The 61,660-nt window shown below is 38.6% G+C and overlaps 1 protein-coding gene and 1 long non-coding RNA gene across 2 annotated transcripts; one reads left to right on the top strand and one right to left on the bottom strand.

The window, feature by feature from the left end:
• Nucleotides 1-8,725: 8,725 nt before the first annotated feature.
• LOC124271997 (interferon-induced GTP-binding protein Mx-like) lies at nucleotides 8,726-53,358 on the bottom strand. Its single transcript, XM_046707169.1, has 15 exons — nucleotides 53,243-53,358; nucleotides 39,641-39,728; nucleotides 31,216-31,434; nucleotides 20,693-20,845; nucleotides 20,248-20,402; nucleotides 19,678-19,816; nucleotides 19,164-19,362; nucleotides 18,817-18,892; nucleotides 18,394-18,516; nucleotides 18,004-18,154; nucleotides 16,940-17,184; nucleotides 15,223-15,341; nucleotides 12,916-13,003; nucleotides 12,575-12,642; nucleotides 8,726-8,832 (listed from the first exon to the last, which is right to left on the bottom strand). The coding sequence occupies exons 2-13, from the start codon at nucleotides 39,702-39,704 to the stop codon at nucleotides 12,916-12,918; spliced, it is 1,731 nt and encodes a 576-aa protein (XP_046563125.1). The 5' UTR covers nucleotides 39,705-39,728; nucleotides 53,243-53,358; the 3' UTR covers nucleotides 8,726-8,832; nucleotides 12,575-12,642.
• LOC124271999 lies at nucleotides 21,375-23,818 on the top strand. The gene is made up of 3 exons (XR_006897197.1): nucleotides 21,375-21,896; nucleotides 22,233-22,236; nucleotides 22,718-23,818. It is a non-coding gene; the product is annotated as an uncharacterized LOC124271999 (long non-coding RNA).
• Nucleotides 53,359-61,660: the final 8,302 nt, after the last annotated feature.

Raw genomic sequence — 61,660 nt, 5'->3', positions numbered from 1 at the left:
ATGACAGACCGGGACGATCTACTACGGGCACGGAAAATACTACGAGAACAGACCGAACGGTACAGCATCCAGACAGACCTACCCCCAATGTTAAAGAAGCGACGCGCTATCCTGAGCAGACAGGCGACCGAAATACGCGAGAAACAGAACGTGTGGACAAGGGTGAGAGTCGTGGTGGCGGAGGTCGTACTGGAGACGAAGGAGCCGCACACTCAATCTTCTCAATGGAAAAGATATGAATGACACTTTACAACAGACACTGAGTCTGACTGAACATTGTTTTGTTCGCTATGAGTGTCTGTTAATACCACCATTTCTGTTTTTTTCACACTTGAAATGCATAATAACAAATATTGTCTTTTAGTTTCTACAAATCTTGCACTTCTAGAACATATATATGGTCTTGGTCCTTATATTGTAAAGTTCATTTAGAAATCCCGTTGGTGGAAAGGACACAAGTAGTGCTCATACCACTAGGATAACAGTGAACACGAAAATCACGTGCAGTCGTAACACGTGGCCGTATCTCGAACAGTACGCAATACAAGTTGTATTATAATTTGTGTTCTTTCTCTGGATTATTTTGTGATCTGTACTACGTGGATTTTCACTTGGACTACTTGGACTATACTCAGTGAGTATGCTTAGGAATTGCTACTTTTGAAATACTACCGTTCTATTTCGAATAGAAACAACATGTAGAGCACTCGTCTGTCTGGAAAAATGTGAAAATAACGAAACACCCATGCATATGCGTTTTTCTTATACTTTTGATATGTTGTAACTTGAACAGTACGCAATGCAACCGTTTTATTATGATTGGTGTTTTTCTACCGAACTATTTTGGGTTCCTCCCGTTCCCCCATCCCAAATATTATTTATAAATATACTAAAATTATTAACAAAACTTAACACAACAATTACTAGAGAACTCACAACATGACTAAAAGTCCAAAATTTAAGTTAGGGTTAGGTTTAGGGTTAGGTTTAGGGTTGGGGGAACGGAAGAAACTCTTTCCCTATTTTGTCATCCGTGCTGTGTGGATTTTCTCTTCAAACACTTGGACCCCACTCAATGAGTGTGTTTTGGAATTGTTATAATTTTATACAACAGGTACAGCACTCATCTATGTACGAAATTATGTGAATATAACGAAACACCCATATGTGTTTTGCTTAAAACTTTTGACATGTCGTAACTTCAACAGTACGCAATGCAAGCGTTGTACTACGACTGGTGTTCTTTCGCGGGTTACTCTATGCGATCTGTGCCAGATAGATTTTCACTTTGAACTCTGTTCAGGAACAGAGTATGGTTTGGTTTGGTTTGGTTTAGTTGTCATTTTGAGTAATACCACCGTTTTATTTCAAATATCATGGCACTGTGTTGAATTCTCCATCATAAGGGATAAATATTTTAATGTTAAAACTGTTAAGGATCTTTTTAGTACTGTTCATGTTCATTTAATTCTTGCTTTTTTAAAAGAAATTGATTTAATTAATGAATTTTGATAAATATGTTCTGTACATATCTGTATTTTAATTATTGGTCGATTTGATTAGTAACTTAGATTGTTAGTGGCTGTACCCTCAAAGGGGGTTGAAGTATTGTAAAATTATTGTCCTCCTGAGTGGGTACGTAAGTCCCAAAACATTTCAAGTACATTTAAGTATACCAGGTGTTTTAATCGTAGTATTTTTGTCATTTTAATGTATGGCTAATTATCGGTATAAACGCCAATGGCTGAAGGGATGGTGTAAATCCAGCTAGGGTCCATGCAGGTAGCAAAGGTAATGTAAGTCCCCATGGGCCTTAGTATGGTGATCTACCTTCAGTTGTTGGCGATCTATAGCCCATTTCTACATTGTATTGTCTTCTTTAATTGTTTTAGATTTGATTGCTAGTTTTAAATTCGAATCTGTGATAATCTAGTTATTTTACTGTTCTTCGTTGACAGGTTTTTATAGTTAACCATTGCTTACTATACATAAACTTAATTGTTCTCGTCACGATACGGCTGAAATATTGCCGATGTGACGTTAAATATTAACTCACTCACTCACTCAAATATCATGGCACTCATCCATGTCTGATAATGTGAATATAACGAAACACCCATATGTGTGTTTCTTTAAAAACTTTTGATATATCGCAATTTGAACAAGTACACAATGCAAGCGTTTTATTACGATTGGCGTTCTTTCGCGGTTTACTTTATGAGATCTGTGCCAGATAGATTTTCACCTTGAAGTCTGTTCAGCGAGAATGCTTTGGTTTGGTTATTATTTTGAGGAATACTACCGTAACCGTTCTATTTCGAATAGACACATGTAGCGCAATAGTGTGAAGATAACGAAAACACCTATATTTGTTTTGTTTTGTTTGTTTCTCTTTACTTTTGAGTGAATGAGTGAGTTAATATTTAACGTCACATCGGAAATATTTCAGCCATATCGTGACGATTTTACTTTTGATATGTAATAACTCGAACAATACGCAATGCAAGCGTTGTACTATGATTGATGTTTTTTCTGTGGACTATTTTGTGATCTGTGCTGTATGGATTTTCATTTCAAACACTTGGACTCTGCTTAGTGAGTGTCTTTTGAAATTACTATAATTTTGAGGAATACTACTGTTGTATATTGAATAGATACCGCATGTACAGCACTCATCTATGTCTGAAATAATGTGGACATAACGAAACACCCATATGTGTTTTTCTCAATTTATTTTGACATGTAGTAACTTGAACAGAACGCAATGCAAGCGTTGTATTACGATTGGTGTTCTTCCGCGGGTTACTTTATGCGATCTGTGCCAGATAGATTTTCACTTTGAAGTCTGTTCAGGAACAGAGTATGTTTTGGTTTGGTTATTATTTTGAGGAATATTACGGTAAACCGTTCTATACAGAATAATTGTTTTTTAACTTTTGATGTGTGAACTCAATTCAACAGAATATGGTTCCTTTTTTTAAAATTAATTTTGTTTCTTACCATTTTTGCAATAATAGCAGGAATATTGTCTTTCCATTTAAACTTGAATGATCCTGTGGGAGGGTAAATGTCCCCCATTTCTTCTTGGAACAATGACGGAGGTCGGTGTGTCCTTTTTTCATTTCTTTATATCTATGTTGTTAAATGATATATGTTCACTTTCATTTCTCAAAGATGTTTCTATGACACACCAAAATTTGGACAGCTATTGGCATGCTATGCTATTTTGATCAGATTTAGGTTACTGACCACTCAACATTTAATGACTCGATATGGCACATAAACTTGACATCATCTCTGCAAATGGCCAAGGCTTGAAAAGACAGTGATAGTGGCAGCTTTATGATACTTAAAATAAAAACAGAAAAAGAGATATTAAGCATTACAAATGTTTATGGTCCAATTGTAGATACGCCCAACTTTTATCAGGAAATTAAACATAAAATACTAGGTCTAGAAACTAAAACTAACTAATTTATATGGGGTGACTTTAATCTAGTCCAAGATCAATCAAAAGATGATTTCAATTATTTACATATAAATAATCCCAATTCAAAAGAAGCTGTACTTGATATGATGGATGAACTTAACCTTTATGATCCCTGGCGGGAATTAAACTTAGATGTAAACAGATATACTTGGAGAAAACCCAAACTCTTGAAACAAGCACGTTTAGATTTCTTTCTCGTTGGTAGAAATATGGAAAAATCTATCATTAGCTCTAAAATAGAACATAGTTACAGATCAGATCACTCAGTAATATCGTTACATATTGAATTTACATCTCTTGGTGAAGGAAAGGGTTTTTGGAAATTTAAGAACAGTTTGTTACATCATCCCGAATATGTGCGAGAAATCCAAGGTAATATTAACGAGACTGTAGATCAATATCACACTTGAGACGAAGATGGAGATAAAGTACTAAAGTTAAATGAACAATTGTTTTTCGAAGTACTCATGTGCAATATTCGAGGCCACACAATAAAATATTCATCCCAGAAAGAGAAAGAAAGACCAAAATTAGAAGAAGAATACAATGAAACACTTGAAAGTCTTGAAGTAAAATTAGACAGTACTGACATTGAACAGACTAAGTCAAAATTGATACAAGAAATTAACATAATAAAAGATCAACAACTTGAATTAAATAAATACAAAACAGTAGGGATTATATTGAGATCAAAAGCAAAATGGTATGAAAAAGGAGAAAAACCAACAAAATTCTTCAAATCTCTGGCAAAACAGAATTTCTTTAACAAAGCAATAACTAAGCTAGAAACTGATGACGGACAAATAAGCGAAACAAAGGATATTATCAACCATGCAAAGACATATTTTGAAACTTTATATACCAGTAAACACGTCAAAGATGTCGATCTAGGATTCTTATTCAAAGATAGTGAAATACCTAGATTATCTGACAACGACGCCCATTCTCTTGAAGGCGAAATACAATACGATGAAGCGCTTTCAGCATTGAAAAATATGAAAAATGAAAAATGCCCTGGTCCATCAGGTTTTACAGCTGAATTCTATCAACTATTTTGGAAAGACATCAATAAATACCTAATCAATTCATTAAATGAAGCATATAGGAAGGGTGAGCTATCTATAAGTCAAAAACAAGGGCTCATAACATGTATCCCCAAGAGAGATAAATCTAAGGAATATCTGAAGATAGACCCATTTCACTATTAAACATATCATATAAAGTAGCCTCAGCCGTGATATCAGCACGTATTAAAATTATACTTCCTAATATAGTAAGTGAAGACCAAAAGGGATTTATGAAAGGCAGATACATTGGAGAATGTACAAGACTGGTTAATGACATGATGGATTACACAGAATATACGAATAAACCAGGACTTTTGATACTTATAGACTTCGAAAAAGCATTCGATTCGGTGGAATGGTCTTTTATCGAGAAATGTCTTGACTTCTTTTATTTCGGACCATCTATCAAAATTTGGCTAAAAACATTCTACAATAGCATAAACTCTAGTGTTCTTGTAAACGGGTTTCCATCAGAATTCTTTCAAATTACACGGGGTTGTAGACAAGGTTATCCCCTCTCGCCGTATATATTCCTCATAGTAGCAGAAATCCTGGCCCCCATGTTACGACAAAACAAAACGATAAAAGGAATAATGATGATTGATTTAGAATACCTACTAACTCAATTTGCCGATGATACAACTATAATTTTAGACGGGTCTGAGCGCTCTTTTAGGGAAACATTACAAGTACTTGAAACATATACGCATCCTTCTCTGGACTTAAAATAAATGTTAACAAAACTAAAGTTATTTGGATAGGTTCGAAACAATATTCAAGTTTGCAATACTGCAGAGAATACAACCTTGACTGGACTCAAAAGCCATTTGTACTCTTAGGCATTCTATTTCAACATAATAAAGCAGAAATGGTGGAAAAGAATTATAAAGATAAAATAAAAACAATTGACAAAGTAATGAAAATGTGGACTCTGAGAGACCTTACACCTTTAGGAAGAATAACTATTCTAAAGAGCTTGATTTTACCGACACTTAATCATCTTTTCACCTCGCTAGCAAACCCTAAATTAGAAACGATAGTGAACCTTCAAAAGAAATGTTTCTCCTTTATTTGGAAAGGTAAACCTAATAGAGTGAGTGAGTGAGTTAATATTTATCGTCACATCGGCAATATTTCAGCTATATCGTGACAAGAACATTTTATAATTATATTAAAGATAAACAAAGTTAGAAATTAAAAAACCTGTTGACGAAGAACAGTAAAACTACTAGTGTATCACAGATATCCATTTAAAACTAGCAATTAAATCTAAAATATTGGAACTAGAAATGACAATACAATATTAAAACAGGCTGTAGATTGATAACGACTGAAGGTAGATCACCATACTAGGGACCATGGGGACTTACGGTACATCTGCTTCCTGCATGGACCCTAGCTGGATTTACACCATCCCTTCAGCCGTCAGCAAGTTTAGACAATTTAGCCATAAGTTAAACCTGGTAGAATAAAACGATGTCTGATAACAAAAACATACCAAGAAGGTGGTCTAAAAGCACCAGCTATACTTGAAACAATTAAGTCCCAGAAAATATCATGGATCAGAAGATTATTCGTACATGATTTATTATATGAATGCAAACATGTCAAAAAGCTGTGGCAAGATCTACTAGAATGGATTGAAAATGAAACAGACACCATTTGAAATTAAACGCAGAAACCATTATTCTCGGATTCAAAGAGAGAAGAAATGATGTACTGAATTTTATTTTCATATTAACTAAAGAGTACATATATTCTAGAAAGTTAGCAAACATTGTACCTTCGCTCGCTAGTCTGAAACCAAAATTGAATTACAATTACCACTTACACAAATTTAATACATACTCTCACTGCCAATACGACAGTTTTGTTACATTTTGGTCGTCTTGCCACAATCTATTTACATAGATAATGACTTTGTAATTTGACACCTATATAAAGCAACCAAAATGCTGAAATGTTAAATGTGCATGATATGCTGTACCCAGATCAAAAAGAAATAAAGTGATAAAAAAAAATATACGTCGCGTCAACCATAACGTCTGATGGTGGACATACACACAAAACACATTTCATTATATTTTAGTGCCCACGTCATAAATCGGACTTCAACTTATGAAACACGTTTAGGTGCTATTAATCATTGGCAGCTTCAATGTTCAGGATTATATATACAGCTTGGTATAGATTTCCTGTGATAATGATACTTGTGTTTCCTTATTCGTTTATGTTGTAGTCATTTGGTTTCTGGTTTTCTTTCTCATAACCTTTGTTCAGCAGCAGAATGATACAAACATAAAATTCTATCTTTCATTTTATTTTTAGTTAAAAACGGGTTTGTGGGATTCAAAGATAGAGACAGCACTGAAGCTCATCTATTTAAGAGGGTAAACATACACGCCAAGGCGCAGCTGCAACATGAACTGCAACTGCATAAATAAGACGGCAGTCTGTGAATAACCAGGATCAACCATGCCATCGTGTCTGACCACATGATCTGGTTAGTCGCCTCTTACCACAGACACAATTGGAACAAGCATGCAATGTCGGTTAGATTGGAAATCGGAGTTAAAACTCCTGTACAAACTGTCAACAATTTGTGGAAACAAGTATGTGGAATCTCATGCATCAATGATCGATTATTATTACTTATATCACTTAGATTTCATTAAGGTGAATTGAAATTTCTCTATTTTTCACTTGTCATTTTAGTGATTTCGTATTTACACGAGATACAAAGTTCTTGGACTTCCCTGAAATGCCGTTGCTATATATAATGTATTTAGCCATTAAAGTACTGTATTTTCTCATTTATCTCTACAATTTATGCAGTTGATATGTGCAAGTGTGAAATATCTGTTAAACTAAGTTTGGCCTAACTACAGTCTCAGTGGTAGTGAGATAGGAAATGTAGAAAAAGGACTTTACTGAGGAGGGATTAGTGCAGTTTTCGAAGTCCAAAACGATTTATTTGGAACAGACCATGGCTTTATGCAAATTAGCGTGCGACGATATTGTATTACAAAGGACACTTTTTAAATGCCCAATTTGAAATTAGCCGTAGCTTCATTATAAAAGATGGCTTGCGTAAAAAAAAATAACTTTCATGCTGAAACTGTTAAGGATGTAGCTACAATGCAGTCGCACTGTCACTATAAAAAGAAACAGATAGGGTTCGTCTTAAAAGCCAAAACCTGGACGGGTGTCGCAGACTATCGTTGGGGTTGGGCTGGGGGATAGAGATATCAGCTAAGATAAGATAATCCTTTAGGGCAATTATACTGGGGAAGTACACGGCATGTCATAACAATTTACAAATAATATCCAGTCCTGTCGATCTTCGCGATCGGGTGGTCATGCCACCTATATATTTTGAGACATTTAATACGATGCGTTTCTATGGTTATCAGGTATCATACTCTTTTACACATCTACAAATAAACTTTATGATAGAAAGACACGTAAGATGTTAATCAATAGATGAGGCATAGTCAACACACATGAAAAAGCACAAAATATCTTTGAGATGACCCCTTTTTGCCTGTAGGCAGCACATGCATTTCATGCCAGGTGAGTCGACGGTCCGTCGTCATACCTGGCTGAGCGACCTAATTGCCATCTATAGTCTGATCTATTGTTTTCAGCAGCTATTCGTATTTTTTCTAAGTTTTGCCCGATTTAACGAGTAAACATGCTTTTCTGGATATCCTATTACGCATCCCACTGAATGCCAAGTTAGGCCGAAGTTGGTTATTTCGACATATGCTATTTGCAGTTGTGTAAATTTTAGGGATACAGAGTAACAGCCTAAAAACAGGGTTTTTTTCTATTTCCGACAGTACTTTAGTAACTCGTCATGAACATCGCTACTTCGGATATGACAAGGAAAGAAGTGGACAATACATCACCTAGAACAACTTTAAAGCGTCAAATAGAAAAAAACAACCAAACAATATGTCATTGTTTCTTTACATAAAGAAATCTCAAATGGACTTTCAAGACAAAATATCTGACAGAAACATGAAAGTGAAAGGACTGACATTGATAAACGCTAGATTTTTCAAGCTCTTCTTCCGCCAGAAGCAGTCTCTCGAGACGAGACTTGCATTCTCTCCTCACATAAGCCATGTCTGCATCTTCCTGGATGTGCACCATGGTTCTTTCGTCCGAAGCAATGTCCATGAGCAGGATCCGCATCTCCTCCACTTGTTCCCGGAACACGTGCAGCTGTATGACCATGGGGATGACGTCGCAGAGACGCCGTGCAGCAATCTTAAAGAAATGCACTTATAAGGACTGGTTTGCTGAAAACAACATTCTCTCTCCTTATTACATGAACTACACTCTTCTAAAAAGAAACGGACAGGCGTTTTCAGCAGTCCATTTCGATATATTTTGACAGCAATCGTCGTTAAGACCATTCCTATGTTTGGATCCCGTTAATCATGTCGTGGTTGTTGGGTATTGTGCGCAAACGCATCCCAAATTGTTTTTGTAAACATTTGTCATAAAAAATGGAAACGATACATGAAAAGTGCATGCAAAAAACATTTTCTACGTAATGCACGTGTTGGAAACATGAGGAGAGACTGCGACTATAAAAGGCCAAACCAAATTTCATTACAAAATTTACGGCGTAAACGAAGATAAAACAAGTGTTTGCCACTGATGTGGCAATGTCCCCCGCCGCTAAAGAATGGAATATCTATATTTACTACTTTTTATTTTTGGGTCACATACAAGATGCCTGAAATGACTGGTGTCTGCATAATCACCCAATGTAGGCTGTCAACATACTTGAAAACATTGGGTGCAATGTTTTATGAGATATCGCCTTTAAAAAGCGGTCAAAGTATCGTGGTGACCTTGAAGATAAGGTCAAGGTCACCCAAATAAACTGGTGTCTGTGTAATACCCCAATGTAAACTGTCACCAAATTTGATGACATTGGGTACAACAGTCCATGAGATATCGCGTTAACAAGAGTTGAAAGTGTGAAAAGTGTCGTGGTGACCTCGAAAATAAGGTCAAGGTCACCCAAAGTCAACTGGTGTCTGCGTAATCCCCCAATGTAGGCTGTCACCAAATTTGAAGACATTGGGTACAACAGTCGATGAGATGCCGTGTTAAGAAGAGTTTATAAAGTGTTGTGTCGTGGTGACCTTGAAAATAAGGTCAAGGTCACCTAAATACAGTGGTGTCTGCGTAATCCCCCAATGTAGGCTGTCACCAAATTTGAAGACACTGGGTACAACAGTGCATGAGATATCACGTTAACAACAGTTTGAAAAGTGGTCAAAGTGTCGTGGTGACCTTGAAAATAAGGTCAAGGTCAGCCAAATCGACTGGTGTCTGCGTAATCACCCAATGTAGGCTGTCACCAAATTTGAAGACATTGGGTACAACATTTCATGAGATATCGTGTTAACAAGAGTTTGAAAAGTGGTCAAAGTCACCCAAATCGACTGGTGTCTGCGGACGTACGGACGCCGCTGAATACATTGTCAAAGGACATAAATGCCAATATTGAATGCTACTCACCGAAATGTCGCCATTGGACGTTTGGAAGCAGGGAAGTTCCAGTCTGCCTTTGCAAGACACTTCAACGTCCTCCATAGCACCATATCTCGATAATGGCATTGATATAACTGCTGCAATTCGACCCAAGATCGTCCCAGAAGTGGAAGATAAAGAGTGACGACTCCTGCTCAGGACCGAATCTTTAGGGTGTTTCACCTACGTCACCGAGTTGCTACAGCAACTGACACTGGAGGACAGGTGCTTGGTCTTCTAAGAATTTCCGACCAAACCATCAGAAATTTTCTGAAAGAAGTGGGAATGCGAGCATATCGACCAACTGTTAGACCTATCCTGACACGAATACTCCGACGACGACGTGTCCAATGAGTACAGGCATGGGATCAGGGGAACTGGCGACGAGTTTGGTTCAGCGATGAATCGCGTTTCTTCCTTGAACGACGGGATGGGAGAAAACGTGTCAACGAACGTTTTGCGCCGATCTGCGATCGACAGGTGGACAGATTTGGTGGAGAAATCGTACAGGTAGATGAGAGCTAGTGATGGTTCAAGGCAATCTTACAGCAAATCGCTACATCGACCAAATCCTGCGACCTCACCTCCTCCTACTTATTAACCGCCAGAGGGAGCTGTTTCAACACTCGACTCCACTGCTCGTGTGACAGGTGCGTATCTCGCCAATGCAAACGTCAATGTCCTTCCCTGGCCTTCCAAATCGCCTGATTTGAACCCAATCGACCATCTATGGAACGAACTTGATCGACGCGTCCGTAAAAAGACACTTGCAGTACTTGCCAACGCGTTGTAGGAGGAATGGCGAAGGATTCCCCAAGTAAACATCCGTCACCTTATGCAATCCCTTCCAAGGCGGTGTACTGACCCTTGTATCCACACATGTGCAGTGAGTGAACTGAATCAAGGCTGTCAATGACAACAATACATATGTTCATACGTCTGTCAAACTTCCTTCGTCTATGTTCACGTTTAATTGACTTATAAATGTACACTTAAATATGTTTAATACATTTCCTTATTTTGGGCCTGTGCGTTTCTTTTTCTAAGAGTGTATAAACACTAACGTTGACATCAATTAATTTAAAAACTTTAAAATGTTTGGATCGGCCTTTTACAATTCAACCAAACAGCATGACGTACCCAGAGTTCTGTGCACATGTACTGAATTTACGTGAATACGAGTTCCGTCATTTTTTGTCAAATTGTGCACTAAATCTCTGTTGTAACTGACAGTATGACATGCTTTTTTGAATTTGTCATCAATAGTGAAGATATGTTTTTGTATTTTATTAAAATGTAACAAACACATAAAACAAAAGTTATCCCCATAGATTCAAAATAAATCCAGGAAACATAACCTAAACAAACCTATGAAAAATGACCAGTGACTGTCGGATTATAGCAAAACCCTGTGATATCCTGGTGACATGGTGGGGGTATGGTTGGGTGGATTGAGATGGGTTGCTGGATGTTTAAGAAAATATATTAATTTATTCCAGAAAATAATGTTTACAAATAATTGGTCCTCCGGGTTTACAACCACAAAGTTGTTGGGTGGACATATATATGTTTGTCCTCAGGCATATGTGTTGTGAAAATTATTTCCTCCTATTATCGTAAAGTATTGGCTGTATCAAGTCAGAATGCAGATCTTGCCCATAACAAATATGCACGCCACCATCCAGCGATTTACTTAAAAAGGTTAAGATGTTCAATACAATAAATGACGTTGACATTTATCATGACAAGTATTGAAAGTAATCAGTCTCAGTAAACTACACAGAGTCTAACAAACTTAGTAGAAGGTCGCGTCAGCTAACCTTTGAGCGACCTATGACCGTCCAATCAAACGCGAGACGGCCGAACGAAATTAATCAATCAGACAACGGATACTATTTAGGGTTCGGCGGGACTTACAAAACGGTTTTTGGATTTTCTCTTACCCGGTCGCTGACACTGATCTCTCAACAAACGTAAATCCGCATAAAACACAGATATTTGACCTGCAGTATATACGCTTAGGGGTTTCTGATGACATGGTTACTGTGAGCTTATATTTCCGCAAGATGACATCCTGGAATATTGACAAAAACGCCATATTCAGCGACTGTTTACTCATTGTGTATCACTCGGAAGTGATCATGTGGAAAATTGCATTCGGAATCGTTCGAGGTTTCGAGGTAAACGTTCAAACGCTATGTGCAAATGTTACTGTCGCGATTTTGTTAAGCTATGTTCTGATTGGTCAATTGAAAAGGTTAGCTGACACGACCTTCTACTAGGGTTTGTTAGACTCAGTATAGAGTGTAAAGAATAATACTTAGCCGAAGTTTACTAATGAGAAAGTGCCATTTCAAATCGAGAGTCCTCGACATTAGGCATCAACTTATCACGATTGATAAAATAGCACGAGGAGGAATAGCAAACATGAAATATCTGACAAATGTTTAAAAAGATTTACCTGGTAATAGGATTTTAGACTTATCAATGCTTTGCCAACACCGTTCACATCTTCATCGTTTTGAGAGCCTGAGATAAGGAAAAAGAGACGTGTATATATCCAAAGTTAAATCAAAGTGATATGCATATACACATTCAGTATCATATGGATCCGATTCTAAGGGTATAGTGTTTATACAAATGCTATATTTAAGATTTATTACTCTGAATACATTTATATTTATACATGTTAAAACAATGCATGCATTGGCTTGATCAACACGAAAGGGTGAATGCAGACAATACAGTCTAACGAATTAAATGAAACCTTCTTTCATGGTAGCCCTATCAATATGCTAGTACCTATCTGAACGTGATATTTTGCCGCGCTCTTCTGTTTCTTTTCGTTTTCCTCCTCTTCTTCCATTCGTTTCTTCCTCTTCCTCTGCTCCTAGAGCGGATAAAATGGCTATAGTCAATGTTTATGAGTGCATTGTATACGGATTGAATATCTCTGGTGAGTAGCCAGAATGTTGAAACACAAAGACATCGTCTATGTACTCATTATTTTTACTAGGCTCCACGAATGTATCCTGATGATCTCATCAATGAGTATATCGAAATAAAATATGGCAACACTCATCGATGAAAGCAGGAAACATTTTCATCTGGTGATTATATATGATTTATAACCAATCATACGAATACTAACTGTGAACCTTGAACCAGAAGGCTGATTCATCATTCAGTATATAGGCGCTTAAGGACCCAAGACAAACCTTTCTCATAAATCACATACATGATTTCAGAAAACATAACCAGAGGGAAATTATTCTTAAACCATCCCCTGAGAGGTCAGTCAGTGGTTTGATTAATGTTTTCCACTCTCACGTAGTTCCTCCATAAAGAATATTTGGAGGTCGTATTTTTATTTTTGACTAAGCTTATTTCCTTCACATATTACTTTGAAGAAGGTAAGCAGCCAGAGTGTTGGAACACATAGATTTTGATGTGTGATGTATTACCAGTCATACCAATACTAACTTTGAACCTTGGAAATGAAGGCTGATTCAGCATTCATTATATAGTGTGACCAGAAATTATTGAGAATTTTAGCAATATGTTTAATTGGATTTCTAGTATAAACAACTTTGACCAGCTATCAAGTGCTTGGTTTTATTCAAGAGAGATAACTCCGTTAATCTTTTTTCATTAGTTTGTGAAGAGGTATCCCCCTTTGTTTACTTGCTAGCAGACGGCATTTTCAGTGATCCTCAGTATGGATGATTTAGAGAAGAGGGAGTTGATTTTAGAGTATTATAACAAGGACATCAGATCAGCTAAAGTGATTTCAAGTAGAACAGGTATCCCTTTGTCCACTGTTTATCGTGTTTTGAAAAATATTGCAAATGGACATGGCAATGAGCAGCAGGGAGGCGCAGGTAGGACCAGAAAATTGACTGTCGGTGACAGGAGACGGCTTGGTATTCTAGTTTCTAAAAACAAACGAAGGAGTTTAGAAAACTTAAGGCTGGATATGATTGATAGTGGAACTGTGGCTGTCTGTAAGGAGACAATTAGAACCGAGCTGCGTGCAGTGGGTTGGCAGAAAAGTCGAGGAATTCCATCACCGATCATGAAACCTGAACAAAAGGAGCGAAGGTTGAACTGGTGCTTACAGCATAGAAATTTTAACTGGGACAATGTGATTTTCTCAGATGAAATTTCTGTGTGTCTGTTTCCTTATACACTGAAATTCTGGACCAAACAAACTGAAAAACCATTGTATCAGCGCCCAAAGTACAGTCCGAAATTTAACCTGTGGGGTGGCATATCTTTGAACGGAATATGAACAGTGAGCGGTACACAGATATTCTCGAGGGACATTTACTTCCATCTGCTCACGTGTTCTATGGAAATGTTTGGATTTTCCATCAGGACAACGACCCAAAACATCGTTCAAAGCATTCACAGGCCTGGTTTCGGACCCAAAATATGACATTATTAGATTGGCCAAGCTATAGCCCTGACCTAAATCCAATAGAAAATGTTTGGGGACTTATGAAGGAAAGTGTCAATAAGAAAAATCTGACAAATATTGCTGAAATGAAAGAAGAGGTGGTCCGATATTGGGACAGCATGGACCACGACTTTCTAACTTCTTTGATCAGTAGTATGCCCCACCGCATTGAAGCCTGCATTACTGCCCATGGTGACATGACAAAATACTAACTGTTCACCTGTCTTTGAATTGGATGAAATAGTGTAAGATTTATATGTTTATTAAATGTACATCCATTTAGTAATTAATACTGACCACAAGTTTAAGTATTTAGTGTTGTCATTGTTATCACCATCACTTATGCTTATTGTGTGTACAGATATTTTCCAGTAGGTGACATTTGGTGCGTATCTGGAGTTAACGTGTTCCGCTTCCTGTGCTCGGAATATTAGCTGGACAAGTTGGCCAGAAATTGTGTTTTATTGTAGTATAAAGGCCAGACTGGACCCATGCGTACCTGGAATGGCTGTTGATAGCCTGTATAATTTCTTTAAAAATATAAGGTTACTATAGAAGTCTATGGGAAAACCTTTGGTGTTGAGTAACCTACAGCATCCTCTGAGGGACCAGTTTTTGTAACGATTACATTATTTGTTTTGACCACTCACGAAGTACGACGCAATACGTAGTGTCCTGAGAGTACACCAGATTCTCCATCCTGAAATACCTCAGTATTTCGTCTTTGCAACTCATTTTGGGTCTGTTTCCGAGTCTTCATTATAACTTCCTGAAACATGCAGAAAACGGAAACATTATACAAGAATAACGATGTCATATACATGGTTTCAACATCACGCATCCGATATAATAAACAGCTACATAACTGCTTTAAATGTATTTACAAGTTGATATGAAGAATCAGGGAAGAGAATTCAGGGGTATTCCCCGCCGCATCTACCTTATTGCCAACCTAAATATCTACAACAAGCTCCCCTTCACCGATATTAGAGTCCAGAAAAATGGAAAACAAACTCGTGATGTCACTCGTGATGCAAAATTTACATCCTCATCCTGAACCTTCACAACATATACTCCTTACACTTTGCTAAGGATCACATAAATTCACCACTTTACTTAAACATAGATTTATAATGTGAAATTGTATCCATTTAAAACTGGATAAATAATGATATGGTAAAACCTCTTTAGCAAACGGACATTTTAACCTAACCTTATGCATTTGATACATGAGTAACCATAAAAAAAGTTTTCATGGCACCAATCAACCATTTCGCAAATCATGGAACGAGTAATTGACAATCAAACAACACCTGTCAACAGCAGGTATGGGATGCACAAGACATACTGAAACCTAGGATTCATGCTTACCATAATTATAAGCTTACATGTAGATATTTAAACCACATCGTAGTTTTCTGTTGAATCAATGATTTGATCCTTAGCAAAGTGAGAATAGTATATCCCAAGATGCAAAAGGGCCCACGCCCGCAAACGGCTGTATATGTGTGTGCTGTAAGAAAAAATGGAAAAAGTCCCACACCACCAAATCAATCCATGTGCGTGCCTGCGTGCGTGCTTGCATGAATCCATGCATCATTCTACACACTCACTCTCTGATACTGGCTTCCAATCAACCTGTACATACCAATCACTCAGTTGTTTTTCTCATCATGCCTTGCTAACCTCTATATTGTTTTATGTACGTGAATCAGGCGTAATATTTTTTTACCCCATGTCTTTTTATTTCACCTTGTATATTATCTACACATGTAGAGAACGTTGTTTATCCGAAGAAGAATTATCACCCTTGGATATCTACTGTCTTGGATATATGATGTCTTATGGTGACATTACTCCCAGTCATAATTCGTATTTATCATATGACGGGTATAATGCTGCCAACAATGTAAAACAGCAACAAAGGAACATCATTCATCCAGTGCAAATGGCCCTGTTGAGATAAAGGTTTACGAAGCAAATGTTATGATTTCACGCTCTCTTCAGTCGTTTTGGTACTAGGTACAATTCTCTTCCTAAGATCTGCATGACCCTTTGTAATCTGCACCTCTGCTGGCACACCGATAGGAGTGTGGTCTCGTCACATAGCCTTAGCCGCAATGATATGTGTAGAACAAGTTAAGTCGAAGAGAAAGGAAACCAACAGGATGAATGTAATTGTGACATAAGATAAAGATATATTTCATTCAATGTTCATAATGTGTGCTGTCACAGGATTATTTGGTCAATAAATAATGAAACATCTTCACACTACATTACCGTGCACAACATACACATTATGAAAAGTGATTTTCACTCATATCGCTAAAACATATTGTAGAGAATAAATTACAATATGCTAAACACCTTAGCTCTCTCTGCAAAATCAGGAAATTTCTCAAAACATTTTTCTGCTAGAATCTTCAGGCTTTCTGTCGTCTTTCTATGGACCTCATCGAAGCATTGAAGTGCAGGTTGTTCCAGTTTGGAGATGTATTCCCGAGCATAACTTTCCACCAGCTCATATTTGCCCAGAAAATTACAAAACTCCCGACCTCGGGAAGCTTCCATCATCTGTTGTAACTTGGTCTTTAATGTCCGGCTCGTGGTATCTAGAAACAGGTAAATCTGTGTGTATGTCCCTTTGTTCTTCCTCATTTATTCGAATAGAACCACAGGACACGATTGGTCTAAACAAATTAAGACGAGGTACGCAGTGTCCTGATTTATTTTAAAATTTAACTACAGTTTAAGTTTACCATACCAATCGGACACTGTGTACCTTGTGCTAATTTGTATAGACCAATCGCGCCCTGTGGTTCTACGATGTAATAATATATCTTTTGAATGTTCAGGTTCATTTTATAATTTAATCGAATCGAACATGCAATAGCAATAGTGTGGGTATCTGAGGGAAGGTGGTGTGTGTGTGTGTGTGTGTGTGTGTGTGTGTGTGTGTGTGTGTGTGTTTGTGTGTGTGTGTGTGTGTGTGTGTGTGTGTTGTGTGTGTGTGTGTGTGTGTGTGTGTGTGTGTGTGAGACCCATTTCAAGATTCATGAATTAGTAATTGTTCTTTTCAACAGACAGAACTTATCAATTGATACCCATGTAATAAACACCTTTTTCAAAAGTTTGACACCACAGGAAAATACCCATAGAAACTCATTAAAGCTCCGGTAAGAAAACGTAACAAACATTCGTTCATTTATCCTCGGAAAACTTACTAACAAGAATTTCTTGTACAATACACCTGCTGGTTACCCTTTACTGTGCTGAAATGCACATTTCCGTCATATTTTGTATAAATATAGTGTACTGAACTAGGACATGTTTGTAATAAGGCTAAGCATGTGGCTATGAAAGTTCTCTGGTGGTTTTTAACTATTTGTTTTCTTTCAAATTGATAGTAGAGTTTTTGTTGATATTGATACCTGGTTGTTCCCGCACAGCACATTTATGCAGATCTGCGAATGACCGACGAGCATCGCTGAAGAGGTTGTTAATCGTTTGCGGAAACTTGTTGTCATTACAGCGTTCTCCATTCGCCAAGGAGGTGGTAACCCTAATAAACTCGGTGACCATCTGTCAAAAGCATCTCCCTCATGTCAAGCTAAGCATACGATAACGTATATACACCATTTGAGCTAACCGTAGAGGCTTAATCGGACTGTAAAAGGAAAGAGTTATAATTAACTGGCCTTAAACAGTTATATTCTGTTGCTAATATCTGTGTATTTCTATTCGCGAATTACAGAACTCAATACATCTTGTATGGCAAGAATATTGTTACGAGTGCAGTTAAGCCCCATTCTCTGATGTACCTGGAGAGCCATCTGACGTTTTTCTGAGGCTGTTTGTGGAGGATCCTCTCCGAGCTCATGCAACTTCCGCTCCGTCTCAAGGAGTTTGCGGCGTATATCCTCCTTCAGTTCCGGTAACAGTTTCTACAACATTGTTCATGAGCTGTGTTAACAACAAACCTGTTGGAAAGTGTATGAATGGCCTCAGCACAAAATGTCAAAACATACTTTTGAGTCATGGTCATAGTTGCAAAGAACTTTACAGAAAAAGAATCAGTTGAGTATTTACGTATCATACATGTGTCTTGTATTTTAGGCAACCATAATCAATTCCCAACAGTTAGGGTAATCGAGAAGCTTTACACTTTTGAATCTAAAATCCCAGATATATAATGAGAGAGTACACGTGAAAAGAATATTTCAGAAAAGCTGTTCTATATATACCTTGATGTGTTTCTTTAGTTCACGTGACAGTCGCCGTGATAGGTTGGGGATTCCCCACTGAGAAGGTCCCAAAGAGCTGGAAAATGTGAAACATAACAATAATTCTTTATCAAATCAAATGAATGTTTCAATACGCGTGGTGTTTCGCTAACTATATTTTTTTTATAATTACATATTTCAATCGTGTTATCCAAACCCGAAATTAAACGGAAGTAGACAATGAAATGCAGTCACATCAAGTGTGGTATAGGTATACTGGTCTGGCGTGTCAACCGCACATGTGTTTTAACTTTAGATGTACAAAGTCGAGATATGTCGCATGCATTTCACTGGTATTACTACACTACCTGAAATGTCTGTGACTTTTAAAGAAATCTTCTTCTACATCCAGTGCATGTTTCAAAGACTGGCCTTCCGATATAGCCTCCTGACCTCGACACTTGACAATGATGTAGCCCTTGGACAGTGTGAACTCCATGTTGTTCAGGATCCTCATTACACCGGTCTCGGCTCCCCTGTCCAGCAAATCCGGCTTAGTTAGAACCCCTGCACAGATTCATTTACCCTTTGACTACATAGCGACATCAGGTAATCGTCACATGTACAACGTACACGAAAGCGTAAGGTACAATAATAGTCATCTTTTCTTTTAATATCGCTTATGAAACATTAAACAATGTTGAACCCAATCATCATCATGTGTACATGAAAGTATATTGACAAATTTGGAGATATGTTATATTTGGGATTACACCTTCTCAATAAAGCACAGATTCTAGTACATTTGGGGTTGAGTCCCATGGCAGATTCGAATCCCAGACTCAAAATTCATAGCTTTATGCCATGCGTTTATGTTCGTACCCAGAGTTCTTCCACCTTCGTCATCAAATTCCTTAGCCATTTTGAGCGCTTCACAAGTAGCTATATCGACATTACACTGTAGAACAGCAAGTATGATAGTCTCCTGGCGCTCAATATATTGACGGATCATATTTTTAATCTGAAAAGAAGAAAATAACGTTTTTAGTATAATTCATTGTTTATAATGTTAAAAACTCGATGTTCCCAGAGTGTTGTATACTGCTCATGGGATATAGATATTAGCATAAAATACACAGGTGTCTACAGATATATTGGGCAACTATTCTTGAAAATGTATTCTGATTGTTCGAATGGAGATATTAAATGGTAATAACAATGAAACGTCTCATTTACCATCTGATTCACTGGATGACACCATTGTGACATCCATATAAACTGCTATATACATATCCATGTTTTAAATAAATATTTGAAATGATACGTTCTCAACCTTATTTCGACAAGGGTGTTGATAAGAATTGGTACAATTCTGGGAATATGTGCAAACCCTAATTATTTCTGATGGAATTACATGTTTAGAAAATGAGTATTACTGTGATGACATCTTACCCTCGCTTCGATATCAACCGGCTGACCCTCGACAGCGTTCCTTGCGATACCTGGCAGGTCTATGACGGTAAGGTCAGGGACATCTGATGACGTCACTTCAAGCGTAATGAGTTCATCACTAATTCCCTTGGCGCTATCGGTCATTTCCTTCTGTGCTGCATGCATGGAACATATCAAATGCATATTTCAAGAGAAACGACAACATCCCTGGTAGAAATCTAAGTAAACAGAGTTGAAACCTTGCCGATTGATGAATCAGACAAAAATGTAGTTTCCATACTGACACGCAGTTAGTATACTAGTATATGTACGCGAAAATATTACTTGAATAAGTTTCAATTGTACAGTTATTCCACATCCAAACCAATATATTTGTTTCCCAACTTGATGTTTAGTTAATATTGCGAAAACACATACAAAACAGTACGTTTCATTGTTTAACAACCTTTCCGCACAAGATCTCCGACGCTCTCTCTGTTCAGGATGACTTCCTGGTGGGGCTCATCATGCTTGTCCGTATACATTATCTTTCCCTCCCACTTGTCCTCATCCTCTGAGTGCTTCATCCGCATCTCCAACGGGCACCTTGTCACAATACCTACAAACACGAATGCATGTTTATGTTTTGTTACTCCCCTTCGACTTCCTATTAACTGCCAGCAGGGAAGCAGCCGTAAAAACAACAGTTGCGAAGATCGAAAATGAACTGTCTATTACAAAAGATATCGATTCAGCTTATGATGAACAAGTATAATTAATTCACACAGAATTAGAAAATAAAGCCCCACGGAAAAATCTGTACAAACATAAAGCTGTGAAAGAGAAATGTCATACTAAATCTTACTGGAATGATCAATTTCAAGAAGAATGGAATAAAGTTAACTATGCAGGAAGGAGATGGCTGAAATGTAAAGGATCCAACCCAATGAAGAAAAACTTTAAACATAATTTGCAATCTGCACGAATAACTTTGATACATCACACAAGAAATATAAACGCCCATTTCAACTGGACAAACAGGAATCACTCTCCTTACTTTTCGACCTACATTTCGATGGTGACTTTTAGACAGAAATTGGTAAATTGGGACTGGCGAATGATGGCAAGAATCAAATTCCTCTTGAAATGTGAAAATGTTGAGGTAATTTCAGATGTTCAAATGATATTGGAAAAATGAAAGAAACAATGATATAATGCACAGCCAACAGATGTTTTTTTATGATGAACATGTGATGAAAATCTGATGTCCCAACTTGAAGCAACTGATAGCAATAATGATACACCTTTAGACGATCCAATCACCTTAGGTGAAGTGAGAGCAGCAGCGACAAAAGCTAAGAAACACACGGCAACCGGTGTAGATGAAATACTAGCAGAAACTCTGCAAAATGACAATAGTACACTCTTATCACATAAGATATTAAAGTACTGCTTTCAGCATGGGTTAACATCTGCAGTGTGGAGACAAGGAATAATTAACCCTATAATTTAACCTGGGAGCACTGACGTACATGCGCCATCAACCTACAGAGGAATTACACTCCATTCAGTCCCTTGAAAAATATTTTGTGATAATATTAAACCAGAAAATTTATAAATGGTAGGAAGAAAATGACTTGCTAGTTGATGAACTATGCGCAGTTGTCTTGGTCATATATACTAGCCACATAAAAAAACTGGGCACACAGAACATTCCTTCAGAATTGGAATACAACACAGACAAGATGAAATGATGTCGACACTTTATAAGCTGAAGTATCGAGCCACAACAACATGTCAAGAGAACATGAACAATATCCGTAACGATGACGTCAGAAGTTCACAATTGTGTAGGGGGTCACACCTCGAAGTCACAGTCAATAACGGGTATGGCCATTATGCTCGTGAAGCACAGCAGTGCATCGACGACGCATAGATAAATGAACATTGAAGGCCTGGGGAATGGTTTGGGACGTGGTCACTGCCGTCTGGAACCTGTGTCTGAGATCAGTCACACGCATCCATCTGTCCTGTCTTGGCGTCGTTACTCGGGGACGCCCAGAACATGGGTGGTCGGCGACGTCATTACTGTTTCCCTAACGCCTGACAAATGCAGATATCGTGTTACGATGGCATTGGAAATGTGCTGCCACCTGTTGTTGGCTCATGCCTGCTCGAACCATTCCAATGGCTTCATGACGTTGAGCAGATGTTAATCTTGGCTTGATGTGCATGTGACTTTTCATGTGAATTTGTGAACGTTTGAATGAGCAAAGATCAAGCTTTCGACAGTGACAGCAATTTCTGGGTTGCACGTGCAGTAACACATTACAAGTCCATAGGCCACCATCAATGACGTCACGTCGCCTGGCACCTGCATGAGCGTTTGATTGTCTCCAATACTTGCTATGTTCACACCTTTATTTATGTATGAAGACACTGTCTGAATATCTTTATATTTTCTGTGTGCACAGTTTCTTTATGTGGCCAGTATATATACTCTGTACACAGTTGTCAATAACAGAAAAGGGTCGAAACAAAGTACGTTTCCTTGTTTTTTATTGACTCGAGGAAAGCGTTTGACAATATCAACCGTGAACGTTTATGGTATAAACTTAACAATCGAGGATGGCAAGGCCCTCTCATGCATTCAATCTAAGTGTATGAAGGCTGGTGAAATGGCCCACAGTACATTTACAAGACTGTATGAAGCTGTTGTAAAACCTGTTCTTCTGTATGGAACAGCCCTCTGGGGATTGACAGAGCACAGCTGCATTAATTCTGTACAAAACCGAGCATGCCACTTCTTATTTGGTGTACCTAAATCTACATCTGGATGTGCCGAAATGGGATGGAACAGTTGCCTTCAGAAAAGAATTGAAGTACATGTATTCAGATTGTATTCAAGACTTACTCCACAGAATAGTAATCTACTAAATTGTGTTCTTTCATGGTTTCGTCGTAGAAGGAAGTCGTATTTGTCACGAGTTATCTCCCTTGCTCACAAACCTACATTCAACCTGGACTTGATGAGTTGGAATAGTGTGAATGATTCCAACAAAATGATTAAACAGCAGTTGAACAGCAAATTTGATGATGAATTGTGATTTAAAGAACTGCGGACCGATAAAAAAGTTTACAAAGGGCATTAAATTGAGGACATATCGGACATTCAAGAAAGATAGGGTACCATATCTTTGTTGCTCAATGCCAAGATATAAAAGTAAAGGGTTAGATAACTTTCGATGCGAGACTATACCTCTGACCACAGAAACTGGACGCTATAGCAGACCTGTAACCCCACTGGACGAGCGCCGCTGTCCGTTCTGTGATGTGACCGAGGACGAAACACGTTTTCTGATAGACTGTCCCACTTACGAAGATATCAGATATGAACTTTTGAAAGATAATTCCGTGATACCATATTTCACAAATCTCACTTCACCCGAAAAACGTATCTACTTAACGCAAATATTGAAATTCAAAAAAAGTTAGGAGATGCCCTATTGCTAGAAGACGTAATCTTGTAAATTAATCTGTAATCTACTATTTTAATTGTACGTTTTTAATTGATTTTAAAAATAAGTTATGTGCAGCATGTGTAATGTTAATTATTTTTATGGTCCTGTAACGTTTTATGTATGTACATACATGTATTTGCATGAATGAATGATGCATGATGAATTCTTGAAATGTTATCAGCCTATGTATGTGATTGTAAGTTTAGTTAAATGGGGAAATGTGTAAGAGTATGCGTGCGTGGGTGGTAGTGTGTGTGGGGTGTGGGGGTGGAAGGGTGGGGGTATAGTGTAGTAGTGGGTGGGGGTGTAGTTGGGGGTGGGGCTTGTGGATATGTGCAGTGGTGATGGATATGCTAGATTTTAGCATTCATTTGGTGTGTATGTTGAGGTAAAAGGTCTGAGTTGGCTTAACAGTTTAGTTGGGGCGGTGGGGTAGCCTAGTGGTTAAAGCGTTTGCTCGTCATGCCGAAGACCCGGGTTCGATTCCACACATGAGTACAATGTGTGAAGCCCATTTCTGGTGTCCCCCGCCGTGATATTGCTGTAATATTGCTTGTTGTATAGGGGTTACTTGAGCAATTTATCGTCCATTTTGAATTTATAATGAGACACCTGGACACCTGGTGTGTCTATTGTTAGATGGTGAGTCTTTGTCTCAGGTCTATAGTGAGATCTATGGTGTGAACATCTGGTGTGTCTATTTTTAGATGATGAGTCTTTGTCTCAGGTCTATTTTTAGACTCGGGTGGGTATATAAAGTCCCCCCCGAACAGTCCTCCATATCATTCTGACTTCAGTCGGGCTACGTACGGATCTTATGTTCTTGACTCTACTGATAGCTGTTTACCTCGAAGATGGAAGCCGTTCACCGTGAGAGTTGTGATAACGAAGCCCTGTTAACACTTCCAAATCCCAGATGCCATTTACATCTAGGGGACGACGTCTATGTGACAGCCAAGACATGGAATGGAAAACTAGAAATTCATGTGAGGAAGTACGAAGTATACCCGAGTGGCAAGTGCTACCCAACCAAACGAGGCATTGTGCTTACCTTGAAACACTGGCTTGAAGTGTCTAGTGTTCACGTGCAGCTGAAACAGCAGGGAAGGTACTCACACGTCCATGTTGGAGGGAACATGTACGTTTCCTGGGACGACAATGGTATTGATGTGCGACAGTGGGAGAATGATCAGAAAAGTGGTAGAGTGATACCTACCAACCAATGTATTCTGTTGTCCCTAGATCAGTGGGAAAAGCTGGTAGATTGTGTAAGAGTCATGTCAGACTTTGTGCCAGAACTGAAGGACATGGTACCCTGTATGCTTCAGGACGATCATCAAAACCAGATGGGATACTTCCAGTGTTCCTTTTTGCAACCCTAGTGACTACAGTTACTGGGTGTAAAGCCATTCTTGGTTTAGACGTTGTACTGTGCGGACGTGTTACCATAGGACCATGGATGTGTGTGGACATTACCCATTCGACAAGACACTCGATTGCTGTGCAATCAAGACTGAATGGACTTCATTCCAGAAAAGACTCGATTCGTTTAAAGACTGGCCAGTGCAGATGAAACAGAGTCCTAGTCACATGGCTCAGGCAGGATTTGTGTACTTAATCAGAGGGGGACGCTTGCAAGTGTTTTCAATGTGGTCTCATTCTCAAGAACTGGGAAGTAGATGATGATCCCTGGGCCGAACATGAAAAATGGTCTCCAGATTGTCCGTATTTGGCCCTGGTGGGAGTACCTCAGAAAGAGGTGACCCGTTGGGGTAGTCATGTGGATTTGCAACCAAGAGTGTGATGTAAAATGTGTGACTATTGGAAATAAATCAATGTTAAGAGTATGTCTGCCTTGGTTGTCTATGTATAGTATAAATAGAGGTTGACTCAATACTAATCTCACTGAGATCCCAACCGCGATAAGAGTTTGTTTGCTTGAAATAGTATGGCTAGGTACGTGTTGAAGCATTACGAATTTTTTAAGGTTCATGTTAATGTTTCAAGACATTGAGGAGATTCGACAAGACATCTTAGAAATGAACAGAGAACAGATTCTTGCCATCAATGGTATTATCAATAGGTTATTAAAGGGAAGATTACCAGTGACTCGATATGAAAGGCGTCGTTTCCTGAGGAAAAATGATAGAAATAACTATCTAGCGGTGTTACGAAGATTAGTTCACCCCCTGTGGACGACAGACAGTAGGTGGAAGAGTCTTTTTTGCCAGCAACATGCCAATCGTAGTATTTGTTTTGAAACCACAGTTTGTCAATGCACTTAGAGATGAGGCCATTCAAAATGCCTGGTTGTATGATAGAGCATTGGCTTAGTATGTTTGGTACACCTGGTTTAGTTTGTCATAGTAGTGCATCCGAACCATCCTGGCAGCGACGTTGAAAGCTATACCAAGCCCAAGGTCAATGAAGATATCTATATAACAGGCCACAAGGACTATCTAACTTCATTTAGCCGTGGACCAGTGACAGTGACGCATCACCTCAGACCGCTCCCGTTTTCATCATGAATAATCCACGATACAAACTCTTCGTGCGGATGCCGAAAAATGGACACGATTTTACATGCTCAGGGCTGAAGGGAAAGGGAGACCCTTATCATTCTATAACACGTGGAGGAGAAAAATCTGCCATGTTGTCTGTTGAACGATATTTGGAACTGTATGATCCAGAGTGGAAGAAAGACAAACAAAACCAGAAACCACAGAACAACCTAAGATTAATTTCGTTACCCCTACTCAACAAGTGGTCGAACAAGCTAAAGCCAAGTTAAAGAGAGAAAGGAAAGTGCCGTCAATAGGGAAAACACAAAGCGAATGAAAACATATTTTTAAATAGAGACAAAAGGCTAAATGTGTCATTTGTAGTAGGACTGTTGACGTGTGAACATTATTATGCATCCCTGTCCCGTATGCTCCAAACAATATGTTTGGGCTCATGACTTGTCCCGTCATATTCGAACAAAACATCCAAAGATATCAAGCAGCAGCAGCAGCAGCAGCAGCAGCAGCCGTCACAACCTCTCCTCCTCCTCCTCCTCCACAGCAGCAGCAGCAGCAGCAGCAGCAGCCACATTCGTCAGAAAGTATTACCCAGTCATTGGAAGAATGTAGACTGATTCACCCCTTCACCATGATTGTCTCAGGGCCAACCTCCTGTGGGAAAACCTACTTAGTAAAACAGATTCTAGAAAGGATGAACATTAAACCTTATCCTGAACGTATTATATGGCTCTACAAACGATGGCAGCCCTTGTATAATGCCATTCAAACCCATGTTTATCCCTATGTGGAATTTCATCAAGGCATTCCTTCTGATCTGGAAAAGGATACATTTCTAGACCCCAGTGTGGTGAACGTGGTTATCCTCGATGACTTAATGTCTACTGCCAGCAAAGATCCACGCATTACAGATCTGTTTACGGAAGGAAGTCATCATCGTAATCTCTCAGTGATCGCCTTGAACCAGAATTTGTATTTCAGTAAGGATCCCACACAACGAAGAAACTGTCATTATCTGCTTCTGTTCAACAACCCTATCGATCAACAACCCATCATGACTTTGGCCAGGCAAATGTATCCAGGTAACACAGACCATTTCATGGAGCCGTTTCAAAGGGCTACCCAGAAGCCTTATGGCTACTTGTTGGTTGATCTAAAACCCCAAACACCTCCCCATAGGCGACTTTGTCCCAATGCATTCAGCTTAAAAGGACACCTCCAAGCCAGGACAATTCAGTCCGAGTTAGATGTTCAGCGTGAGCAGACGTGTGAAGACAACCTCACAACCATGCCGTCTTGTGATGCCTGTGGACTCGTGTTTCAAGATGTGCAAGATTTGCAAAAACACAGAAGAAACTGGTGTCCCGAAAAGTCTTCAGTGGGTCCTCCTGGGATACCCCAAGTGAAAAGGCAGTGGGAGGAAGACAACAACTTCTCACCTGTAAAGAGACCACGTCCTCTGGTGGATTGTGACTATTGTGGTCAAGTGTTTAGCACTAACCATAACTTACAAAGACATTTACACGATAAACAATGTCCTGAAATGGAAAATGAGGACGATGATGTTGAATCATTAAGCGATGTCACACATGGCAACAGGAAAAATAAGATGGCTGATCTCGAAGAGCAAGGTATAAGACAAATGTATTCACGTACGCGTGAGCTGAATAAAGACTTTTTGGATGAGAAACGACAGCTGTACATAAAAAGAGGTTTAAACGAAGACATGATTCAAGCCAAACTGAACAAATTGATCTGGAGCACGTTTAAAGAGACGTATGCCCGATTTATTACTTATCTGTACCATATGCAGTATGGTCCAAAGACACAAGGAATACTGAAACAAGTAAAAGACACAAATAATATGTATCATGAAGTGATTTCAAAATTGTACCAATATAAGTCTTGGGTCGAAGGCATGACCGAAGATGAAGACATAACATCTGATGAAGAGAGTGAAGGACAGGTGGATGATGATGAAGGGTAATAAGACAACAGATGTAAAGTAGGCATTTGGGAGAGCTCCTATCCTAATGTCTACTCATTTGAAACAGAGCTAATAAACAATGAAATCTGTATATCTCTCTTGTTTCTTAATGTATTGTACCTCTGGGTTACCCTTCAGTAACCCATGCTTGTCATAAGAGGTGACTAACGGGATCGGGTGGTCAGGCTCGCTGGCTGACACATGGGAGATGGTGTAGAATGACGCTCATGCTGTTGATCACTGGATTGTCTGGTCCAGGCTCGATTATGTACATTATGTACAGACCACCGCCATAGAGCTGCTAAGAGTGTACTAGACTCACTGAATGTATTGCTGGAGGATTGACATAAAACAATTGTTGTACAATTCTTGGTTTTTATAATACCAATTTCAACCCTATTTCTCTGAATCCACGAAAATGTTTAACATGATCATACTAGTATCAGACATACAAGTTTCAGTTTAATCGTCATTCCTGTTGATTGAATACAATGTAACAACTGTTTCAGTTCATGGTATTGAAGATAACAACTGTTACAGTTCATTGTATTGAATACAACAACTGTTACAGTTCATTGTATTGAATACAACAACAGTTTTAATGATCTGTAATGAATATATTTATATAAATATATATATAAACGGTTTATAAATACATAAGCTATTACACTAGTGTTGTAAAGCCATTTTTGGTCTACATAACCGTTTTGGACATGTAGCCGGTTTGGACATGTAGCCATTTTGAGTCAGAACCGTTTGCGAACCGGTTTGATAGACCCTTTTGCGAACCGGTTTGGCAGAAGCGGTTTTAGGCAGGGGCTGTTGGCGCCAAGCTTGAATGCTCTTTGTTCACCGCCGTGTGCAGCCGGTATGTTGTGCTGTGCGTGTTTAGGTATTCTGGCGGTTTCATGACCGTTTAAAACAGCACAGTAGGTGTGGAATTTATGTGATGGATCATTCTCTATTCTAATTTGTGAGTATTTTTGCGTATGAACGTATTGTGTGAATAATGTTGTTGACGACAGTATCGTGAGTACACATGTTAACAATGCGAGTACATCTACGCACTAAAATTGGTTTTATGCAAGCTATAGTTTAGAAAAAACGATGAATCTAGGAAAAGGTTCTGACTATATGTGTTTTTATTGTGTTGGGATTTAATGATTCGTGGCAAACGGGAGTCATGTCAACTTTCTATCGATCGTATCCTGTGTGTGTATCAGGCTGTGTTTATTCATGTGATTGTGTGTGAGTTTTAAAGTAGGCTCATGGTATATACGAGTCATGTGTAATCAACTATCTATAGGTTGTATTCTGTGTATCGGGCTGTATTTATTCATATGATTATGTGGGATTTTTAAAACGTAAGTTCATGGTGACTCGTTCTACATGGGATACTTTGGTGAGAAGCATGCTGTGTGTGATTTCGCTATGAGTTTCAACATTTCACTCAGTTTTTCATCGGCGGGCATGGCTAGGACTTTGTTATTTGTTTAAATCTATTTATTTATCATTTTTTCAAAATGGCGGCGGGGGACGCGGTCTATGACCTGGTTTCTTCAATGGGCGTGAAGGCCGTCATGCTTATCGGTTCATTGAACGTAGGGAGAGGCAATGTTATGGCAGAATGAACATGGCACACCTCACTCGGAGGCTGTCGTAAATTAAAAGAAAGTATTAACATGGACACTCGGTAACATGTATTTGAAGTTATTTATTTTTCACTCCATTATACGCTTGTTTTCTTAATCTTCATGCTTGGGTGGGAGAGGGATTCCTTCCGTAAACATAGCTTTGAATGGCTGTAGGTCGGACTTACGGGTGGGCAAATGAGTCATTCATTGTTGGAGTACAGTATGAATCAATCTGTTTCTTCACATGAATGGGTTACTTGTTCCAACCCCTCTAAACATCTAGATTTACCACCACTGTTTGCCTCAACAATGGATATGATGAACAGAGGTAAGTTGACTTCATGTACACTCGTCTTTATCCCCAACACTCGTTCAATCTGATGATGATGTAAATTTTAATCTGTGTTACAATGTATTCTGTGTTACAATGTAAGGACTGAAGGTAGGACGTTGTATACATTTGAATTTCACATTTTAATAGTTATAGTTAGTCAGACGGGAATTGATACTGCGATAACGGGCGCTCGCTTTGAGATAAAAGAGAAATACACTGTTAGTATAATGTGTAGTGATTCTATTGTATAATCCAAAGATGTTTTGTAATCCAGTGAGAAATATACACAATGTTTAATTACTCCAGAGATGTGTAGTTGAGAGGCTGAGCTATTGAAAATATGAACCCAGTGAATCACATAGTATAATCCAAGGTTGATTAGTAATACCATAAGAAATACACTGGTATATCCACAATGTGTAATCACTAGGTGTAGTGACTGAAACACTGTATGGAGGGCTGTTCAGGGGGACCTTTTATTATTCTAAAAATAGACACACCAGGTGTTCACACCATAGATCTCACTATAGACCTGAGACAAAGACTCACCATCTAACAATAGACACACCAGGTGTCCAGGTGTCTCATTATAAATTCAAAATGGACGATAAATTGCTCAAGTAACCCCTATACAACAATTGCTAAAAGCGGCGTAAAAACCAAACTCAGTCAGTGAGCCACTTCATTGTATATTCCTGCTTGATAACGCTACAACAATATGTACATAAACGTCGCGAAATGTAAGACTCAAAGTTTATCCATAAAGCTGGTCATTATTGACCCAGGTAGATGCTAGACACCGACATGCTCAAGGTACATCGGGCCCTTTTCAAACTTGCCCGAGATGACCATGACCAACAAATATTTATATCACAATGTATTTGTCAAGCTTTCAACATGCCAAACCAAAGTTCGTGTTAATTGATTTTGATGTACAAATGTACCTTCCGTGCGCCCATTTGCTTTTACAAGTCATTGTAGTTAAAAGACTTACCCGTTCCTCTTGGAAGTTGTACGCCAGAGATTGCTTCAAGAACAGAGCTCTTGCCGGCACTCTGGTCCCCGATGACGGCGACGGCGGGAAGGTTGATGTCTCTGTCCAGACCATACCCACGTAATTTGTCGACCAGGTCTATCAGGGGGCGCACCTCAGCATCGAAGGACGAGGCTAAGGCTTTCGTTCTCCCCTCTGGCGGCACTATAGTCTTTGCCTCTGAGGAAAGGTTGACATATTATCAGCGAGTGACTGATTGAACCTGAACTTTGGTTCTATCATAGGATATCTGCTCCAATTAGGAGGAAGTAGAAAGATCTAATTTAGAGGTTTATACCCTTATAATGCAATAGCATTTCCGTATTAAGGAATGAAGCAACATTAAAACAAAAAGCCCTATGGTCATACAGTACATTCAGGTTGGTGAGACGCCAAAAGTCAATTCATTTCAGTTTGAAACAAACAGCCACATGCCTCTAGCTTCTGTAATAACAGAGACAGCACTTGGTTTACATACATACTTTTATTCTGAAAAGAATATGGTTTGGTAAACATGAAAAACTTTGCTTTTATTAATACCTTAATATAGATTGCAGCTACACATTTCGCCATGACTTTCAGAAATCTATTTCCTATTCCATCTGGCCCTGTAGCGTTTGATGGATCGAGAGAGAGAATATCTTGAACTTCATCAACTGTAAGATTGACAACATTAAGTGGGACTGTAGTATGTTCAAAATGACATTCGGGAGGTTGTAAATCTGGATTGTTTAGTGTAGACTGACTAACAAAGAAGTCGTTTAAAACATTTGCAATGTCTTTGGGGTCGTCGTAGATAATGTCATTTGATATGATTGGTGGAAAGTGGTTACTTTCAGACCTTTTTTTAATATATTGTTTTACCATACGCCACCATGCTTTTGTATCCAGCGAGGAATTTATCCTATCATCAATTTCTGAATCACATTTTCTCTCAAAATACCGTATTAAGTTGACAACTTTTTTTCTGAGTGATCGGAAATTAGCACAGTCGGAAGGATGGTTGTGCGTTTTAGCTATTTTATGAAAACGGTTTCGCTTACGCATTGCGGAACGGATTTCGCTATTCATCCATGAGGATCGTTAGCTCTAGCAGTGACCAGTCTATTTGAACAGTCTCTATGCGTACATTTAAAATCGTACATGGCTCTTTTAATTGCTGCATCAGTCTTGGTAACTATATCTATTATCGTTAAGAAAATTGGACTTTGATCGCTGCATATGGGGATCGAGTAAACTGCCAGAGCTAAGCGTAATTCTTGTTGGTGCATTTATGACAGACGATTTAGCGTTTCAACTTTAATGTGACTTTCATTTTGAATGTCTATATTTAATTACCGGCGATAACATTAAACATGATTAATTCGATCGCCATTCCGATTGATTGGTCTATCAGATCCAAGGATTGTTCGCTTTTGTCCGCGCGGTAAAACGTACCGATGAGATAATTTCTAGTTTTGCATGTTATTTTCCCATAACGCTTCAAGACCAGTAATGCATAATAATTTTATACTCTCTACACATAAGTATAATTGCTTAACCTACAGTCCGTTTGATTTCATTTGAGACCGATGAATTGCTCACTAACACAAGATCTAATAATTGCAACAAAACCAAATTCTGCACTCTCACATGGAATTGACAGACCAACTCTGATGATTTGTCTAATAATTTTGGACACCCGAATAAAAAAGTTGTTTAACAAACGATCAGTTTTGGGTTGTCACTGTTCGCTATCTTGTACCAGGGGTTGGTGGGGGGATGGGGTACTTGCTGGTAGAACAACCATGTAATCAACAAGCGTGTGTAGTGAAATTTCAATTTCACACGTGCAACTCGCACGTGAAAATGCAAACCAATATTCTAATCTTATATATGACTAAACATTTTAATCCATCGGTATCTGGAAAGTATGTTATTAATAGATTCAATAACATCCCAATAAATGATTAAAAACAACAACAACACAAGAGATGAATTGTAGTAATATCATCACTGTCAAGATCGAATAAAATATGATGTAATAAACACATTTATTTATATTTATATTTATTTATTTATATTTATTATTTATTTATATTACACTCTTTGTGTAGTATAATGAGAAGCTGAACATATCTATACACTGCATTCAAAGGAAAATATATTAACTCTTGGTGTAATAGACTAAGCCAAACAAATAGAACTACATTCAGGAAAAACATTACACACTTTGTGAAATATAATGAGAAGCCAATCACACAAGGAGCACATTCAAAAGAATATATTACAATCTTTGTGTACTACATGTATAACGATTACCAACAGCAGTGTATGCATGAGCTAGATAGCCAAACCTTTGATTATTAGATTATCAAAACCTTTGAAATAAGGTATATTGGTATCTCATCAGGATACAATTTATAGGGCTGCGCAATATAACCGGTTTACCGGTATTTACCGGTTCAGACATGAAATCGATACGTATTGCGATACCCGGATCGAAAACCGGTTTTTCGACATGCATTCGGAAAACTTCGTAACACTCGGAAATCTTTGGATATTACCGTTTTTCACACCGGAAATCAAGTTAAGTTCGGTTTGAAGTTGAGTTCTTAATTTTTGCTCAAGTGTTTCGCAAAGTTTTTGATCTGAACGTTCTATATTTACTCATTAAGACCAGTGATCCCTGATATGTCCTGACCAGGTCAAGTTGCTGTCTAAAATCTCGGGGCTTTTTTGATAGTGGAGAAACTAGTTCAAACTAGTAACCACTGTGTTGATGTTTCCTTGTTTCCTTCATTTTAACATGATTAAAAAGTTTTTATTAAAGCTTAATCAAGCATAGTGATTTTGCTGTGTTTTTGCTTTATAAATCAAGCATTAACTCGATTATAAGTAGGTTTAAGGTGAAAAAAATATTCTTGCAATATATTGCAATACCTTATGCAATATATGCTTTCGAATCGCAATATATCGCAATATGAAAATTCTCTGCAATACCCACCCCTAATAATTTAGTGCAAGGATAATGACAATAAGTGACAATAGAGATATGTTGACATTCACACATTGTTTGTGTTTCTGCATACTTGTATTTTGCACATGATCTACTTGCAGATGGCAGTGTGTATGCACACATATATGGAATACACCATCATTAATGTACATTAGGCCTGCTCACACAAAATGTTCTGCACATATAGCATAGGCATGTTTCTTGAGTATGGTCAAGTCAGTCATATTAATTGATGATCAGTCATTCATGTGGTATGTTAGATATAATCTGTAGATTCGGGAAAATGTTGAAACAACATGTTTTACCAATTAACGTGTTAAAAAGCATAGTATCAATGATGGTTTGTATCACAACTGGTGGATTCCAATGTATTAGAGTCGGCTGGTATAGATTGTCTCACTATTCATTTTTGTGACAGGAGATCACATAGATGTGTTAAGTTAAGGATCTAATTGAAGATTTTACCAATCAACATTTTGAACAAACCATATTATCATTGATGGTTTGTAACAACAATCACAATTTGTAGATTCCGTAGCGTTTAGAGTCGGCTGGTATAGATTATCTCACTATTCATGTTTGTGATAGGAGATCACACAGATGTTTTAACTGAAGGGTCCTGAATAAGGTTGGTGACCATTTGAGCCGGGTTTACTCACACACATCTTGAAAAGAGAATTAGTCGCCACTTTCTTCAGAGTACCATCTTTCAGTTTGATTAGAATGACCCCACCGGTGACCCAAGAGACCTCAACACGTTTCTCCAGAAGCAGATCTCTTGCTTTTCGTGCTAAAACTGCCCTGGTTTTGGTACGATCTTTCTTGAAATATCCTTTGTATGACTTACTCCTGTTAGAGTACTTGAGCTTATATCTCTGGATCAGGATCCACTTGCACAAAGCGGTCTTAGCGCTACAATGATTGTAAGTCTGTGTTAAAGTATGGGAGTTACAATCACCTTAGCAATAAGATCGCTTTGTGCAAGTGGACCCAGGAGTTGCCACTTTGTAGCGTTGCTAAGGAACATGACAATAATAGGCCTGGGTTGAGACTGGGGTGTGGGTGGGTACCTGGAGACTATGTGGCTGATGTCTATATCTCTAGGTGATATGTCAACACCAACAGACTAAGACAACACAGCACTTGAATGAAAACAAATCAACACCAGTTTGTGAAACACATATCCACTGTAGGATGTCTTCCAGACTGAAACATATATTAATTTAGCAATAAATCATAATGATTGATAAATCCCATTCTTATCCGAGAGCACGGTCTAGGGGAGGTAACTCTCGGTGCAGCTAACCGACGTACGTCACGTGACGTTAGCCTATAAAAGCCCTACCAGTGTTTGTAATAAACTGCGCCCTTTGTTCTCCAAATCATTGTTCGTTTCTTCTTTATGCATGCTTGCCTCTTCGGAAGATAGTTTCCGTCAGATATTTTAATAAGAAGGTTATGATCACTTCCAGGTAAATAAATGCCTCTTCCAGTTCGGAAAACCAATACGCAACATGAAAGCCTCAAGCTATGCTACAACAGATAAACAATGATACATGAACTGTCAGTATCATTTTCAACAAATGAGAAATTTTATAGAATTGTCCAAAAGAAATGCCCAAAAGAGATATTTCAATGGGGGATATTTCCGCGGAACTTGGCCACAGCCTCGAGATCGTAAAGGACAAGGTATGATAAAGGCCCTTATTGGCCCACAAAATTTCATGATATTCAAAGTTCTACAACATGATAATTTTAGCATAAAGAAGGCTAAATAATTTGTTGAAATTACCTCCAATTGCTTTTTTTTATGTTTTTGTGCTGTTTTTTCCCCTCTTTGAAGACCTCAAAGTTAACCTAGTTTACAATATCTTCTAAAAACCTACATTTTCTTATTTTCAGAGTGAAAAAAAGTGTGAGCAAAAGCATGACCCATCCCAATTTTTTCACCACACATGAAGAGAGTAAATTAGAATGCACACCTAAAAAATGGTGGTGGGTCACGCTTTTGCTCATATCAAAATGTTTAAAAAGTAAAAAAATCTGTTATATGAAATTGCCCCATACAACATCTCAAAAAAAAATAAACATTGGCCTAAAGTAATATCTTTGAAAACTATCCGTCACATTTACACAACTATACCATGATTCAATATTTATTTTGAATGTTTAAGAGCACTAAAATGAACTTTTCAAACATGTTTATTAAACATTTTCAATATCAGAAGGGACTCTCAAGGCTGATTACTTTGAGGTAAACAAGGGTAGTTTTTGGGAGACCCTGTTGATCTCTGCTGGAAAAGTAAGAAGACATCAGAAGATTTTTCAGAATATGATCAGGCAGCATTCTAAAGGTAAGAATCTTTGTAATTATTCTAGAATTTTATCATATTTGTTCTATCATCTGTATATCAAACACCTCTGAGTCACCTGTCACTGTAACTGTGTATAAACATACACATTTTAACAAAAATAATGTATCTTGATGTTTTCTAAGATATATTAGATTACCTTTAACCAAAATGACTATACTTAAAGGTCACATGCAACGTAAAACACAACTTTGCAGATTCTGATACCTTTCGTAGTGGACGTACCGAAACAAATCGTCAAAAAATGCAAATTCAACTTATAAAGTTGAAAAATAACGCGATGAAAAAAACCGCGCGAAATCGGAGTTCAAACGATTCACTAATTTTCCCCCGACAATTTCGGGGGAAAACGGGTTACAACAGCTGGGCTGCGCTCATAGCATGTGCGCAGTGAAATAGGTTCGCGCAACTTGGAAGCGGGCTGTCTGGTGAATACTCGGTGAAGGCTTTGGTGTGAGCTATTTTCCTAATGTTTTGTTGATATCTCACAGGCGCGAGCTTTTTATATGTTATGACAGTAAATTAACTGTTTATATAATTTCATTTGTCTATTTCACCACACGTTCTTCTTACCGAGTCACTTTCTCAGTTCGATACTTAAAAGCAATGTCATTATTTAGCGTTGACACAATTTCTAACTGTGATATAGATATGTCGTTGTCACAGACAAAACTCAATGTCTTGTTTTATTGACACCTGTGTGTCTGCCTGCCTGTCTGCTAATGACAATATTCAATACACAACTGCGATCACTGACCACATGCAATTTGATTTATGGCCCGAGTTCGGTCTCTGTCACATTATGTAATTACACAGACAGGCAGGTGTGATACTTGAACACATGACATGTTATGATGTCTGTTGATTGCAAAATGTTATACACAGAAAATGAGCATGTATTTACAAAACCCAACATCTCTATATATACACACACAATGAGCCGTGAAGGCGGCATCTGCAAATGAACCAGCCGTTACACTTGAGTGCACACCCACCCGGTCTGACTGGGTTCGGTATCCCGGCTGCTTCGTTTCGAGGGAGGTAAACCCAAGTACAAAATATTGCACTTTTGATTTGCGATTATACGCTTATAATTTTGTTTATTTGTTTTTTCATAATCAGCAATGCATATTATATGTCATGAAGAAGTGATAATTGTGTTTTAATTATGTTTGAGTTTTTGGTTGCATGTGACCTTTAACTGTATGAAAAGATGATGGTTAGAATCAGATAACAGATACCAAGTGACACATGGTTGCAAGGTGTAATATATAAGCTTAAAGTGACAAGTGGTAATAGTAGAGTATATAGCCTACTGGTTACAATGATGGCTTGTCAATTTTATCTATTATCAGACATGCAGGTTCAAATCCTGGTAATTTCTTTTTTCTTTTTCTTTTTTTTCAAAAGTTTGGTCAGCCAATTTACAATGTTTAACTTAATTTCTACACATGAAATCCAAATTTTATAAATACAATTCTTAAGTTTGGTAATCTGTGTTACACTGTTCAAACAAACTTGAATTAATATCATGTAAATCATTTTTAAGCCTCAAGACACTGACTGTTCCACTCTGTCTCATATCCCTTTGTTCCCACACAATAAAGAACATGGAGAAGGTAAGCATTGTTTCAAAATGTTAGTATGGTAATTTCTTTGAGTAAATATTTACAAATTGCCCAGAGCTGTTAATTAGTGGTGTGAAAATAAGTAATGTTACCCTTGAATAGATTATCAAAGTTTTTAAAACAGAATTTTCTATTGACATAAATTCATCTGTTTTTCAGTTGAGAAGATCTGGGTATGGCAGACACCAAGACAAGACCAAGACCAAGAGATTGAAGACCATGTGGATGAAGAGTGAAAGTGGATGTTTTATATCTCTGCAGTGAATGAGCTGTGAATAATTACTTTTTGGAAGATTTTTGAATACTGACATTTAACACTTACATGGTGTTAAATTCAAGCTGTCCCAAGAATCTTATGTGATCCGAAATGAACCCCTTTGGGGTCAAGACCTTTGATGTTTAGTGCAACATGATTGGTTATTGTAACATCATGTTGTGAATGAGATATTTACTGTATGTTTGCAAGAATGGTTGTGAATAGTGACTTTTAACGCTTACATGGTGTTAAAATCAAGCTGTGCCAAGAATGTAATTTCACCCAAAATAGCCCCCTTTGAGGTCAAGACCTGTGATTTTTAGTGCAACATGATTGGTTATTGTAATAACTAATTGGTTTACTGTATATTTGCTAAAACTGGTTGTGAATACTGACTTTTAACACTTACTTGTTAAAATCAAGCTGTGCCCAAAATGTAATTAGACCCAAATTTGCAACCCTAATTGGGCCCCTTGAAGTTAAAACCTTTTGATTGATATTGATATGTTTCTTCATCATGAATACTTGTAAAACTGATGTCATTTGTATGTTAATAAACTCATAGTTGTAAATAAGTCATTATGGCACACTGATATTTCAGACTTCTTGTTATTTTTCATGGGAACTGATAAAACCCATGTTGGGCCCCTCTACATTGAAATTACGGCCTCAGATCATTTAAAAAATACTTTTTTTATGCAAAGCCATCTTGTCTCTAAACAAATAAAATGTGTTCAGCCAATTTTGTTTGTGGGCCCAAAACCACCCTTATCATACCTTGTCCTTTCAATTTATAATATATAATAAGTATATATAATCCATCACAATTAAATTCTCAGACTGGAAACCCAATTGTCTAGGAAATCCCCTCACTCTGACCAGTTTCTGACAAAGATTTGACAAAACTCAATACACTATTATCATGGATGTATGCTTTGGACTAACATATAGTCTCTGAAATGAACATATTTATATAGTCTCCCTGATAAAACATAAAATAAAACGCAATAATATGTAAAATACAGGCCTCAGGAAATAATATTTAAGAGTATGATTTCCCCGTGTCAAAAATACCAACAGGCAGAATCGTTTTTGCAGCAATAAGTGCATCGATTCAGTTTCCAAGTCTTACCGGTATCTTCTGGAGAGGGTGTGAGTGGTGCATAATGACGATTCCTCTTCTTGTGTCCCTCCATCGTATCACCTCGTCTTCAGCGTACTTACACAAATTTATAAAGCTTGCAACCGACTGCTCTGAGTTGGCTGTCATAGTTCCGGTTTCCATATAAGGTATTTACATTAAACATGGCTTCTAGCATGAGTTGATAATAAACATATTCCGTTCTCCCTTTCCTGTGTGCGTGGCGGTTGTGGGGAGAATAGCAATGCTATTCTAGGAAATGTTTAAGTTTGAAATACGTAAAACATGGGTAGATCAATAACGCAAAGAACTTAACAGCTTGTTCAGCTTGACCTGCACTGCGTGACCGTGTCACAACTGGTTGGGTCGGTGTAACCCCAGTAGTCATACGACAGTGAGAAATTATGTTATTATTGTGTCATGCAGATGTTTACATAATACATAAAATCTTGTAGATCTTTGTTATCCCATGGCTTACGGAAGGACAATGACCAGTTGTGAATATTGCTTATAATACTATCGGGCCTAGAAGACTGTAGGCGTTTCCAATAACTGACAGATTCAATACGATGTTTTGTGAGGTTAGAAAACCAACCCATCTCGCCTCTTACGGCTATGTTCGGGGTATTACGACCTACACCCAACAAGAAACGACATGCCCTATTTTGGATAGCATTGATACAACTGAATTCACGTGTTCCCCAAACAGCAGAGCCATACGACAGTATTGGTTGAAGTAAGTTATCATTAAGTTTGTTAAACACATCATAATGCATCCCACCAACTGCTTTGAATTTACTAATTAAAATACCCAGTGCTCTTCCAGCAGACTTAGCGATTTCCTTTGCAGTGAAATTAAGATCAAGGTGTTCTTGTAACCACAGTCCAAGATATTTATAGGCGTTACATACATCGATGTCATCATTGCCACAAGAAAATTGAACTCTGTTCTTGCCATAGAGACAGGTCTATAATGAAACTATTTAGGTCTTCGAAGCATTAATCTGCAAACGCCATCTTCTACACCACTGATTGACACAATCTAACATAGGCTGTAAAGAATCTTCATCTCCTGCAATGAGCGCAATATCATCTGCGTAAAGAAGAACACGAAGCATGAAATTGGCGTTGATCTGAATACCACAATTCAGCTGATTGATTTCATCCACCAAATCATTTATGAACAACGAGAATAATGTTGGCGACAAAACGCAGCCCTGTTTAACAACACTGTTTACGGAGAAATCTTGTGATAAATATCCATTAACACTAACACAGGATTGGGTATTATCATACAAAAATTTCACTGCAAAAAAGAATCTGACACTAATACCAAGTTTGACAAGTTTATACCAATGACAATTTCTGTTCACACGATAGAAGGCCTTCATAGCATCAATACAGCAAACGAAAGTTGAATCTTTCGGCATTTTCCTATTGCTTATAACAGAAAACAAAGTATAAATACTGTCAACTGTACTTCTATACTTACGAAAACCGTTTGGCTCCTCTGCCAAAACCTCATTACATTCAAGCCAAGCAGAAAACCTAGCATTCAATATGTCTGAATAAATTTTACAAGGAATACTGATTAAGGAAATGCCTCGGTAATCTAAAGGACCCCTGGGATTACCACAGTAGTGCTGAAGTAGGCTTTATCCCAACATTTTCCTATGGAGTTTTAACATGGGAGTTACTACCTCGGCAAGTCAAGCGGAACGAACCAACCCAGTGACGTCACACCACGCGCGTCAAAAACTCCGCGGGGCTATTCACATCAGCGACAAAGAGAGGCACAATATATTGCTTACTAAAGAGTATACGAGACATAATAGAGTCTGAGTGGTCTCTATAAGCAGCACCCGGATGTCATTGCTATGAGCATTTGCAGCAAACAAAAGAGACAACGCGCACTATTAACCATATATTCACATTTCTGCCGCATAAAAGGTTATATTGCCCGGAGTTACACAAAAGCTATAAATCATTATACTGACGAGATCGAGTCGGCCATTATTACGCGAACACTGAATCGTCTTCTAACACTGGCATACTTCGTCGTTATTTTCCAAGACATGGTCCCTAGTTTGGTGATCTACCTCCAGTTGTTGGCGATCTATAGCCACTTTTTATATTGTATTGTCCAAATAGTGCTATTAGTTTTAACTCTCCACACTAGTTTTAGTTGTAATTGTGATATTCTAGTTGTTTTACTGTCCTTCCTCGACAGGTTTTTTATAATATACATATCTTCCATTTCAATGTCACATGTTCTCGTCACGATATGGCTGAAATATTGCCGATGTGACGTTAAATAATAACTCACTCACTATTTTCCAAGATATGACATCAACGAAACGCGAGACATTCCAACAAGGGCTGTCGTCGGTAAACGAAGGATCTGTCATCGCCAATTGGAGAAGGTTCATAAGCGAGATACCCAGTTTGCGCGCCATATCGCTGCTGTATTATCTAAAATATCGGCTTTTGCCAGACATTTTCCAATGGAGAATTAACATTGCGCGACTTCCTTAGGTCAACGAAGCAGAAATAATCGCTGACGCCACACCGTCCCCATACAACCAGCACGAGAGCAATGTAATAAAAAAAGCGTTAAGCGAAAGAAAACCATTGTGTACCCTCACTACTCGACGATATAGATATGCAAACAAACACACACATACACACACACACACACACACACGCACACACACACACACACACACACCCTGGGATTGAGGGATATAGCCAAACAATACGCGGAATATAGTGATTGGGTAGCCATACCACGTAGCACCCGTGTTCACATGCTATGTGTGACAAAGCAAACACAGCACTCTCCATAGTAAGCGTACATATCCAGTTTTGTTTAGTTGTTTTTTTATAAATAAGAGGTCATTGCACGGAGTTACATATACACTATAATATATATCTCAGGGTATATGTCACAATTATTACAGGGCTTAATAATTTCGCCACTATACAAATGTCTGAATATTCGTGGAGCGATACAAACAGATTCCACTAACTTTATATGAGAATATATTTCCACAGAATATCATAAAAAGCAATGGAGAGAAGTAGACGAGACATGTCTTGGTATGGTGAGTTGAGGTGAAATGGGGTTTAACGTCTCACTTAAGAATATTTCGCTCATATGACGACGTGCATGCGTGTGTATGTGTGGCTGCTTGTCACTGAGATACCATGCCGCAGTTAAGCATGAATACCCCACACAGACACAGTACACTGACTCCGAGCCGACCAGTTCTTGTTGTACCCATTAATGCCGAACGCCAGGCAGGGACCAACTGGTATGGTGAGTGTGATGTGGGTATGATTATCATGTCATAAACTTTGACAGCGAATGAACCCATGTACAATAAGAATTATAGATAAGAAACATCAGAACGTGATATGTTCAATATGTAACACCATAAGCTTATAGACTCGTTCACAAGTACAGTGGAAAATACCCCATTCGAAACACAGCTCTATATAGGTCAGGCCTGACTGAGCACCTATAGTCCTTTCGCTTGCGTGAGCACTTATACAGCCTGACTCTCAGTCTCCCTTTCACTTCATACTATAAGCCAAAACGTGATATCTTCCCGAAAGCAAGTCTAGATTTTTAGCCCAGTTTCTTTGAGGTTCCTTTCCAGGTAGTCATTCTTTTTTCTCTCCAATAAATATATATAAAAAGTCATTCTTTTTCAGTCTCCAGATATGAATATTTAACCTAGGCCTCATGTAGTTTTTTTCGTTTTTTTCGTAGACTTAGCGTCTACATTCGCCGTGAAAATGTGGATATGATAACCATTTGAATACATACAATTTTGCCTTCCTATTCGTTTCATATTGAGTGCCTAGTGTGTATCGCATCGAATGTCATCAGAGAAAGTGTATCACTGTATCAGTAATACAGATAAATAAATAAATATGTAAATAAAGACATGAACAGTGGTATGTAATAGATTTAGTATTGTGCATTCCATGTATATCTGTTATCAATGAATTCAATGGACGGGTGTTGTGTCAATATATTCTCGCTGTCGCAATGTTAACTATATGCTATAAAGACATGAACCATAACATGGATACAATCTTATATATTATCTTAGATTGTTGACTCAGTAGGTTGACTGTATTTTGAAATTATTAGATCCCGTCCGCATGACCCGCTGTCCGGGTTAACACCATCTTATGAGTCGGTGTTTTACGTGTGGGTAAGCCTTTACTGTACCATTACTGAGAGAAAAACCCAAACAACGTGCATGAGCTATAAGCTATATTTTTATTGAAACCAAAGCTGTGATGCAAGTTAACATATATTCTCAACGATATAATTTACATATACAATAAACTGTATTCTATTCGGTACATGTTGCATAGATAATTCCTAAATCCATGTAACACCTTCAGCGTCTCGGCATCATCATTAGCGCTGAGGTGTCGTACACAAATAATTTCACACATCCATGTGTTAAAAAAACCCCGCCTGCTTCATCAGAGAGACACAATTCCACAATAGTAAGAAGTTATTTCCCGTCGGATGGATTGAGTTTTCTTAACGATTTCACTCCAGGGGGTCCCAGTGTTAAGAGTCCTCTCACGTATATGGAAATTTTCTTCTCCTTCGTCTTACCATTTGAGCATTTGAGTTTATGAGGTGTTTTCAAGACATGAATCAATCTTGACCTGGGTTGAGATCGCATCCTCTTCTTTCCACTCGTGGGATTCGACTGACAAAGAGATGTCCTGAACACACAGATATATATTATTCTTGATTGCTCATCATCATCATCATCATCATCATCATCATCAATAGCCATGTCAGATTCACTGTCACTTTCTGCTTCGGGCATATCTTTACGAGTCAGGATGTCTTTCATTTTTGGTTTCAAAAAGAGTTTAATTTTATTTTTAAGGATTGATTGGTCCGTGGAAGGATTCATATCCCCCAGACTGTTTAGAATGGGTTGAAACAGAGGTGCCTATTTAAAGTATTGGGTGTATTCTACCACACAGTTGAGACTGGTAACCAAATGATTTTCCCACAACTGTTTCATATTTCTGTCAACCCATTCATATGTTCGACCCTGCTGCTGGTACCTTTTTCTCTTGAGTTTCATCATGGTGCGAGTTATACACCCGCCTCCAGATGCATTGTAAACCCACGTTTTGCCACTCCTCGGCTTCCGTGTCAGTGACTGTGTTTGACAGCAGGACCTCCACCTCGACGCATATGGGAGGTTGAGTTACTGACGACATCGTCAACATCATCATCACTGTCATTCTCGTCACTCTTGAGTCTCGCACGCTTTCTCCTTGGTTATAAAGGTATTTTCCGGACGCCAATGTTTGATATGTCGCTGTAGATCGTGCATGTTATCTATCAGCACCCCCGCAGTCAGTACAAGCCGTGGCCATAGTGAACGGACCCTCACTACTACTACTCGTGTCAGGATACGTGTCTTCTTCCTGAGTGAGTTGATGACTATCGTGTGATCTCTCTTCTTCAGTCGTGGTCAGCTTGTGAGGAAGACTATCCAGAGAGGCTCTCGTGAAGGTGCTGGTGGTAGTGAACTGCTCCGTAGGCGGTTTGCTCTGAGCTTTTGCTCTCTCATACTCATCTTTTATAATGTTCACATGCAGACGGTCCTTGTCTTTTGTGTTAGGTTTCAGATCGATAGTCAGTCGTCCAAACGGGTTTTCTGCAACATGTTCATACACGGACATAAAGTGATCAATGTTATCGGGGAAGATTCTGCGGGCAAAGACTTTGATTGTTGTCTGTCTATAGGCGAATGAATCAGGGTGACATAATGAGCGTTCAAAGCAATGTCGTTATTTATGGATTCTTTACCTCTCGGAAAAAGATTTTGTATTAGAAGGAAGATCACCACATTCTTGTGATGGGAGGTTTGAGTAAACAGTCTAGAGATACGCTTGTCATGTTTTGCTTCAGCCAGGAAATCACCCAAGACCAGCACGTTGCGCTGACGAGCATCAAAGTACTCGTCCTCTAGTATATTATAAGGAATTCCTTTCACAAAAGTCACGAGGCAATTGCTCACTGATGGTCTGATATAATGGCTGCCACTGAGTATAACACCAAACAATACGGTCAGGGAGGGGTTCGATCAAGCCGAGTTGTAGCAGATGGAAGGTAAACACAGACTTTCCACAACCACTGGGTCCAACAACAAGGACATTCGAAGGAATCAGGAATTTGAATCCCTCATGTCTGTGCATATCCAGAGGAGGAGGAGGAGGAGGACTTATGTTTGACTGTCAGTTGGATCTCACACAAGAAAGCAGACGAGTCTATTGTATCGTAGGAAGTATGACCCTTGTTGTCTTAATTAATCCGGTCCGCTCCGTATGAAATGGGACAAGACAAGACAAGATTTTTATTAGGTCAAAGACCAATACAATATAGATAAATTGAATATTCGCCTGTGCACATGGCGAGGTATGTATATAGACAGCAATCATATTGTTATTATCATTATTGCCCAAGAGTGATGATATGTGTGAACGATTTACATAAATTCAACTTTGTTTCTTTCATTTAAGATATAATAAATACACTTTGCAGCTTTCAATACTTCAAAACTGTTTTCACATTTTAACAGTTTGATAAACTTAAACATACTTATATTTTTCAATAAAATATTACTTAAATGTTGTTTACGTATTTCTCGATAATTTGGACAAATCAAGAGTCCGTGGTACTCATCTTCTATTTCGATAGTACAAAAAGAGACATAATCTATCAGCAAGTTCGATTCTAGGCACACTTCATCTTCCTTTTTCAATCATAAGCATATGTGAACTAAGACGGAAACGTGTAAACGCAATTCGGTACTTCTTTACATCAATATTAGTGAAATAAATATTTTCACTCAGAGTTGATAATTGATGTTTCCACATTTGAGAATAAATATCCTTAGCCCTTTGTGTAAATTCTCTCACAAAATCACAACTTTCAGGAACATATTGGGCAACCCAACTATAATCAAAACCAAACCTGAAGAGCGTATCTCTCAATAAACTTGCCCAATTTTTAACATCAGGGTTCTCATTTGAACTATTCAATAATGAATTGTATATCAAAACTATATATTTATCTGGTTTACTTCTCAACAATATTTGATAATCCTGACAAGACGAATAACTTTCAAAGGAAATGTACCCAATTTTCCATATAAAGGGCGTATGACTAATGAGCTACAACCGTTGGGTCTATTATTGTGAAGAGGTGAACCTCTGTCAGTTGATTGTCAACATGTCCGAACAGCCGAGACAAGGTCACCGTTTAACATCTCAGTGTTGAGAAATCGTCACCCTGGGCCGAATATAACAAGAAAGGAAACAGCTCGACCAGACAGGGTTGTGTTCAGGCGTCACCTTTCGCAGTCCAGAAAAGAGATACGGTACTAAGTCGTGACCGCCCAAAAGATGTGGATACTTTTGATGAAGGTATAATTAGGAGAACAATTGAATTTTTTTATTGTGCTAAGAAAGAGATTCCGACATTATCCACATTGTTGACATCCCTTCAGGATGCAATAGATTTTCAGGGAAGCGAAACCAAACTACATGAAATATTGAACAGAATGGGATACAGATGGAGGAAGACAAAAACAAATAGGCATGGATTGATCGAAAGATGGGATGTTCTTGCCAAACGTATGCCGTATCTCAGAAATATACAACGCTTTCGTGAAGAGAGACGACATATAGTCTACATTGACGAACCATGTAAAGAGTCAAGGTTGGCAGCATACTGATAATAACGGCGTCAGTTTAACACCTCCTTCTGGAACTGGTCAGAGACTCATAATTGTTCATGGAGATTCTAAGGATGGTTTTGTGCCCAATGCCCTGTTAATATTCAAAGCCAAGCAGAAGTCTGGAGACTGTCATGATGAAATGAACTTTGAAACTTTTTCCAAACGGCTGCAAGGAAAACTGCTACCCAGCCTTCCCTCAAGATCAGTGGTCGTTATGGACAATGCACCTTAGCACAGTAAGATTATGGATAAATGCCCCACAACTGCTAACAGAAAGGGAGAAATACAAGTATGTTATGCATAAATTGTAGTTGAGCATCGGGTCCGAGACTCTTTACTCGTGGGTTCGAATTTTATCGAGGGTTTTAGATAAACACAGGTTAAACCAATATCACCTTTAACATTGATAATAATTTCATAAACTTGATGATTGTGGGGTTAAAACAAGGGAGGTTTCTTGAAATTGGTGTAAACGAATGGACTGATTGCTGTGCCCCAGTTGATATATTGGAAAGCAACTACTTTGACAGAATATTGCACTGAAAAAGTGATAACTGAATTGGGTGTAGAGAGTGATAGCGAGAGTGAATCGGGTTATGAAAGTACCTGTCGTCTGTACGTTGTAAAGTTAATGAACCAAACTAGATAGCATATGACTGTTTAAACAATTCAATTAAAACGTGAAATGATTGTTTTTTTCATAAGTGTTGTTTTCCGGGGACAAGTTCTGTAACGAATCCATGTATGCATGCTTCGCATGAACGCAACATAATAACATTCTCTGTTCCCCTATTTAAGGAAGTTAACTCGACCTGCCGTTTGTGCCATTTGACCTCCCGCGTCATGCATATGTAGAGTAGCTCAGGTCAAGCTGAACAAGCCGTAATACTCAAATCCCTGACCCTGAAAAACTGTCCATGACGAACTCTAAAGAGCCAATGTTCCCGACTCAAACAGACGAAAACAACCAAAAATATAATAATGAACGTAATAAATTGATCAATGGCTAATTGACTGGTGTGTATGTTCATTGAAAGTGGAAAATACTGAAGAGTAAAAAATAGAAATTATCAGAAGACACATTGTCACTGTGCAAAGTGTGATAAAGTAAAGTCTTTCAGTTATGCTTTGTTGACAGTTGAACTGCACTTCGTACCCACATGATCATACAAAGACATGACTGCACATCACCGTATGACACATTTAATTTGTCACACAGTGACTTTATGGCACTCTATTTTAACAAGGTATTATCTTTTAAAGATTATAACTTTTCGACTGCTCGAGTTTCATCTCGTTAGAGCAATTTAGATCACTTCACATTCTGCTACAACTTTATAGTGACTTTTATATCCATATTTGGTCATTCCCTAGGCTGTGTCTACCACGATGACATCAATTAACCCAAGGCAATGTTATTGTTTCTTTGTCTGCCCATTGTTGTTTCTCAGTCTACCATGCCGACTGTCTATCTACCTACCTACCTTCCTACCTACCTATCTGTGAGTGAATGTGAGTGTGAGTGAGTGAGTGAGTGTGTGTGTGTGTGTGCTGCACCTGTATGGCCGTGAGTAGGCTACCCCTGTTTGCTGGACTTGTCCCATCATCATAGTAAAGTTGTAATCACTAGCTCGACTTATATCTTTACAATTTAGAGATGATAGTAAACAAAACAAAACTACATCAGTCCAAGAAATATGTTTATTTTCCAGAACTACAACTTGTGAACGAACATTTTATACTTTTTCAACACTCGGTGAACAGTATTAAACTTGTAGCACTACTTTGAAGTAGGGTACCCGTAAATACCCACGTAATTTACGTTCATGGGTAACAAGAAGTATCAACATAAACCAATAGAAAATGAACTCTTTTGTTCTTGTTTTGATTCAAAAATCGAATAAGGAAATAATTTATTCATATGAAAAACCAAAAGAATGTGTACTCAGTAATGCGTATTTCACACTGTTGAGGCCACATGATACCTATTCAGAATCCAGAAATGACGGAACCACACATACCACATTTACATTACATATTAGATTTAAACCAGAAACTTCAAAACAAAACGTTCCCTTTTACGAAAACGCCACGGAATCACACAAAATGGGAATGACGTTGTTTTGGCTTTTGGCTGTTAAACATCTTTACCATCTTACATTTCCACAGCGTGACGTGTATATTACAGACTTACCCAAACATTATCCTCTTTAATCAACCTTATGTTGCAACAACATAAATCATTGATCATGTTTGTCTAACATTCTCTCTCTTGAGTTAGATTAATTGATGATGAAATTAATATGGATTAAAGGCCGGAGAAATGAAAACTTATAATATGGTCTCCAAACAACCTCAGAGTGTCTCGTAAATTACAGATATATTCTGTCTTCTTTGTATATCTGAGGGAACATGACAATTAAAAGGTAAGATTATTCAACTGTAACAAACAAGAGATGTAACAATTAACAGAACATGAAACTGGAACCTCTAACAGTAACATCTGTGAACAATAAAGATCCGTAACGTAAGTTACTCATTTGCGCGTTGTGTGCACTGGGTGGAGAGCATCAGCATCATTTGGGCACAACTTGAACATTCTGCGGCTTTTGCCTGTTGGAGCTGGATCTTCCTCCAGTATATAGAGAATGCTGGTTCGATCCACCCATATTTCATCAGCACTTGTTGCCTTTGATGTTTGCTCCATGAAGTTGATGTGCACTTCATTGTCCTCGCCATCAATGTCAAGCACTTTGCCGATGTAAGGTTTTCCTTAATACAGAGCACACACAAAGGCATCAACGTTGATGGTTGTACTAAGAGAGGGTACTTCTGTATCAACAATGACATCTTCGTTCTCAGTGGTAGTAGTTTCAGGAATAGGATGTGGATCAGATTCCTGGTCTTCATGATGTGTGCTCTCCTGCTGCTTCTTACCAACCTTGTTGATGTTTTGAATATTCCATGCACACACTGGACTGATTTTGAATCCTCCCATGTCGAAGCACTCTGAACACGTGCATGTCATCTCCCGTGACATCAACTGACCTTCAGGCACACCAGTGACACTTGAGATGGAATGGATTTTCATAGTTCCTTTTACAGGGTTGACAAGTTTCTGTCGTGCTTGAATTTCAACAGCTGCTTGATCAAACTCATCCTTCTCAATATAGAAGTAGGAGATCTGGCCTGGTGTAGAACTTGCCCATCGGTAGAATTCAAATGCACTTTGAATGTTATACTTTTGTGTTTTAACAGCAGTGTCCGCCATTCGTTTCGCTGCACCACCAATGCCATCACAGGCACCCTTGCCGTGGCCACTCTCAAAATATTGCCACGACCCTCTACATCCAAATAGACTCTGGTGACGGGCAATGATGTCAAACGCACTCCTGTTTCGGTATTGAGACGTAGGCGAATCAGTCCAGTAATGGATATGCTCAACATCAGGGCAAAAGGTCTTCACGTCTGTAATGATCCTTTTCATAATAGCAAACACCATTGGGAAATTGTGATGGAGCACGGCAAAGACATACACTGTACTTCTGTGCTGGAGTTCTTGGGAAGTTTCACGATCAGGGGTGCCGTACTGGACGTACTGGATACGCCGTTCTCATCACAATTTCCAGCCACCATGCTATCAGACCCTCCAGAATGCGGCTGATTGTCTTCGTCCATTCTAGCAAGAATTGCCTTCACTTTGTTTCTATATTTCTGTACATTTCTTTTGTTTCTTTCTCTTCGTTTTGTTTTTTCTGTTCTTGTCAGTGAACTAGTCGGAACAAAATATTTCTTGACGCGTTTTGTTTCTTTTGTTTTCCACTCATCTCCCAGCTCTGCCTTTTTTTCTCTCCCTGTAGTCTCTTTGCCGCTTTGCCTGTGTTTTGGCTATACTAACTGCAATAAAACACGTTAAAACCGTAAATGTGTGTTTCTAATATAGTCTATTGAAGAAAGAGGCAGTTAAGAAAGCTAAGTATGCAGTTGTGTTGATAGTACAAAGGATGTTGTAATTTATGTTGTAATTTACGTTGTAACTTACGTTCTTGTTAAATCCAAAGACTGAATTATGATTAAGCGACAAAGATTACAAAACAGTAAAATCTTTGCATCAGATATGTAATCAATAGAGAAATGAACATTTTTTCTGTAAACATGGCCGAGACACAGTCGTGTCACATTGAGATATCTACAAGCAACAATCACACAATGAGACATTGGGATAAAACATTTGTTTACTTTTGATTCATACTGATTTAGTGTGAGTTAAAATGCAATCTGTAAAGTTGACAAAGCGTACACTTCAATTTCATCAACATGTTAAATTGTTTTATCACCTTAAGTAACGATTCCGTAAGAAATATTCCTGTGAAATTTACGTAACAGTTTTAGTAATTTACGTTATGGTGAAAAAGTTGCATGGACGACAATGGAAACCATAGAATCAGTACTGTTTCATATTAGTACGTCTGCTGAATTCGTGAAGTGTCAGAAAATATCAAAAACACATATAGGTACAAATAAGAAGTGGTAAAATGCGAGGACTCATTCATACATACCGTCCACCAATGATGTTTGCCAAGAAAAACTTGATTCTTCATTGAACAACGCTCCCTGCTCGCATGCAGTAATTCAACGGGTGCTAACACGTGACTTTAGGTGCCTTTGGGGTGTTCCCATTTAATGTCATGGACAAATATAACTGTCAATTAAACGTAAATTACAAAACGTAAATTACATTCGGTTTATCTTAAGTGATCATCCGGGTTCTGCGGTTCTGTTTCTGCTGTAATGTTGTATTAAACTGTAGAGGGTAATGTCGTTTCAAAGTAACCAATGGTCCCATAATGCTATGCAGCAACTCTACAATATAATCACCGTGACGTATGATTACGTTCTTAAAAAATCGGTCATAAAATCGAACATTACTGGTCTGTATTCAACTAACATGTATCTTTCGTTGACAATAAATGCTTGTTATCTATACTAGAACATTTCAGGTCCTAAATAACACATATTTTGGTATTGTATCAGTTTCGAGCTATTAGCTACCGGTAATACAATCTGACATAACGTAAATTACACGGGTGGTGTAGACAATTGTTAATTGGTTATATTGAAATTGTGTATGTTTGATAATGCGTGTTTAATGTTTCATCTCATAAACAGTACCTGACTGCTGTCAAAACAAACCTACATTCGAGTCGTGGTAGCGGTTGTCCTCTTAGTAGGCAGCTTTTATTGACGAATACGTCACTTACCGACACCAGAAAAACGTACCCCTACCTATGTATGTCAATCCATACTAAACATTGTTTAAATTACTGGTTAACTTTCTTGATACTTATGTGTCCCATACTTTACTTGTTATTATTAATGTATTTTAAGATACGACGAAAGTGCTTTTGTTTTAATGAATCGCATCTTGCAAACTCGTCGACGGCAAATGTGCACTTTAATTGAGAATTATATCTTTATGTAATCAGTTCATTGTATAACCGAGTAAATGAGTTTTGACTCAACATATTTGTTCCTCTTAATCAACTTATAGTTCTCAGATAGTTCCCCTTGTCATGCTCACAAGACTGCTTTAAATTAATATATGATATGCAAAAGTATGATTTCTCCAGGGCAAAAGTACCAACAGGCAGAATCGTTTTGCTTGGTTACAGCAATAAGTGCATCGATTCAGTTTCCAAGTCTTACCGGTATCGTCTGGCGAGGGTGTGAAAGGTGCGTAATGGCGATTCTTCTTCTTGTGTCCCCCCATCGTATCACCTCGTCTTCAGCGTACTCACTCAAAGTTATAAAGCTTGCAACTGACGGCTCTGAATTTGCTGTATATCGACCGTTGTTTTATTGTGATTTGTTCGATACTGTCACTTTCGCTTCTGGGAAAACAACCGTCCTAGTTTCGGTTTCCATATAAGGTATTTACATTCAACATGGGGGATGGCCTAAAAAGGCGGGCCAAATCTATTATTGGCTAATAAACCCATTAACGAAAACCATGCCTACAATTTATCAATGCAGCATACACTCATGATAATAATGATCAATCGGAAGCCACAAACGCGTACCATAATAACTTTATTACGAGTAAATCGGCTAAAACCCAGGAAGACGAAGCCTGTGAACTGGCTGACCGAGGTTATGTCTAAAAGTGGAATCGTTAAAAGAAACGGGATTTAAAACGTATAAATACTTCAGTCAATTCCGATACACATTTCCGTTGGCCCGAAAATGTGATTACATCTATATTCAATCACATACCACCCCATAAATTCACTATTCATCGTATTTAAAGCATGCCCACCTTTAAATGCTACGATCTCTTCACCACACTCTCAACATTATCACGGCCACAATTGTTCGGTCCGGCTTGGCTCAAGCCGTCAAAAGCAACTTAAACGTAACACACGTATCTTGAAATGTGTTTAAATCAATAGATTGGTATTATATCTACCTAAACATCGCTTTGTAATGTTATAAAATGCAACATGTAAAGAAAACTGCTCCGTTAAAGTGAAGCCCTTGTCTCTCATTTTTAGCCTCAATCAAAAGTGTTTAGTCCCTGTTCAGCCCGACTTGGCCCGTGCTGTCAAAAACACCTTAAACCTCAAACATATATCTTGAAATGTGTTTATATCAATAGATTAGTATTATATCTACCTAAATATCACTTCACAGAGTCTCAAAGCGTAGTATTTGAAGCAAAACCTTGCTCAAAGTGAAGCTATCTTTTCTACATATTCTCAACAAACAGTATCACAAGCGTTCGGTACGCCTTGGCCCGGGCTCTCAAAAGCAACTTAAACCCACTTACATGTATTCTGATTTGTGTTTTAAATCCATAGATTAGTATTATATCTACCTAAATATCAATGCGTGATGTTACAAAGTGCCACATGTAAAGATAACTGCTCCGTTAAAGTGAAGCCCTGTCTCTCATTTTTTCAACATAGCCTCAATCAAAGTGTTTGGTCTCTGTTCACCCCGACTTGGCCCGTGTTGTCAAAATCAACTTAAACCCTCACACATGTATCTTGAAATGTGTTTAAATCCATAGATTAGTATTATATCTACCTACATATCACTTGGGCGGTGGGGGTAGCCTAATGGTTAAAAGCATTGGCTCGTCACGCCGAAGACCCGGCACAATTTGTGAAGCCCATTTCTGGTGTCCCTCGCCGTTGATGTTGCTGGAATATTGCTAAAAAAGCGGCGTAAAACCAAACTCAGTCAGTCAGACATATCACTTCACAGAGTCTAGAAGCGTAGTATTTGAAGCAGACACCTTGCTCAAAGTGAAGCCATATTTTCTATACATTCTCAACAAAGAATCAGTATCACAAACTTTCGGTCCGGCTTGGCCGGGTGCTCAAACGCACCTTATACCTCACAGATGTATCTTGAAATGTGTTTAAATCCATAGATTGGTATTATATCTACCTAAATATCGCTTTGTAATGTTATAAAATGCAGCATGTAAAGAAAACTGCTCCGTTAAAGTGAAGCCCTTGTGTCTCTCATTTTTTCAACATGTCCTCAATCAAAAGTGTTTAGTCTCTGTTCAGCCCGACTAGGCCCGTGCTGTCAAAAACAACTTAAACCCTCAGACATATATATCTTGAAATGTGTTTATATCCATAGATTAGAATTATATCTACCTACATATCACTTCACAGAGTCTCAAAGGGTAGTATTTGAAGCAAAAACCTTGCTGAAAGTGAAGCTATCTTTTCTACATATTCTCAACAAACAGTATCACAAGCGTTCGGTACGCCTTGGCCCGGGCTCTCAAAAGCAACTTAAACCCCTTACATGTATTCTGATTTGTGTTTAAATCCATAGATTAGTATTATATCTACCTAAATATCAATGCGTGATGTTACAAAGTGCCACATGTAAAGATAACTGCTCCGTTATAGTGAAGCCCTGTCTCTCTTTTTTCAACATAGCCTCAATCAAAAGTGGTTAGTCTCTGTTCAGCCCGACTTGGCCCGTGTTGTCAAAAACAACTTAAACCTCACACATGTATCTTGAAATGTGTTTAAATCCATAGATTAGTATTATATCTACCTACATATCACTGGGGCGGTGGGGTAGCCTAATGGTTAAAGCATTGGCTCGTTACGCCGAAGACCCGGGTTCGAATCCCCACATTGGCACAATGTGTGAAGCCCATTTCTGGTGTCCCCCGCCGTGATGTTGCTGGAATATTGCTCAAAGCGGCGTAAAACCAAACTCAGTCAGTCAGTCAGACATATCACTTCACAGAGTCTAGAAGTGTAGTATTTGAAGCAAACACCTTGCTCAAAGTGAAGCCCTATTTTCTATACATTCTCAACAAAGACACAGTATCACAAACTTTCGGTCCGGCTTGGCCCGGGGCTCAAACGCACCTTATACCTCACAGATGTATCTTGAAATGTGTTTAAATCCATAGATTGGTATTATATCTACCTAAATATCACTTTGTAATGTTATCAAATGCAGCATGTAAAGAAAACTGCTCCGTTAAAGTGAAGCCCTTGTCTCTCATTTTTCAACATGGCCTCAATCAAAAGTGTTTAGTCTCTGTTCAGCCCGACTTGGCCCGTGCTGTCAAAAACAACTTAAACCTCAGACATATATCTTGAAATGTGTTTATATCCATAGATTAGTATTATATCTACCTAAATATCACTTCACAGAGTCTCAAAGCGTAGTATTTGAAGCAAAACCTTGCTCAAAGTGAAGCTATCTTTTCTACATATTCTCAACAAACAGTATCACAAGCGCGTTCGGTACGCCTTGGCCCGGCTTTCAAAAGCTTAGCAACTTAAACCCCACATGTATTCTGATTTGTGTTTAAATCCATAGATTAGTATTATATCTACCTAAATATCAATGTGTGATGTTACAAAGTGCCATGTAAAGATAACTGCTCCGTTAAAGTGAAGCCCTGTCTCTCATTTTTCAACATAGCCTCAATCAAAAGTGTTTGGTCTCTGTTCACCCCGACTTGGCCCGTGTTGTCAAAAACAACTTAAACCTCACACATGTATCTTGAAATGTGTTTAAATCCATAGATTAGTATTATATCTACCTACATATCACTGGGGCGGTGGGGTAGCCTAATGGTTAAAGCATTGGCTCGTCACGCCGAAGACCCACACAATTTGTGAAGCCCATTTCTGGTGTCCCCCGCCGTGATGTTGCTGGAATATTGCTCAAAGCGGCGTAAAACCAAACTCAGTCAGTCAGTCAGACATATCACTTCACAGAGTCTAGAAGTGTAGTATTTGAAGCAAACACCTTGCTCAAAGTGAAGCCCTATTTTCTATACATTCTCAACAAAGACACAGTATCACAAACTTTCGGTCCGAAGCTTGCCCGGTGCTCAAACGCACCTTATACCTCCTACAGATGTATCTTGAAATGTGTTTAAATCCATAGATTTGTATTATATCTACCTAATTATCACTTTGTAATGTTATCAAATGCAACATGTAAAGATAACTGGTTCGTTAAAGTTAGCCCTTTTCTCTCTCCATTCTCAACATAGCCTCAATCAAAAGTGCTTAGTCTCTGTTCAGCCCGACTTGGCCCGTTCTGTCAAAAACACCTTAAACCTCACACATGTATCTTGAAATGTGTTTATATCCATAGAATAGTGTTATATCTACCTACACATCACTTCACAGAGTCTCAAAGCGTAGTATTTGAAGCAAACACCTCGCTCAAAGTGAAGCCCTATTTTCTATACATTCAAAGACACAGTATCACAAGCTTTCGGTCCGGCTTGGCCCGTGCTCTCAAACGCACCTTATCCCTCACATATGTATCTTGAAATTTGTTTATATCCATAGATTAGTGTTATATCTACCTACATGTCACTTCACAGAGTCTCTAAGCGTAGTATTTGAAGGAAAAACGTTGCTGAAAGTGAAGCTCTCTTTTCTACATATTCTCAACAAAGACACAGTATCACAAGCGTTCGGTCCGGTTGGCCCGGACTCTCAAAAGCACCTTCTACCTCACAGATGTATCTTGAAATGTGTTTAAATCCATAGATTGGTATTATATCTACCTAAATGTCACCTTGTAATGTTATCAAATGCAACATGTAAAGATCAGATGATTTGAAAATAGGCTGCTACTGCCCAGCTCGGATCTTAGGCTAGACACTGTGGATTTAATGAAAACATACTTCTCCCACTTCTCTCTCTAATACTTCTATTGTAATACTAATACTGTCTGTATGCGTGTTCAGGGAAAACAGGATAATCAGAAACGCTTGAAGTTTACAACATCCGGAAACAGCATCTCCGAGTAACCTTTGGCAAAGCTCTCAAAAGACATAAAACACTAAACCAGTTTTCGCCGAAATCCTTGGATTTTTTAAACAAATTACACGCATCTGAACAGTACTATGTTTAATTGAGTAGTGTGAAAATTTCCCTATTCTTTCTACGGGTAAAATTAAAATGTGACGAGAAAAAAGCTCAGCTACCTTTTATGGAGAAAACAAATATCCCAATATGACTCATTCCCCAATATCCAGATACCACATATGAATGATCCGCCCCCCGAATTATAATATTGTGTGGTTTAATAATTACTGTTGTTTTGCGTAATATACTTTTTATTGAGAAGAAACATTTGTGGCATGCGACCCCACTGTGACCGTGAATGGGTACTGACGTTCGGCGAAAGCGAAAGAGCGATAACACGATGATACACAATATACTTGTTAAGGAGCTCTGCTCCTTTGCTAAACGGCCACAATCCCGACTGATGATCTCACAACTAAATTGCTTCATCTTTATGTTTGCTTTTAGTAAAGAGATGACCCAGGTGTTTATCAAAGGGTGACATTTTGATATATTTTTTATTTCAAATATTCCCTAAAGAGTCTATTATTTCTGATTAATATAATATATATGTCCATCTGTCAGTCCAAACTTGTAATTGTATGTTTTGTTTACAAACTAATAGTTAGGCCACTTGGACTTCTTTGTTCGTTAGGTAATCTTGCGTCAGTCTGTCAACCCAACTTTTGGGACACCCCTTTTGTGAAATATCTTCTAAATGATACCAACTGACCACATGCCATTAACGTATATCTTAATGATCCCCATTGACGTAATAAAAAAAATAGTTTTAACTTTGTTGGTCACTTGGGGGAAATGTTACTTAAGCAATTATCATTAAAACGTCTGTTTGTTTTGGTGTCAAGCAATATTCCAGTTAGATGGCAGTGGTCTGTAAATAATCGAGTCTGGACCAACCAATCCAGTGATCAACAGCATGAGCAATTGGGATACGATGTCATATGTCACCTAAGTCAGCGAGCCTGACCACCTGATTCCGTTAGTCGCCTTTTACAAACATGGGTTGCTGAAGACCAATTTTAACCACAGGCCCTCGTGTCTTTGCGAAGATTAACATTTAAACAAATATTCTTTTGAGATGACCCCCGACTCGAAATGCTACACAGTACAAAAATATTTCGAGTCGGGGGTCATCTCAAATGTTTCAAATTGTTTTTTTAACATCTTTAATCCTCGCAAGACACGAGGGCCTGTGATTTTAACCCGTACCTTCACGGGTATCAGTGTAAAGGCTTGAATCATATATTCATCAATAGAGTTCTCTTGTTCTCTAAATACATTGTATGACCAGGTATGTGTTAGCTTGCAAGCGGCATGAATCTTAAATCACAGCATATTAACCTTAATGACAACGTTCTGCAGGGGCACAGATAAAACATTTGAATCATTGTCCTAGTAGCTGAAGGGGCCGTTGTCGGCACGGGTACTACAAATATATATCCCAGGTACGTAGTACGATTCTGTATACAATTGTACCATAAACAAAATCAAAATACAGCAACGTACCCGATACCCTTAACGGCGGACGCGTACATATTCCGCAACCTAAAGACGACACCGTATGTCGTTATTGAACTGAACGTATAAATTATGTCTGAACTGATTGCTCGTTACTTAAATAACGCAATCTGACGTATCTAAGCTACAGTTCATGAGTGTTCCCAGTGTCAGACCAGCAAGTGTCCCTGGTGAGAAGCATTTCTAACACTCTTTGGCTGACATTGTGGTGGAACTACCACCCTTGCACCCCACAGGAGGATACCACCATGGACAGAAAGTTCAGACTGCCTGGATTTGTACGACAGTACTAAGGATCTGATACTTGCGACGGACGCATCTCAATACGGTGTCGGTGCCGTACTATCTCACATCTTTGAAGATGGAACCGAGCGTCCTATCGCTTTTGCGTCTCGTACCTTAAATAACGCTGAACGCAACTACTCACAAATAGAGAAGGAAGGACTGTCCGTTATATTTGGAGTCAAAAAATTCCACACTTACCTGTATGGAAGGAAATTCTTCATAAATAATGACCACAAACCCTGGAAACTTTATTCAATGAGAAAAAGGGCATACCAGTCACAGCTTCCGGCAGGATACAGAGGTGGGCCATCACACTTTCTGCATACGACTATACGTTCCAGTATAGACCAGGCAGAAGACTGAGTCATGCGGACGCCATGAGTCGACTTCCATTAGGCACTACACTGAAGTCAGTACCTACGCCACCTGAAGTTGAGAACTCCATAGGCTTCCTAGATTCCACACCAATCACATCTGACAACATTGAAAAAGCAACAACAAAGGACCCCGTCCTTTCGCGAGTGAAGAGATTCATTTTAAACGGGTGGACTGTCACCCCTGATCCATGTCTGCTGCCTTACAAATCCAGGCAGTCTGAACTTTCTGTCCATGGTGGTATCCTCCTGCGGGGTGCAAGGGTGGTAGTTCCACCACAATGTCAGCCAAGAGTGTTAGAAATGCTTCACCAGGGACACTTGGGAATCGTCAGAATGAAGATGTTAGCGAGAAGTTATGTCTGGTGGCCGAAGATGGACTCGGACATAGAAGCTACAGTTCATGAGTGTTCCCAGTGTCAGACCAACGCGAAGTCTACACCATCAGTACAGATGCATCCATGGGAATATCCACAGAAACCTTGGACTCGTGTCCATATTGATTATGCTGGACCATTCGAGAACAAAATGTTCTTAATTGCAGTTGATGCACATTCCAAGTGGATTGACGTTCACGTTACCAACTCTTCCTCATCATTAGTGACAATTGAGAAGCTCGAAAGAACATTTGCGACATGTGGGTTACCTGCAACCATAGTCTCAGACAATGGGACATCCATCGTTCACTAGCCGTGAGTTCCGTTTGTTCTTAAGCAACAATGGGATAGAGCAACTGTTCTCTCCGCCGTACCATCCTTCGTCGAATGGGTTGGCAGAACGTGCAGTTCAGACATTAAAGGACTACTTGAAGAAGACCTCAGGATAATCCCTGCAATCTCGGGTATCCAAATTCTTGTTCCACTATAGATCTACGCCCAACACGACAACAGGCAAATCCCCTGCCGAACTGATGTTCAACCGAAAACTGAGGACTCATCTGGATCTATGTCACCCTGATGAAGTTTTGAAGGTACAGAAGATACAAGCCAGACAAAAAGAGCAGCACGATTCAAACACACGCACTAAGTCGGTAGAAGAAGGTGACACAGTCTACATCACCAACTTCGGAAAAGGTCTTCCATGGATACCTGGGCACCTAGTGAGCAGAAAGCATTCCATGTGCGTCATCAAACTGCTAGATGGACGCATGGTACGCCGACACCTCGACCACGTTAAGGGTAGACAAGCAGAAGCACTGCCACCATCAGCTCTCTGCGACGTCATGCCGCAGGGATTTAGGAACCCTCAGATTGAAAACATTCCAACACTCGCCAGTCCTTATCCAGTGATTCCGTCCACTCCAACATTGTCAACAGGCGTTGGCAACATGACACCAGTACCTGCCACCGGGCCGAAGGTCACTGCGATCCAGCCAGTGAGAAGATCTGGCCGACACACCCGACCTCCTCAGAAACTTGACCTGTGATCAACCTGTGACCTATTCAGAGACTCTAAAGTGTCTTTTCACGTTTAAAGTTCTGTATTACTGTTATATGTTCAGACTGTTGCGCAGTTCTAGAGGTAGCGGCAGGGTTCATCTTACTCTAGTCATTCCTGATCCATTTTTCGGTAAGGTGAACTTTATCATCATTCAGTTTTGATGAAGGACTGTAATTTCACAAGTTCACTTATATTGGCATTAATTGATTTTCAATC

Source organism: Haliotis rubra, unplaced genomic scaffold (genome assembly GCF_003918875.1).
Source record: "Haliotis rubra isolate DU_JTF1 unplaced genomic scaffold, ASM391887v1 Scf165, whole genome shotgun sequence".
Taxonomy (NCBI): Eukaryota; Metazoa; Mollusca; class Gastropoda; order Lepetellida; family Haliotidae; genus Haliotis; species Haliotis rubra.
The sequence above is the reverse complement of the archived record's forward strand: the minus strand, read 5'-3'. Positions and strand labels throughout refer to the sequence as shown.

Bases quoted from the DNA above. Each gene is read 5' to 3' on its own strand.
- LOC124271997 (XM_046707169.1), bottom strand. From the start codon at position 39,704: ATGGAGGGACACAAGAAGAGGAATCGTCATTATGCACCACTCACACCC. The intron at 18,517-18,816 runs GTATATATAGAA...ACAATGTTGTAG, and splicing joins AACTAAAGAAACACATCAAG to AAACTGTTACCGGAACTGAA. The intron at 18,155-18,393 runs GTACATCAGAGA...TGCTTTTGACAG, and splicing joins AACGTCAGATGGCTCTCCAG to ATGGTCACCGAGTTTATTAG.